The sequence below is a fragment of the Populus euphratica genome, unplaced genomic scaffold (genome assembly GCF_000495115.2).
Source record: "Populus euphratica unplaced genomic scaffold, PopEup_1.0 scaffold14.1, whole genome shotgun sequence".
Classification (NCBI taxonomy): Eukaryota; Viridiplantae; Streptophyta; class Magnoliopsida; order Malpighiales; family Salicaceae; genus Populus; species Populus euphratica.
In genome coordinates, this window is record NW_011499876.1 from 524,592 (window position 1) to 578,065 (window position 53,474).

The window sequence follows — 53,474 nt, forward strand, 5'->3', positions numbered from 1 at the left end:
TTTATAATTTGTATAATTAACCTCCCTGTGGTTCGACCCTGGTCTTGCCGGGTTATTTATTACTTCGACACTCCTGCACTTGGGAGAAGACATCAACCTTTTAGTCGTGTCAATGAGACAACCCATCTTGATGAAAAATATGAACAACTCACTACAGGTTATAAAGAACTCTGTCGAGTGGTAATTAAGATGAAATCACATATCGGTGGTACATGTTCTCCTTTTTATTGACCTCGTAGTCCTAGTGATGACCAGCCTCCTTCTCTTTCTCCTCCAACACCATCTCTATTTATTTTAAATTTATTGTATTTGAGCCTAAAAATGTTTAAATTTGTAATAAATATTTAGTTTTTATATTATTTTATTTTCTTATTATGTATTTGATTTTTATTTAATTTTTATTTTTATTAATTATTTTTCTACTTTTGTTCAATATATCTTTAAAAGTATATATATTTTAAAATATTACTAACGAGGTTACCGACGGATCATGTCCGTTGGTATATTCTAAAGAGTTGGAAACGAATTATTATAGATGTCATTACTATTATTAACTCTATGATGGAATTGCAGATAATATTTCATCAATGATATGTAATATATACTGACGGTTATACCAATGGACAATTAAAACCATTGATGGAATTGCATATAATATTTATATCGGTTATATAGCAAACTTTTCAAGGGAAATATCAATAGAATAAAGTGAATAATTTTAATTTTTTTTGCACTTTGTTCGTTTATAAATTTAGTGGTAAATTCATTGTCAATGGACTCTTTAATTTTTTTTGCACTTTGTTCGTTTATAAATTTAGTGGTAAATTCATTGTCAATGGACTCTTTAATTTTTTTTGCACTTTGTTCGTTTATAAATTTAGTGGTAAATTCATTGTCAATGAACTCCCTGACAGACCAAAAATTATGAACAAGAGTTTTTTCAACAGAATAGTTATGTCCATGAGCCCATCATTAAAATACATGCTGACAAACTTTAACTATGAATACCAATAAAACAATTTATCAATCGAATTATTAAATCTATAGTTAACTTGTTAGCTTAAGCTTTATCTAAAGCATCTAGGTTTGATCCTGTGAGAGTGAGACGGTGCATGCATGTGTAAGAAATATTAGAGCATGCTTGTCGGTATGCGACAATTTGCGAGCTGAGGATTCTGAATTTTTTGGTATCACATCTTTTGTTTCAAAACAGCAAGTAGGTTTGGACATCACAAATAGCAAGTTGGTGTGGACTCCCTGAAATAGGAATCTCAATTTAAAACACAAAAAAAGAAAAAAAGAAATTATGCATCATTTACTTTTTTTTCAAGTTCTTCAATTAGAAAAAGGGTCAGTGTCGATAAGGATCGTTTTGTATATTTGATTATATTGATGAAGCTATTAGGTGTTAAAATATATAATCGATAGTCAAAGACAAACCTAGGATCTTGTGTATTGATTAAAAAAACCATAGAACACACAGGACCAGTATATAAGTATCGTTTTGTCTCGGGGCAGTGTCAGATATGTTGTGATATTGAATTTAATTAGAAGACGAAATCGTAATTAAATAGTTCACTTTTGTGTACTGAGAAGCAGAAAATAGGTGGCAATTTCTAATATTTACTTTTGAATATATATATATATATATATATACATGAAAACTCATCTAATAACATAAATTTTTAAATTAAAATGATTTTTTAAAATAATATTAAAGTTTTAATAATTAAGCAGTGATAAATTAAAATCTTACTATTTTTATTTATTTGATAAAAATTAATTACAAAGTAAAGTGTGTATGTGTGTATAAAAATTTCAAATATCAAAAAAAATTTCTTAAAAATATATATTTAAAATAATATAAATTATATATTAAAATTTTATTTAAAAAATTAATCTTTCAAGTTAAGATAGTTTTATTACAATTTAGTATAATATACCCTGTGCTTTCAACATTAACAACCTGTTGAAAGGTCAACAGGTTGTTAATGTATTGATTCAAGCCATGTCTTTATTGGCTTCATGTAACTTTAGTTTCTGTAATTAGGATGAAATATTCTACCATAATGTTGTTATTTGAAAATTAAATAAAAAATGTCACATTGATAACGAGAATAAATATAAAAAACAAAAGAAATTTTGTTGGAAATAAATATAAAAAACAAAAAAGAAATTGAAATTAGGGGATAACTGGTAAGAAAAATTATAACATTCATAAAAATAAAAATAGAAATTAAAGGATTTTGAATCTGAGACATGCATCCTGAGCTACAGGGCTCATTGACATTGAAATCACTATCATTATAACAAAACTTGCTATCATTCTTCGGTGTGTGTGTGTGTATATGTTAACATCATCTTTTTTTCTTAATGTAACTCCCCTTACCGATCAATCACGTGCCAGCAGAAGAAAAACCAAACCATAAACTTTTTTAGATAAACCTTTTCTAATATTTATTTATTTATTTATTAAAGAAATATTGAGTTCAAAAGAGTGGTAGAATTAATGTGATAGATTGCTGTAGCGTATTGAACAAGTCTAACTCTATATATGAAAGAAAGCAAATCCTTCATGAATATCGCAACGTGTTTTGCAACATGTACATAATAAAATAAATAGATAAAAATACAGGAAAAATAACAAATTATCAGGCTTGTATCAAATATTATGGCAAGTTAGTTGATTTCAACAAACCGAACTTAATTGATTATAATGAGAAGACTGGTTATAAAAAGAAACAAAGCCTGTAAAATATTTTAGTAAAATTTGTGCACCATTATATGATCAAATCAGATCAAAGGTGATCCAAAAACAAGTTATAATATGCCATTTAATAAATAATAAATAAAAACCCTACGGAGCTAGCTGATTTTATTTTTTTATATTTTAATTGAAATACACTATAAAAAAAAATACTTCACATGATATTTAAATTATTGTTCAGTTTTTTTTTCTAGTTCTTAAATAATATTATTGTTCTTTTAAGAGAATGTTAACAATTTCTTTTTTAATTACTATGTACCTAATATGCAAAAAAAAACAAAATGCTCATGAATATTCAATTAAAAAATTAATTATTTTTTAATTTTTTAATATATTTTGACATGATTTTATAAAATTTATTATTTTTTACCTTCAATCATATACAAAATATTGAGATAATATTTTAATATTATTTTAAAAAGCATTGCTTATAATTAGAAAAGAAATTTTAAAAGAAGGAGTATATTTTTTCTACTTATTTTAAAAAACACTATAATATTATTTAATAGCCATGAAAAAATTGAACACCAACTTCCATTCCAGCTTGCTCAAACATGAGTGGAAACACATTGTCCTGTGCGCCGCCCTGGCAAGGTGGAGAATCAGAAGACTTGGTATCATCACTTCATCTGGATGATGTGTGTGTTCAGAAGACTTGGTATCATCACTTCGTCTGGATATATATATGACCAAATTGTTAATAAACTAATATTCAATGGTTGGTTTGCTTATTGGAAATGAACATTTCAGAACGTATAATTAACCAAATTGTCAGTGGATAGCTATACAAATCAATGTTTGACTGAAAGCAATTAAAAAAAACTTAAATATTCAACGTAAAAATAATTCAAAAATACTAAAAAATATATTAATTTGAAACAAAGAAAAAAATAAAAAAATTAAATTTTTTAAAGATATTTTAAAAATACAAAAACAAAATAAAATATTTATAAATACAAACAACAAAAATATACAATAAATAACAAATTATGAGTCTCTAGTATCAAAAATCATGATTAGTTACTTGATTATAATGAACTGAACTTAGTTAATTATAATGAGGCAACTCATAATTATAAAACTAAACAAAGCTTGTAAAATATTTTAGTAAAATTTGTGCACCATCATACGACCATATCATCTCAAAGGTAATACGAAAACAAGTTACAACATGATTTTTAATAAATAAATAAATAAATAAATAACCTATGCAAGCTAGTCGGTTTCATTTTCAATATTTATTTTTTATATTTTAATTAAAATACACTATAAAAATAAAATACTTAACACGATATTTAAATTATTATTTAATTATTTCATAATTCTTAAATAATACTATAGTTTTTTTATGACAATGTTTACAATTGTTTTTTCAATTACTATGTACCTAATATGCAAAATAAATAAAATAATAAATTGCTCATGAATATTCAATATTTTTTTACCTCCAATCATATAAAAAATATCAAGATATTATTTTAATATTTTTTAAAAAGTAGTGCTTATAATTAGAAAAAATATTTTTTTCAAAATAATAAAGATATGCATTAATAAGGAAATGAAATTTTAATAGAAGAATATTTTTTTCTACTTATTTTTTTTTTTAAAAAATTATCTTCAATGAATATTCATGAAAAAGTTTTTATATTCCTGTAAAAATTGTAATATTATTTAATAGCATGAAAAAATTAAAGAATAATTTAAATCTCATGTCACACATTTTTTTTCGTAATGTATTTTAGTTAAAAAAAAAAGCATTGAAAAGAGCTAGCGCTTAGGCCAAAGTATATTTTTATAATTGTTTAATTAAATAAAAAACGTATTCCAAATTGCAAGGTTTTTAAACAGGCCACGTCATGATCTTGTATCAATTCAAAATATCATTTTTTAATATTTTTTTAATATAAAAGATGTTAAATTGATGTTGCTTTTCATACGTAACTAATAATAAACAAAACTAATGCTTCTTTTTGACCAAGTCTCTGACATCTATAAGATCCAACTAATCACTGAAGGTTCAAAGTCCTTGAGACAAGCTAAGCATGTCGAGTTTGATAAGCAGTGGCTACAGCCCGTTTGTCTTGTCCAACGAACTCTTGACAGTATAAAAGTTCAAGTAGTCCTGCTATCGCACCACCCTTTCATCATTAGTGGGTCCGTATTATCAATGATCTCATGGGCATAATCTTCATGTGTCAAACATTATCAATCTAAAAACTTGAACTTTATAGTGTAAAGTGAGTCTCAATCAAGAAGAAATCAAAGGCCATGCTCATACCGGCCGTCTTTCGTGCAAAAACTGGCAGAAAGTTAACCAGACAAATGCGATAACGAACCTTGAAAGTTCGTAAATCGCTAGACCATCATCATCACACAGCTTCCCTAGTTATATATATACATGGCAAGCTCCAACTCGATATCTCAATCAAGATTTACAAAGCTTTTAGCATAACTTCTTATATTCTATACTTGCTTAGAAATGGAAGTGCTCATGGAGAAGAAATTGAGCCAAACTGACATAGAATATCGTTTGGCATTTCCGACATCTAGTCTGCGGGCTTTCCCAATGCCTGAAGGAGAAACTGCTGTGTACTTCGAAGCTACAGATACCCTTGAGAACGAGTGGAACTTTAGGCTTTCCATTCGTGGGGGAAATGATCGTTATACTAAACCTGTGATCACTGGGGACTGGCTTCAATTTGTGCGTGACAAAGGCCTTAAAGTGGGTGATAAAATCTTTCTGACGAGGGAAGAAGGAGTGAATGGAGAGAGATACAGAATAAAAGCAGAAAGAAAGATTTTCAAGGTTTGGGCTAATGTGCAGTAGTAATATTGGAGTGCAGTAAATTTGGTTTTGGCGTGCGAGTCTTGGACGTTATAGCTAGTGCTAGAGCACGTTGCATTAGTTTTCCAGTGTCTTGTTTGTTTTCTTGCCTGCTTTCTTAATTATGTAAGAAAATATGAATGATTCCTTGCTTCCCCGGCAAGCTGAAAGAAAGAGTCTCTGCCTGTAATCTTGTTGTGTATTTTGAGCTTTGATGTTTTTTTACTGTTCTGTGTTCTAAAACCAACTGTATTGTCATCATATATATCATCCATAGGTCTTGTCTGAATGGATATATAATGTGATCCAACATTCACAAGCAAACTTTGATTTTCTACGAGGTTTATATGCACATTGTTTTTTTTTTTTTTATGATAATTGAGCAATATTATTGATGATAGCTAGCCATTTAGTGGGTGGCTAAGGGGGTGTTCTATAAAAGAAGACACATAAAATGATTCTTCTATAAAAGATGCTCAGCGATCACGGTTGTAGTTGGACCATTTATGAATTCCATCTTCACTTCTTAGCAGATTATTATGCGTGTAACTAGAATTTTCTTCACAGCTCTATAAGCACATGTTGACACAAAGTTGTTTAAACTTATCAGCTTAAACTGAGACCAGGTTAGAATTTTACCAGCTAGATACGTACAGAACAGAAATAATAACCACGTTAGAATTTAATCAATATTACAGTTTGGATATTATAACATTCATTGATTGAACAACACCTTGAAAATCAAGACTTCTTGCTTGGCCAGATGAGCTGAGTCCTCTCTCTAATAATATGTAAAGTTCAAAGAAAAAAGAATGATATTACAAGCATTTGGAATGTTATTGAAATCACCCTGTAAGCACCATCGTCTCATGATATTGTGGCTCTTAAGCCAAACACATACACACTCAAACAACATCTTTTCTGTACCGTAATCCAGCCTTTCCAGTCTTGTTCAAGATCCAGCCTTTAAACTTCGACTCTCTCCCCCACAAATCAAGTTAAGAGGGGTTAGTGGCCATCTCCTAAGCTGATTTTCAGTTCAGATTCATTGGAAAATCTTCAATGATTTGATTTTCATTAAAATTGATGATTGTTTCCGACATTCACATAGATACCACAGGGGCCAGGGGAGAACAATTAAAAAAAGAGGGAAGAAGAATACAAAGATAGGACAGCGAGGAGTAAGATACAGAGGGGAAACAAAAAGTAGTTGTAAAGAAAGTTGAAAAACAAAGGGGATAGCATTCAAGCTCTGTTTCTAAAAATAAGGATCTTTCTTTGGGGTGCTTTCTGGAGTTCTGTTTCTCCAGGTGAAATCACGATTGGTCATTCAGGGGAAGACACTTTGTTTTTCGATGAGATTTCAGAAACAAACAGTAACAATCCAGAAGTTGAAACAACAGAAACTATGTCTGCAACAACAACCGTTCTTGTGGTCAATGATTTTGGGATTTGAGAAATCCCAGGTCAGTGGCAATATCTCCAGGAGGTTGTGGGGGTCATAGGGAGCCTCAACAATATTTCAAAGTCTGCAGCAACTCTAATTTTCTGAGGACAGTCTCGAAATAGAAATCGAAGTGGTTCTTAGTTTAGCAGCAGCAACAGCCTTGCCTAACACCAGAAACACCATTCTATCCTTTTGTTGGTTCCATTTCTTGAAGTTGAAATGAGCAAGTGCGACTGCAATATTTTCAGGAGGTCGTAGCAGCAGCATCACTGCCAGATATCAGTCATTTTTCTAGAAATATATATTCTATCAAATTGCAGACGCAATATATGAACATGCTTGAAACGAAAATCATCCATTGGTTAAAGATGTCTTAATATTTATCTCATATTATTTTGAGCCTTAATTAGAAACAAAAATTAAATGTGTTTCAAGGTATGACGATGGTGGGAAAATACCTTTGAGTGAAAACTTGTCAATATTTTCTCATCCTGAATGACCCGTGCCAAAAAATATTGTGATGAGAAAGATATTTGTATGAAATAGAATTCAGATAAGCATATAATTATGTGTTATTTAACTGTGATAAACTGAGACCTTTTATTTAGTAAATATACTACTTAACATGTCATTATTTTTGAACAATTTATCTCTTATAATATTATAAAATTATACATTGTTTAATTTTTTTTAAGCATCATCATCAATATTTACTGTCCCAAAACTCACAGCTGAGTGAATCTCAAATATTTATATTACTAAATGAATAACTTTCCACATGGTTTAGAACACATGTATATATTGTTTAATTATTCTTGTCTCTCGATATACTCAATTTTATTATACATTTCTTGTTAATTGTTCATGGTTGTACGTCATGTACCAAGTTTATCAATTGGAAATGAAAGCTAATGTTACAATCTCTTTACTAAGTCCAGGTCTTGAAAAAAGATAAAGTGCTACAACAAGTATTTCATCAATGGACATGTGTTTCATACTTAAGAATAAGAGCATGGTAGAAAGACATATAACAATGAGATTTGTGTTAAGGGATCAACTTCTAATGAGTTTGAAGTTAATTATTATAAGAAGTTAGAAGATATAATTGAATTTTAACATCATAACAAACATAATAAAATATTTTTATTTAATTGCTATTGTTATGAGATCACTACTAGAGGAAACAAAGTAAATCTTCATCACAGTTTGATCGAAATTAATTCAAAAGTTAGACTCCACAACATCAATGATGTCTTTGTTTTTGTCAAGTAATGTCAGCAAATTTATTACACATACACTTCTTTTTTGAGAAATGATCATTCGGGAGTTAATTGGTTATCCATAGTGAAAACCAAACATAGAGGTTATCTCGAGGTTGTTCAAGATGGGAATGATGAATTAATTATGGGAAATGATGTCTTTCAACTTTATAAGTTAGTTGATCTATATCGAGTTACTTTGTTAAATAACTTAGAAGAAAATTCAATTTTTTCATCACCGATAATATTTTTGTTGATGTTGATGTTGATGCTGATGTTGATGTTGATGCTGATGCTGATGCTAAGGAATTGAACACCTTTTTAAGCTCCAGCAAACATATACAAGTCGATGAAGATGATGTTGATAAGGAATTCATATACAATCTAGTATCAGATATTGTTTTACATGGATGGAAATACCGACAAAAAGTGTCCATTAGTATATTCCAATGGCAATGAGACTGTTTCCCTTCTCCCTCGCATTGTTCATCGTGTTAATTACACACGAATATAACAATAAAATATGTTTATCGGTATATTCCTGTGACGATGAGAATTGTTCACTTCTGAAATTGAAATTGTTTAATTATTTTATCTATTAGTATGTGTAGATGTCTAGGAGAAAGTCTATTGCACATCGTGAAGATAGGATTACTGTTGATTCTTCTAGTAACATGTTGATGTCCACGAGTTATTAGGTGTCGACCAAGAATAAGCACATGAGGCATAAGCAAAGACTCACGATATAGGGTCATCGAGTGCGATGATGTAATGTTGAGAGTAGGTCTCTTCATAGCAGGATCCATTTACCCATAAGTACAAGGCCTAGTGGAAAAAAAGCACCCATTTACCCATAAGTACAAGGCCTAGTGGGAAAAAAATCACTTTAATGTAATTTTGTTTTTCTTTCATAACATGTTGATAATTTTTTTTAAAATAATTTTATTTAATGAATGCAATTTCAGGTTTACAAACATGAAGACTGCAAGAATAATAACATTGGTCTTGAGATCGTCGATGGAACATCTATTATTTCAATGGAGTCAGGTTTCCAAACATCCTAATGAAAACCATGTCAAGGAACAATCTCAATCCAATAGCTTAAGATGTTAGAAGGAACAATCTCAATCCAATAGCTTAAGCTGTTAGTGACGTCCCAAGATATGACTTATATTATTCTTTAACACACTCCCTCAAATAAAAGCCCTTTGGGCTTGAAACTTGCACATGTTCACATTATCTTATACTTAATTTTTATCAAATAAATAGGGATGGTGAGATTCGAACTCATGACCGCTTGGTCATCAAGGCTCTGATATGATATCAAGGAACTATCTTTAACCAATAGCTTAAGCTGTTAGGTAAGGTCTTAGTATATGATTTATATTATTCTCTAACAAAACGCAAGTCGATGCATGATTTTCAAGGGTTAAGGTTAGTATTAACTTAAATATTTTTTTATTATGTTAATTCAGTTAATTTATTAAAATTACTAAAAGTTTTTTTTTTTGCAAAATTTTAATGCAAGAAAAAAATTTAAATAGAAAAGAGCTTATGATAATATTATAAGGAGAGTTTGGAAGAATCATACTGCAACTAGGTAAGACTAAAATCAGGATAATTCTTTTTATTCCAAATATTAAAATTTTATTATTCATTTACTAATAGATAATTTATTGTTAACATATGGGTTGTGTGATTTTTGATACAAGGAGCTCAAAAAAACCAAAAAAGTATGCAAGAGAAAGCAAGCTTTTACCCTGGAATGATGTGGCAGTTTGAAAGGATTTTAGATCGTCATTTATCTCGAGGCTGTATAAGTAGAGTACATTCAACACGTGACGTCTGCACATTTCACACAATGGTCATAGTTTGGTGTAGAGAACTGGAATCGGCGTGTTCACGGTTTCGTTACAAAGCATATCAGTGACTTCATTCTGTTAGTTTCAAATGCAAAGTGAATGATAATTTTTTTATTACATCCATTTTTTATTTCTTATTTTTTATAACTATATTTTACTAACAACATTTTCATCTTGCAGGCTATAGTTATTGGACGCGAATCAAGCCCAATAAAGCTTTTTATTAAAACATATATGAGGAGTGATGACAACCAAAAAGAGGTGCAACAATTCGTATCACTTTGTGGTATGTTGTTTTCAACTATTTTTTTATTAATTTATTATTTCATGGAATTTGATGATTTTTTTTTTATTTCCAGGATAGAGAAAACATCCACTTGAAAGATAGATACAGGGACAATCCTTCAACCCATCCAGATCTTGATTTGGATTTGTTATTGAAGGCAGGATTATTTGGTGGGCTCAATAGAAATTAGGTATACAAACTCTCTAGCACTATAGACGAGAACTTGTTGATGACCTATAGTGTTTCGACTGTTGGATGCTCATAATCACTTCTGAGCACTCAAACTCCGGAGTTCGTGACTATGTTAGACCAACAAGTATAGAATGAGACAACCCATCTTGATGAAAAATATGAACGACTCACTATAGATTATAAAGAACTCCATTAAATAGTAATTAAAATGAAATCACATATGGGTGGTTCATATTCTCCTCCTTATTGACCTCATAGTCCTGGTGATTACTAGCCTCCTTCTCTTTCTCCTCCAACACCGTCTCTATTTATTTTAAATTTATTGTATTTGAACCTAAAAATGTTTGAATTTGTAATAAATGTTTAATTTTTATATTATTTTATTTTCTTATTATGTATTTGATTTTTATTTTTATTAATTATTTTTCTACTTTTGTTCATAAAAATAAAAATAGAAATTAAAGGATTTTGAATTTGAGACATCCTGAGCTACAAGGCTCATTGACATTGAAATTACTATCATTCTCGATCACAAGCTGGACTTATTTATTATTCTTCTTCTTTCTGAGAAGAAAAACATACATGGTGGTCGATAGAGCGCATGCAAAACAAAGAAGAAGCGAAATATAAAGAACTTGGAAAATACAAAATAAACGAAAACAAAAAACAAAGTACTACGTAACATATATGGTTTCCATTTAGATAGCTTGGTCAATATCTGATCTTCCTTCACAGATCTTTCTTTCCTTCTCTTTTTTCAGGCTCCACTTGCTTTTCTCACTGTCATTTTGTACCCACCTTGGCCTTCCCCGTGCAAGGTAACGACGTCACCAGCGTTGAGCCTCAGATTGCGAGCGATTTCAATCCAGCCCTTAGTAAATGCAAGCCTTCCTGATCTGCAGGAGCAGTGAACATCACCTTCCATTCTAGCTTGCTCATTCATAATTGGAAGCACATTGTCCCGTGCACCTTGGAAAGGTGGCAGGGCTTCTCTTCTTGTATCGTTCGGTAACTCCAAATGTCTCTCAATGTCAATAGATGTGAGTTTCATCATGAAGATCTTCATACCTATAATATGTTTTGAGATAATTTGCGATTCAAGAAGATGGTTTGCAAGTATGTTTTATAGTGGGAAGAATCAGAAGGCTTGGTATGATCTCTTCGTCTGGATGATGTCATATATATAGAATTTTGATAAAACAAATTGTTAATAAACCAATCAATGGTTGGTTTGCTAACTGGAAATGAAGATTTCACAGCTTATAATTAACCGAATTGTCGGTGGATAGCTTTAGAAATCAAATGTTTGACTGAAAGCAATTTAAAAAAAAAAACTTGCTATCATTCTTCGGTGCATATATTTATGTTAGCATCATCTTTTTTTCTTAATTTAACTCCCCTTAACGATCAATCACGTGCCAGAAAAAGAAAAACCAAACCATAAACTTTTTTAGATAACCCTTTTCTAATATTTATTTATTTATTAAAGAAATATTGAGATCAAAAGAATGGTAGAATTAATGTGATAGATATCATAGATTGTTGTAGCGTATTGAACAAGTCTACATATTTTTATTAACTAGTTACAACATGCCTTTTAATAAATAAATAAATAAATAAAAAGCCTTTGCGAGCTTTTCAATATTTAATTACATGCCTTTTAATAAATAAATAAATAAAAAGCTTTGCGAAACTTTTCAATATTTAATTTTTTTATTTTTATTAAAATATATTATTATTACTTATTTTTGGACCCTACATGTTAAGACGGTGTATACCTTTTTTGAACTGAATATAGGAGTTTAACTCATGTTTGCTGAAAGATTGACAAAAACAATAAAAAAAAATTATTCGAAACCCTGTTTGAGCTTTTTTTCAGCTCTCTTTATCCTTCCCCTTTGCTGCCAAAATCATCAAGTTTTCTTAGATTGATTAGGAGTCTTCATAATACTATATTCGTTTCTTCTTTATCTGGTTTTTAAGATTGGATAAATCCCTTAGAATTTGTACTAAAAAAAACTAGTTATGCTACTGTAGCAATTTTTTGTTCCAACTTAGGCTCTGATTATGACTTGGACTGTAGCAATTTTTTGTTCCAACTTAGGTTCTGATTATGACTTAGTTTCGTACGATATCTAACCATTCTAGCTATATTCTATCACTCATGACATGTTGAAAAATTAACCTACACCTTTATTGGGTCCTAAGGATCACAGTTCTTATGACAGACTCTCAGTCAGATTGAATGCTCAACATTGTCGGATCAAGAATCTTTTTGACCAACTAGATTACTGCCAGATTCTGTTCTTTAAAATGATTTTATCTCACTTCGACTCCTTCATAAAAGTTGTAGTCCTAGACCTGTAGATAAATTTGAGCTTTTGAATCACTTGATTTCAATATCAGAAGCTCAAGATATTTCTATTTGAATATCTAACATAAAAGTAGAGAATTCTACCACGGGAAGGATCCTGGCCCGAGTTTTGCACTAAAAAACTCTATTTCCATCGCCAATTTTGTTGATTTGTTCTTAGGTCATACTCTAAGTCATATCAGAATTCTCGGCATTGTCAGTTTTTGAATTAGATTAGAAGACTTTTTTTGATCAACCAGATTACTGCTAAATTTTGTTCTCTAAAATGATTTTATCTCACTTCGACTCCTGTATCAAAGTTGTAGTCCTTGATGTATAGATCAATTTGGGCTTTTGAATCGCTAGATTTTGATATCAAAAGCTCAATATACTCCAGTTTGAATATCTAGTGTGAAAGCAAGGATTCCTATCGCGAGAAGGATTTTTTTGGACCAAGGACCAAATGAAAATGTGCTAAAATAAGGAAGATGATTGAAGATAAAAACTAGAAGAAATTTTGCTAAAGGAAGAAATTGAAGAAAACACGTTTTTACCTACACAACTAGCCCGTTTTTTTCTTTCCTTTTTATCTGCAATTTCTTGTTTTGTTTCCATGTTTCTCTCGCTTGAATGGAGAGTTGCAGGCCATGTTTTTATTGCCTCTTTTCAAAGGAGCAGCTGGCTCTATGAAAGGAAAGAAAGGAGTTGCACCGCCTCTAACTTGAAAAGAAATTACTGCTTATCACAAATCAGAATCAAATATTTTGGTTTCTTATTTCTGCTCACCCGAGATTACACCCTAGAGTTATAATATATCTTTCCTAAATAGAGCTACATGTTAGGCTATATAAGCCTCTTCTGCTGAGGACAAAAAAAAGAGGAAAAAGGAATAAAGAGGGACAGCAAAAGAAAGGTAAGAAAAACACAGGAAAGGCAGGGAGTAACACAAAACACAAATAACAGAGGGAGTTTCTTTCTTGCATTCTTACATTACTGGGGGGAAGAAAAAAAATAGAGAATGACACAAGGACAGCAAAAGAAAGACAAGAAAAAAGCGTTTTGCTTCATTTTTCTACAAATAAAATTTGTAGAAACAGGAAAAGAAAGTACAGGAATTAATAGAGAGAGTGACGGAGACGCAGAGTAAAGAAAGAGGCAATAAGCAGACGCAAACAAAGAATAGAAGAAGAAGGACAAACATAGACCAAGCAACCATCACGCTTTCAACTCCATTGCAATTTCTTCATCTCCAGGTTTGTTTTCTCTTCACCTGTTGCATGCTTAGTTTTTCTTTGTGTTTGCACTGTTAGTATGGTCTCTTTGCATTTGTGTTGTTTTGTGTCTGTACTGTTCAAGTGAATTAAATCACTTAAATAGTAGCTCTTCATTCACAAAAAAGGACTGCACTCCTTTTGTGTCCAGTCGGGTCACTTGCTTATGCAAGTGACCTGGCCAAACCTGCTTTTTTTTCTTTCTTTCTTTTAAAAAAAATAAAAGAAAGAGAAAGATATTTATGATTTTCTGGCATATTTATTTTAAGGTCTGAATTTTTTATGTTGTAAAAACAAATATCAATCTTGTGTTTACAATACGTAGTTTTTGACGCAATGTGACAAATATACATATATATAAAAAAAAAAACAATGTGACAAATATACATATATATCAAAAAAAAAAATTTCTTATGTATTGCATACAGCCAATACCCTAACATGTTTTAAATGCTTCTTTTTTTATGCAAAAAATATTAAGAGTTTTGAAAATGTGTTTTCGCATGGATTTCTTAAACACAACAAAAATTATTTTCTTGCATTTCTGGATTTTATAACATGTTTGTAAAACTCCAAAGGGTATTGGTCAATATTCCAAGGGTATTGGCCAATATTTCAAAAAAATACTAAAATCTTATTTTGGGAGAATTCATATATTATTCACCACCAATATTTTGATAAAGAAATCTCTAAGGAACGAATATCCAAAATATTATTGGGAATAATTTGTTATTATTCACTGTTAGTATTTGGATAAAGAAACTCTAAGTATTAAATATCCAAAATAATTTTCTAGAAATAATAAGTCATCACACATTCTTAAAAGAAGCCTCAATTATAATTGAGGACATCTCAACTTTTGAATCCATGGTTTATAAGCCGTGAAAGCATGAAATACTAAGACAAAAGAAGGCCTTCTCAACTTTTGAATCCATGGTTTATAAGTCGTGAAAGCATGAAATACTAAGGCAAAAGGAGGCCTTTAAAATGCTATGAATTTCCTTAGATTTCTAAATCTGTCCTTTCTCCTTGTGATTTACAAGCCTCAAACTCTTGAAATACTAAGGGAAAAATGAGTTTTTAAAGCATATGAAATCTCCTTGGATTTCTACCTTAATAAATTTAGTTTGAATAAAATCTAGAAAAACTGATGGAATTAAAAAACACCAACACTATAGCTATTATAAAGCAAACCAAACACCAAGCAGCTTATCTTAGTTAGGGCGTACTAAAGGTGCTAATACCTTTCATTTACGCAGTTAGTCCCTTACCTTAAAATCTCTGAAAGACCAGTTAGGTTTTCTAATGATCAAAATACTAGGTGACGACTCCTCTATCCACAAATCAAAAACAAAAAATCCTAAAATCAATCGAGAGTCGTTGCGCTCCGCCACGAGGGTGCGACATATACTATAAAAAAAAAAAACTTGACATGATATTTAAATTATTGTTCATTTTTTTCATAGTTCTTAAATAATATTTTTTATGAGAATGTTAACAATTTCTTTTAATTACTATGTACCTAATATGCAAAAAATAATAATAAATTGCTCCTGAGTATTCAATATTTTTTACCTTCAATCATATACAAATATTAAGATATTATTTTAATATTTAAAAACAAAAACAGTTCTTATAATTAGAAAAAAATTCTTTTAAAATAATAAAAGCATGCATTATTAAGGAAATGAAAATTTAATATAAGAAGTATATTTTTTTTTCTACTTGTTTTAAAAAACCAGAGTTTTTTCTTCATTGAATATTCATGAATATGTTTTTTATATTCCCATAAAAATATGCAATACAATTTAATAGCATTGAAAGAATTAAAAAATAATTTGTGAAGCTTTTTTTATGCATTTTAACAATAAATAAATAAAAAGCACAGAAAAGAGGAAGCGCTTAGGACAAAGTTCATTTTTATAATTATTTCATTAAATAAAAAACATATTTAAAATAACAAGGTTGTTAAACAGGTCAGGGTCATGATCATAGTTATGTGGAATAACCTAATTTAATTTGAATGAATTCAAAATATAATTGATTTAATATTTTTTTATATAAAAAATAATAAATTGATGTTGCTTTTCGTTATTTTATATAGGTACACGTTACTCATAATAAACAAAACTATATATTGCTTCTTTTTGACAGCCTCTCTGACGTCTATAAGATCTTACTAAACTGAGGGTTCAAAATTGTTCGAGTCTAACATCTCTGGCCTGCGGAGCTCATACGCTGCGGCTGAAGCAGGTCAAATGCTTGTAAGGCCGCCGCTGTTTCTCTTCTTCTCTCTTTCTGGTTGACCTGAAGTGGTTCGGTTGTTTGTTTGTATCATCTTTGTATTAATATATAAAGTTATAACCTCCCAGTGATTCCGTCGTCAACTTTCTTGAGACAGGCTAAGCATGTCGAGTTTGAGAAGCAAGCAGTGGCGGCTACAGCCCTTTTGTCTTGTCATGTGGTCCTGCTATCGCACCACCCTTCCAAGATTAGTGGGTGCGTATTATCACCGATCTCATGGGCATAATCTTCATATCTTAGCGCGCGTGTTCATGGGGTCATTGTTTCATCAGTGCATCCAAGCACTCGAGGCGATCGTCTGTATTGTGATAAACTAAGAAAAAAATCATTTTATCTGTATGTCAAATATTATCAATCTAAAAATTAAAATTAAAATTATTTTCTACTTGTTTTTTAAAAAAAAGTTTTATCTTCATTGAATATTCATGAGGATTTTTTTTATATTCCCATAAAAATCTATAATATTATTTAATAGCCATGAAAAAGTTAAAGAACAATTTAAATATCATGTCAAATATTTTTTTTAATACATATTAACTAAAATAAAATAAAAAGCTTAGAATTTTTATAATTGTTTAATTAAATAAAACATATTCCAGGTAGCAAGGTTGTTAAACAGGCCAGGTCATGATCTAAATCATGAGTTGTATAGGATAACTCAATTCAACCTCCACCTGAACCTAAAATATCATTGTTTTAATATAATTTTTTATATAAAAAATTATTAAATTAACATTTCTTTTTATTATTTTAAACAGGTATGTTTTAATATACTGTTAATGAACGAGTGAACTCAATCCCGAAGTTAGCATATGATGTACAAGCCTTGTCTGACTATATATATATATATTCAGCAACTTAAATTTTTAAGTTGAAATTTGTCATTTGACAGGATTTAAAACCCCTTGAAAAAGAAGAAACACTTACTGTTGAACCATAGCTAATCGCCCTAATTTAGGATTTAAATAATATTTGAAGTATGTATAATAGTTATGTATCCAGTAGTTTTTTTTTTTTTATGAAATAAGGTTCGAGTAAAGAAACAAAAGTTTTAAGAACAACTTCTGTTGGGGTAGAGGAGCTGGGCCAAAAAATTATGTATTTATTTAAATTTTAGCATTTTTTTATTTTTATTTAGAACTACTACATGCGCAAACCCCAAATGATAGCGAAGTGCCCTAGTCTTCATCCTCTGTCTCTTCATCATCATCCTCGTTTCCTCCATACCTCCATCCATCCTCTGCATTGTCACGATCCTCTTCCTCGGTTTCTTCACTATCTTCTTCTTCTTCATAAGTCTCATCCTTAAATGTCCAAGGTTTTTTCACTACATTCAATGCGGCAGGTGATGGACTTGAGCCTTTCCGTTGTCTGATTTTTACAGGAGGCATCTTCAAGTTTGGCTTAGACCTGCTGTGTTTCTGACTTTTCCCATTCACACGCTTTCCACTATAAGCATCTTGATCACTGGCTTCATCCATTTCATTGTCAGCATTAGGTGTTGCATTCTCAGCATTCTCATCTGCCATGTGGCCAGGATGCTCTCTTCTCAGATGGAGTTTGAGCTTGTATTCATGGATGTAATCCTTTTCACACCCTTCATAAGGGCAAATGTATGGTCGATCTGATGATGCAGAGCCATAAATCCCTGGAGGAGTCTTGGCATTCTTAGGTATCCTCTCTGGAGGTGTGGCATATTTCACCACTTCTGGAGTCGGATTCTGTAGAATTAAAGAAAATTCTGAGGATCAGAACTAAATTTTCAAGTGATTTAACGTAATACACTAAAAGTCCCCTGTCTGAGCAGTGACTTCATCCATAGTAAGGGATGGCTTGGCCCTTAAAGTGTGGATGGTTCCATGAAAAGAGAGAATATGTTCACGCCATATTACGAGTTGCAATCCAACATGTAAGAACCACATGACATTGATTTGTGTCAAATTGCATCTTTAAACTGAAAATGCAACAAAATTCTTTTCGGTGCAAAGTTTTTGATTCAGATTAGTCCTTCAATGGGGACGAGATTTCCACTACTTATCCATTACTAGCCCACCATTTGTTCCAAAATTCCTCCCAAATACTTGGTTCTCAGGTTACAAGTATAACCCATCAAATTTCCTCACAAGGTTGAATCAATCCCAAACTATAATCTAAATCAATCCAACTATAATCTAAATCAATCCAATTATAATCTAAATCAATCCAATCTGCATTGCATGTGGTATAGTTCTGAGAACTCCAAGCCATTAGGGCATTTGAAATTGTGTTACAACTTTTACTCCAAAATCCAAGGTTTTTTCATCTCTACCTTATCTTGCATACAAAAAGTACTTTATTTTAAAAAATCAATGTCAACAAATGCTAGAGATATGGTATAACATTGAACAGTCAGTGCATCAAGGTACCTTCATCAACAAACATCAGAAATAACTTAAAACATCAAGACAGTAGAAAAGCAAATGCTATCAATTTGTCCAAGAGCATCATGGTACATAGTATATGTTGATAGCCGCTTTAAATGACTTTCAATTAAGAAAGTAAATGAATTGATGCAGAAACAGCTCAACTATTTAACTGTGGAATGGCATGCCAAAAGCATTACAAGTGAATGATTGGAACTTACCTTTTCATGATGAGATGCAATGTGGTTCTTCAGCTTGTATTCATGAGCATATCTCTTTCCACATTCTGAGTATGGACAGATATGATAGTTTTCTTGTGAATGTGTTTTCATGTGTGATCTCAGGTTGAAATCCAAAGAGAATGCCTGAATCAACCAAAATCGAAATTAGACAGAAGTACAGCCCTGAATATTAAGTGATGCATCCACCACAACACAAGTAAAGAAGCCATCTGAAGCACACGATATACAATGATGTAAAACAAGTCATCAATCTGTCACAGATGATAACTCTCACAAGAGCCTAGAACAGTGAACACATCAGTTTTCTGCCTTGGATTCCTGCATAACTTGAACCAACAATTCTCTTTGAACCTCCTAATCATCTGCCAAGTGCAACAATCAACCAACCCTTCCCTGTCCCTTAAAAAAATAAAAATAAAATAAAAAACAGAGAGAAAAAAAGGTTCTTTGACCCATTCAACCTCCAAACCAATTGTCCAAGGCATGTTAAGTTATGAAAAATTGGGAACTTTTTCGAAAAAATTCTCATTGAAAACAGTAATCAGGATTTCTTGCACAAATGTAGCATTTCTCCAACTGATTGTTCCCCTGAATTTGGGAAACACAGTAGATATATTTTTCACAGTTTCCCTTTTTAAGTTGTTCCTTTCTCAATGAAAAATAACACGCAAAGATGAGTCTTTTATTTTTAGATTTTTTTTTTTATATATAACAAGTGGATGCATATCCAATTAAACTCAATATGGAGAACAAAACTGAAATTGGCATGAAAAAAAAAATTTACAACTTAAATGCCTCCAAATTGCTGAGGTTAAAATACAGGTTCAAACTTTAATTGTGGAATTTGGAAAAATCAACAAACTGATTGATAAATGAGAATGAAAAATAATAAGAAACCTGAATGTGAGATAGTAATGGAAGAATTAATTTATGCACACGAGAAACATGAATATCATTCATAGAGAACATAACAATCTAACCATCAAGGTGTCAACTAATTAAAAGAAAAATGTTAGTGGATAGATTTATCACCTTACCACAGCCTTCATGAGGACATATGAAATCTCTTTCCCCTGTATGAATTAAAAAGTGTCTTTTCAACTTGGAACTATCCAAAAATTTCTGCAGCATATACACAACAGTTAAACACCATAATACAAGCTCAGAAAAAGGAAATAGTAAAATGTTTATGAGAATTATAACATTTGAATGTTAAGAATAAAATGAAAAAAAAAAAGCTTGTTTGCTACAAAATTACACTTAAGGATGCATTAGGCTCGATCATTACAGAAATCTATGCTGCATATGTAGGTTAATTGCACAATTTCAACAACAAATAACCTTGAGCACTCTTGTTTTTCCCATTTTCTCTTTCTGATATGTGATTTTGACATCAACTATCAACCTCTTCTAATTATTTCTCCAGCACTCATGAAATTAATAACAAGAAGTTCAAATCCTTGAGGGGTATAGCTCAACTGATCAGACCCGAAGTTTGTTTCCTAGAGGTCACCAATTCGAGTCCCACAAACCTCAGGACCACTAAGGCTTACATGGTCGTTAACTTCAGAGCCCGTGGGATTAGTCGAGGTGCGCACAAGCTAGCTTAAACACTCATGTTAATTAAAAAAAAAAAAAAAGAAATTCAGTGTCAGGTTGTAAGTAGTTGACCTCCAACATGATTTGTCAAAATTCCAACTGAATGTGTTCTCTCAAGCTTTCCCTCTCAGCTTAACAGAAATTACCGTCATGGGGACATTCCAAAATCATAATGAGACCTCATCATAAGGAACACAAATGTTGAACCATGAAAGTAAACAACACTGGCTTTCATGGTAGCAGTAGTTGTAGCTTCTACAGGCATAAATAATCCAGAGTCACCAAAACCATGTTACTTATCATTCATTTTTTCACCACTTCACAGCTGCTCAAGAATACTTAAAACAGTTCTTCTATGATTTGAATTAGAAGTGTAGTGTGTCCTCTCTTCACTGCCTAAATATTTCAAATGCCTCATGATGTTGACATTTCATCACTATTTCTCTTCTCAAATTGCAAAGTATATATACAAACACTCAAAGGTTTCACCACACAAACATAATATCTTCAAGAAACAAAATAAAACCAAAAAAGTTTAAGTTAAGCACCTTTCCGCATCCATCATAGTGACAAACATATTGTCTCTCTCCATGTATATGAGAATGCTTCCTCAAAGCACCTGCATCAATAAAGGTCTTTCCACACCCTTCAAAACTGCAAAGGAAAAGAACCTCAGTAGTAGGCTCTGGTTCTGGCTCTGGTGCTGGGGGCTCTTTTGCCTTCTCTCTCAAGGCATTTAATTGGTTCTCTAACGTAACAGAACAAAGAACATAGTTAGGTAGGATTAGCATATCAAAATTCATTCAACTGAGAAACCTCTCAACAACTTCTATCTTCTTCCATAACTGCAAGAAGGCTCTACAAAACAAAACCTCAGGTAAGCAAATTAATTGCCAAGTCTTACGTCATCTGCATTGAAATGTGATATTGATTAAAGAAGACAAAGGCATATACTTCAAACATAAAACATGAAGCAAATTTAATGATTCTCCATAGATTTGCACAAAGAAAAACATTATATTCTGTTAAGAAAAACAAATGTGATCACTTAAAAAGGAAATGTACTAACATAATTTACCTGTTACCCATTTGAAAAGAGAACACCTTCCACCAGTTGCAACCACATCCTGAGGCACCCTGAGACAACAGAAGCAAAATCGATCAGATTGTTGGGATTGGACAATTCATCAACCCATGTTCCAAAAAAGAAACACCTAACCCAAGTTTTCAAAGAAACCAAACAGAAAGCTATAAGAAAAGAAAAGACGAATTCAGTAAACAAGAAAAATAATAAAAATCGAGTCTTTTGGCTCCTAATTGAAAAACCCAAAATGCATAACAATGAAAAGAAAGAAATATAATTGTACAGCGGACAGGAATTGAGAAAAAGAAGAGAATTAGAGGAATTACCATTCTTTGAACCATTTAACAGCAGGAGTCTTTGATCTGATAATGGGGCGTCTCTCAAATATATTGTGAGTGAACTGATGATGATGATGATGATGAGCCTCCATGTTTTTCTTCAATGGCAGCAATAGATAATTTGAATAAAACTTGGGTTAGGGTTAGGGATAAGGAGATAGAGAGAAGATATGGAGCATGCATGGACAATAGAGCTTCGACCGTGTCCCTGTTTCTCAAGGAAAGCCGAGACATGTTGGATGACTCCCTAATCGACTTTCTATGTGTTAACTACAACTCGGTACCCTGAATATGACAGGGATGTCCAATTAGTCTCTAAACAATAAGTTCTTTCTATTTTATTTTATTTTTTCGAAACCCTGCCCGTCCATGTCTCAACGCACCAAGCCAGCCAGGTTTATAGGAGTGTTTGGTATTGAATTTCAAATTATTTTTTAAAAAAGTTTAAAATATATATTTTAGTTTATTTAATTTATTTTGATGTTTTAATATTAGAAATAAATTTTAAAAAATATAAAAAATTATTTTAATATCTTCATAAAAGAATTATATTTTAAAAATTAACCACTACCCTACTTATAATTTACCACATTTTAAAAATTATCTTTAAAATGTGTTTAGGATTATGGTAATGGTGATGATTTAAAGTATTTTTTATTTAGAAATATATTAAAATAAAAAAAATTTAATTTTAAAAAAATATTTTTAATATTAGTAAATTAAAATGATTTGAAAATATAAAAAAAATTATTTAAAAAAAAATAAAATTTCAACAATCACGTTCCGAAACGGGCAAGAAACAAAACAAGTTCACAGCCTTTCAAGTTTGAGTTTTTTCACTAACAGATATGGATTCATTCAAAAACAACACTTCCACCAGTATCTGCAACCATGGATCTTGCCGAGACTCCACATACTGGACGTGTAAAATTCATCTTGGATCTCTCAAAATATACAGGTGAATCCAACTCCTTGTCAAGAATAACCGGGAGAATCAATGAATTCATGTGACAGCACACCTATTCAGTACTATTAAAGAACCTTAGCCGATACCCATGGAAGTTATCAGCTAAACCCATCTTATATAGTGCAAAAATCCCGAAAACTCTTAGCCGGGGTGGTCCCTTTGTGACTATGAATTCTGCGTGGTAAGTGGGAAAAAGGAGGAGAAAAAAAGGGTTAAACCAAGTAGTTTGATCATGCAAAGGGTTACTCCTCCTGCATTACCATGTATTTGGCAACAATAATCCTCAAGAAACTTCACAGCCACGGGTGCATCTTTACCATTCATCAAGAAAACCCCAACAGGTTGTCTTCATCATTCCATATTGACTCTGTAGATGTTAACATTGTTTTTCTTTTATGTAACATGTTTAGCTGTAACATGTATCTTTGTGAATTGTTTTTGTCTGTCTGCCTGCCATGGGCATGGGGCACTCGCTCACTTCGAAGGAAAAGAAGTAAGAATACATGGTGGCACAAGGAATGGAACTGCTAATCTCCTCCTTGTTGGCGCGCACGTTACCACTAATCCAGTGGGCCTCTTGCGTCTGTGTGTGTGATTGAGTGAACTGCTGATCAACAATCGACAACTGACTCTACTGCATCTAGGTTTAATTGATTACAGTCTGTAACTGCGATGGTTTATGTTTTTTTGAGTGTTTTGTGTATAAAAAAGTATTAAAATGATGTTGTTTTAAGGTTTTGTCAATAGTTTTATATGTTAGTGTTAAAAACAATAATAAAAAAAACAACATTTTAATATTTTATCAATTAGGAAACATTATACATAACGTTATCAAACATTCACTTCCTAAAGTTCTAATAAAACCTCATATTAAAATATGTGATCAAGAATTGAGATTAAAAGCTAGGCCACTCAAACAGGTTCCTTATGATAATTACATAATTGAGTGCACCCCACCAATGCAATAGAACACGTATAATATAAAAGGATATGGGACAAGAAAGTGGAAGCATACATATATATTTGTAACTTCACCATGGAATGACAGGGCATCAAACCAACCTTTGTTGCTGTAAGCTTCGCGCACCAACTTTTGGCAATCTTCTGCTTGGACTACTTGCGCTGCAGGTTGATTGTTCACTAAAAGACACACCAGTCGTGTAACCAAAAATAGAACTGTGTAAACCATTGGTGTGAGTGATAAAGACTTAGAACTAAAGAGTGGCTAAGTGGTAAAGATTGGAATTAAAGAGTTTGCTCTCTGTAGTCTCAGGTTCAAGTTCTTGGTTGCTTATATGATAGCCACTGGAGATTTACATGGTCGTTAACTTTAATACCCGTGGAATTAGTCGTGATACGCGCAAGCTGGCCCGGACCCCCACGATAAATTAAAAAAAAAAATTCGGTGGACCGCCCCTTGACTGGTCTAGTTGATTGAACCAACCTTGACCAAGATGATTCAATTTTGTGTGATATTAGCCAATATCTCCCATAAATATACCTTCCCTTTTGAAATTTTACTGTGTAGATTATCACATTTTTCCTCCTGCCATTGCTTAAGAAACTTTCTCGGCCTTCTCATTAGCATCACACTCCTCATGAGACTTGTCCAACTGGGGATTTTTACTCTTCCAACCAAGCAATTCTTATCCATCCCCATAACAATTTCACTAATTGATGGACGGTTTTCTTCCTTGCATGAGACACAACGCGATGCTACATATAACAAGTGCTTAATCGTGCCCTCCATGAATGTTGGCAAAGCGATTCTCGCGTCACATATTTCCATCAATCTTTGCTTCTCAATCAATGGCACTGCCCAATCAACTATTGAAGCCGGCCGCCTAGAAACATCGATCGCTTTTTGACAGCTAACGATCTCTAACAAAACAACTCCATAGCTGAAAACATCATTCTTGGTGCTTAGTTTGCTAGGTGTGGTGTAACAAGGATCCAAGTACCCAATAGTGCCAGCCGGTTGAGTCTCGTGATCAGGGCTTGATGATGAATCCACGCGCAGCACAGCAAGTCCAAAATCCGCCAACTTAGCCTTCCAATTTAAATCAAACAAAACATTAGCAGATTTAATGTCTCTGTGAATAACCAAAGGCTTGCCCTCGTGAAGGAATTGGATTGCCCTTGCGATTTGGATAGCAATTTCTACTCGTTTAGGCCATGATGGTGGAGTGGCATCAACATGCAACAAGTCATGGAGAGAACCGCAAGGCATGTACTCCATAACCAAAAGCCTGTTCTTCTCCTTGAAAGTTGAGTAGTGATCATCATCATGACTCGTTCCAAGAAAGTTGATGACATAAGGACTTTCACGTAGGGAGGATAAAACACATATTTCATTCTCAAGCTTCTTGGAGTTGTCAATAGAGACATGGTCACTGCCAACAGATGATTTCTTGATCGCAACAAGCTTGTTTTCTTCAAGTGTGCCCTTGTAGACTGATCCATGGCTTCCTTTTCCTAGGAGTCTTGAAGGAGAGAAGCTTCCAGTTGCCTTTACAAGTTCCTTATAGTCAAGCTCCACCATCGATCTTTCTTGTTCTTTTCTGTTCGTTAACAAGCACTTGCTAGGTGTGAAAGAAACTGAAGTGAAACAAAGAAAGAAAACAAGTACTACTGGCTCAAGCTGGTTGGTTGAAGGGGAAAGTGGGGGCTTCCTGGAGTTGGAAAATGGAAAGGAAAAGGTGTTGTAGAAGGCAGAGAATAAAGGGAGCTTTGGGTGGCATGAAAAGGATAAATATAATGGAAGAATTATTGAAGAAAGGAAAAGATAGTAAGAGATAGAGAGAAAGTTGGAGAAAAGCAAAAGCAGCGCTGTCCTAGTTAAAAGAAACGCTTCTGACGAGGGATGAGACCCCGTCGGTCGTTTTGTTCCCCACCACTCTTTCATTTTATTTATTATTTATTTAGAAGATGCTAGATGATTCACGTGTACTATCGGTCACATTAAATTTAAAAAAAAATAAAAAGAAAAATTTAAATATTAATTTTTCATTTTTTCTAATAAATAACTATATAAAAAATAAATTATAAAATTTAATTTTTAATCATTCGTATCAGACTAATATTAATAAAAAAATTTATAAAAAAATTAATTAAAAAATAACATAAAAGATAAGTTAAGTTAACCATTATGCATTATTACCAAGTTATGAAACTAAAATAATCTAATAAAAAAAATAAAAAAAATTATAAAAGCTAATTTTCAATTCAACACAATATTAATTAATAAAATAAAAAAATAATTAAAAATATAAAAAATATAAGTTAATTAGGTTAACTCACGGCCTAGATCATGAGACATGGACAATCTAATAAAAAACAAGTTCTATGTTGAAGGACTCGAGACTCTGAGACTAATATAAACTCTAAAAAAGAAAAAAAATAATAACATGATTTAATTAAGGTTAAAGTATCAAAGTTCATGATCTTAATCTTAAGATCAAGATATTCTCATAAAAAATAAATTATGATAAATTATAAAACTTAATTCACAAGCGATCCAATATTAAATAATAAAATTAAATCAAATAATTAAATAAAATATATATAAAATAACTCAAGTTAATTCGTTAAGCATTATTCTCATGTCATGAGATCATTACGATCCAATAAAAAGTAAACAAAATAAATCATGAAATTTAATTTTTAAGAGACTCCACATACTGGACGTGTAAAATTCATCTTGGATCTCTCAAAATATACAGGTGAATCCAACTCCTTGTCAAGAATAACCGGGAGAATCAATGAATTCATGTGACAGCACACCTATTCAGTACTATTAAAGAACCTTAGCCGATACCCATGGAAGTTATCAGCTAAACCCATCTTATATAGTGCAAAAATCCCGAAAACTCTTAGCCGGGGTGGTCCCTTTGTGACTATGAATTCTGCGTGGTAAGTGGGAAAAAGGAGGAGAAAAAAAGGGTTAAACCAAGTAGTTTGATCATGCAAAGGGTTACTCCTCCTGCATTACCATGTATTTTGAAACAATAATCCTCAAGAAACTTCACAGCCACGGTTGCATCTTGACCATCTGCGGATTCTTGTCTTTCAAATCCTCCAACTATTGCGGTTCTCTTAATTAATAATATAAATTACATCAAATAATATTAATTTAATAATTTTAAATTTTAAATTAAATTAGTTAATTAATATGATATTAAAGTTTTAATAACTATGGGATTATGAATTTAAATATTATTATTTTTATTGATTTAATAAAATTAAATATAAGGTGATGAAAACTTTACAGATTTCAAATTTAAAGAATTGTTTTTAAGAGAGTATAATATAAAATAATATAAATTATATTTTAAAATTTCAATTATCTAACTGTTTAAATTTTTTAATTGAATTTTTATCATCTGCCCTTTAAAAAAAATTAATTTATATCAATATTGAATGTTTGGAAATGCAATAACTACTTTATTTTTTTAGTGTTTTTTAATGTTTACCAAATATACTTTATTAACATCATGTAAATTCGCAGGTTCAAGAATATGAAAACCAATACATTTTTCTGCAATCGATTCAGTCTCTTTCAAAGGAACCACTGCCTTAATTAGATGGATTAGGATCATTTTCTTGGAAATCTTGATTAACCACTACATTAGTTATCATATCATTCATCAAGAAAACCCCAACAGGTTGTCTTCATCATTCCATATTGACTCCGTAGATGTTAACATTGTTTTTCTTTTATGTAACGTGTTTAGCTGTAACATGTATCTTTGTGAGTTGTTTTTGTCTGTCTGCCTGCCATGGGCATGGGGCACTCGCTCACTTCGAAGGAAAAGAAGTAAGAATACATGGTGGCACAAGGAATGGAACTGCTAATCTCCTCCTTGTTGGCGCGCACGTTACCACTAATCCAGTGGGCCTCTTGCGTCTGTGTGTGTGATTGAGTGAACTGCTGATCAACAATCGACAACTGACTCTACTGCATCTAGGTTTAATTGATTACAGTCTGTAACTGCGATGGTTTATGTTTTTTTGAGTGTTTTGTGCATAAAAAAGTATTAAAATGATGTTGTTTTAAGGTTTTGTCAATAGTTTTATATGTTAGTGTTAAAAACAATAATAAAAAAAACAACATTTTAATATTTTATCAATTAGGAAACATTATACATAACGTTATCAAACATTCACTTCCTAAAGTTCTAATAAAACCTCATATTAAAATATGTGATCAAGAATTGAGATTAAAAGCTAGGCCACTCAAACAGGTTCCTTATGATAATTACATAATTGAGTGCACCCCACCAATGCAATAGAACACGTATAATATAAAAGGATATGGGACAAGAAAGTGGAAGCATACATATATATTTGTAACTTCACCATGGAATGACAGGGCATCAAACCAACCTTTGTTGCTGTAAGCTTCGCGCACCAACTTTTGGCAATCTTCTGCTTGGACTACTTGCGCTGCAGGTTGATTGTTCACTAAAAGACACACCAGTCGTGTAACCAAAAATAGAACTGTAGAACTGTGTAAACTATTGGTGGCTAAGTGATAAAGACTTGGAATTAAAGGATTTGCTCCTTGTGCTTTCAGGTTCAAGTTCTTGGTTGCTCATATGATAGCCACTAGAGGCTTACATGATCATTAACTTCAAGACTCGTGGGATTAGTCATGATGCGTGCAAACTGGCTCGGATATCCACGTTAATCTAAAAAAAAAACTGGATGACCAGCCCCTTGACTGGTCTAGTTGATTGAACCAACTTGACCAAGATGATTCAATTTTGTGTGATATTAGCCAATATCTCCCATAAATATACCTTCCCTTTTGAAATTTTACTGTGTAGATTATCACATTTTTCCTCCTGCCATTGCTTAAGAAACTTTCTCGGCCTTCTCATTAGCATCACACTCCTCATGAGACTTGTCCAACTGGGGATTTTTACTCTTCCAACCAAGCAATTCTTATCCATCCCCATAACAATTTCACTAATTGATGGACGGCTTTCTTCCTTGCATGAGACACAACGCGATGCTACATATAACAAGTGCTTAATCGTGCCCTCCATGAATGTTGGCAAAGCGATTCTCGCGTCACATATTTCCATCAATCTTTGCTTCTCAATCAATGGCACTGCCCAATCAACTATTGAAGCCGGCCGCCTAGAAACATCGATCGCTTTTTGACAGCTAACGATCTCTAACAAAACAACTCCATAGCTGAAAACATCATTCTTGGTGCTTAGTTTGCTAGGTGTGGTGTAACAAGGATCCAAGTACCCAATAGTGCCAGCCGGTTGAGTCTCGTGATCAGGGCTTGATGATGAATCCACGCGCAGCACAGCAAGTCCAAAATCGGCCAACTTAGCCTTCCAATTTAAATCAAACAAAACATTAGCAGATTTAATGTCTCTGTGAATAACCAAAGGCTTGCCCTCGTGAAGGAATTGGATTGCCCTTGCGATTTGGATAGCAATTTCTACTCGTTTAGGCCATGATGGTGGAGTGGCATCAACATGCAACAAGTCATGGAGAGAACCGCAAGGCATGTACTCCATAACCAAAAGCCTGTTCTTCTCCTTGCAAGTTGAGTAGTGATCATCATCATGACTCGTTCCAAGAAAGTTGATGACATAAGGACTTTCACGTAGGGAGGATAAAACACATATTTCATTCTCAAGCTTCTTGGAGTTGTCAATAGAGACATGGTCACTGCCAACAGATGATTTCTTGATCGCAACAAGCTTATTTTCTTCAAGTGTGCCCTTGTAGATTGATCCATGGCTTCCTTTTCCTAGGAGTCTTGAAGGAGAGAAGCTTCCAGTTGCCTTTACAAGTTCCTTATAGTCAAGCTCCACCATCGATCTTTCTTGTTCTTTTCTGTTCGTTAACAAGCACTTGCTAGGTGTGAAAGAAACTGAAGTGAAACAAAGAAAGAAAACAAGTACTACTGGCTCAAGCTGGTTGGTTGAAGGGGAAAGTGGGGGCTTCCTGGAGTTGGAAAATGGAAAGGAAAAGGTGTTGTAGAAGGCAGAGAATAAAGGGAGCTTTGGGTGGCATGAAAAGGATAAATATAATGGAAGAATTATTGAAGAAAGGAAAAGATAGTAAGAGATAGAGAGAAAGTTGGAGAAAAGCAAAAGCAGCGCTGTCCTAGTTAAAAGAAACGCTTCTGACGAGGGATGAGACCCCGTCGGTCGTTTTGTTCCCCACCACTCTTTCATTTTATTTATTATTTATTTAGAAGATGCTAGATGATTCACCTGTACTATCGGTCATATTAAATTTAAAAAAAAAATAAAAAGAAAAATTTTAATATTAATTTTTCATTTTTTCTAATAAATAACTATATAAAAAATAAATTATAAAATTTAATTTTTAATCATTCGTATCGGACTAATATTAATAATAAAATTTATAAAAAATTTAATTAAAAAATAACATAAAAGATAAGTTAAGTTAACCTGAGTTAACCATTATGCATTATTACCAAGTTATGAAACTAAAATAATCTAATAAAAAAAATAAAAAAAATTATAAAAGCTAATTTTCAATTCAACACAATATTAATTAATAAAATAAAAAAATAATTAAAAATATAAAAAATATAAGTTAATTAGGTTAACTCACGGCCTAGATCATGAGACATGGACAATCTAATAAAAAACAAGTTCTATGTTGAAGGACTGGAGACTCACGTAATGAGACTAATATAAACTCTTAAAAAGAAAAAAATAATAACATAATTTAATTAAGGTTAAAGTATCAAAACTCATGACCTTAATCTTAAGACCAAGATATTCTCATAAAAAATAAATTATGATAAATTATAAAACTTAATTCACAATCGATCCAAAATTGAATAAAATAATTAAATAAAATAATTAAATAAAATAATTAAATAAAATATATATAAAATAACTCAAGTTAACTCAGGTTAATCCGTTAAGCATTATTCTCATGTTATGAGATCATTACGATCCAATAAAAAGTAAACAAAATAAATCATGAAATTTAATTTTTAATCAAATTAATATTAAATAATGAAACTGGAAGAAAATAAAATCTGAGTCAACTGAGTTAAGTCGTCGAACCAGGTTAATACGTCAAATCTGGTATTTATATCATAAGAGTGTGATCCTAATAAAAAAAATCTAATATTAAAAAATTAAATTAAAAAAAAATATTAATTAAAAAAAAATAAACAAAATAAAGCATTATTCTAATGAATGAATAGTACTTTGTAAGAAGAAGTATAATAAAACTCTCTATTTTTTTAATTTATAATTAATTTAAAGTCAATATCTTTCGAGAAATATATTATTATCAGTTTAACCACCCTTAATTTATATTAATTTTAATTAATATATAAATATCACTATTATTTTTAAGGGGAAGATTGTCTGGTTTTTAAGGCAAAACTATCATATTTCATTTTATTTTATGATGGGTATTTAAAGGTTAAAAACTATAGGAATTAATTCTAGTATTTGATAAAAATAATCCTCTAACTTTTAATTTTAGTTTTTTTATTTTTTATTTTTCACAATCAATAAAATTAAATTTTTTTTTTTGCAAGATCGAGAACCAACTAAATATTAAGAAATTATTTTAAGACTATAATAATCTAACAAAAAAATAATAAGAAATAAACATCAAGTGGAATCCCTAATAAAAGAAAGAAAAATAGTTAAGGCTGGAGTAAAAAAAAAACATGACCAAAAAAGAAATTGTTTTTTGATGAAGGTTCATTTGTAAATTTTGGTCCCTCATTTTTATTTTTTTTACAAGAACTCAAACCAAGTTCTTTTTCACAAAATTAAAAACCGATATAACATTAAACCAATTTGGCCACAAGATGCAACCGAGTTCATATCGAGCACTTGGGGCTGGTATAGCACAATGGCTCATGCCCTCCCCCCTTAGTCTCATCACCATCAACTCTCCCTGATTCAATCTGTAGGCAGCCTCATTCGGCAATGAAGCTCCAGGAACAAGGTCTCCATGTTGCTGAATTTGTCTCATAAATGGCAGACTCAAAGGAATCTCGCCAAAAACATCTTCAAATTCTTTCAGCAATGGTTGAACTTGAACAAGCTCGTTATTATCATTTGAAACAATTTCATTCTCTTCTACAATCAACAATGCAAATAATTCTTATTTTCTAAAGTTAATCCTTTCAAATTAAGAACTGGTTAGGAACAACTACAAGAATTTTTAAATTTACCGACGGAATATTATATTCCGTCGGTAGTTAGACATAATGTCTATCGAGATGATTTTTAACAACAAATTCACAAATAGTCATTGTTCATTGAAAAAAATCTCATCAACAATTCCTGTGTTATCTATAATTTTATAGGTAAAATAATCATCAATAGATTTACAAATGAAATAAACACATCAAATGATAATATATATATATATATATATAATTTTATTGGTGATTTTTTTAATATTATCAATAAAATTAAATCATGAATGATTAAACATGGCAATGATTATAGTAATTCTTTCTCAATTTTCTGAAATATACTAACAAACTTAATCTATTAATAAAACCATTAATAGTATTTAAAAAATATTCAGTTAAAAAAAAAAACATTATATCGCGTGTCACCGTAAAATACTTAATGCCTTTAAGTTTTCTTTTTTTAGCTCCTTCATGCAATTGATCCAACATATATGAACATCAATAGAATGAAAACTCAAACCAAGTAAATTTTAGGTGTCTTCATGATGGTGGAGATTACGAACTATCGAATACGGATTTGTTGTAACTAGACCATATAAAAAGCCTAACAAATATATAAATATATTTATGAAGCATATAAATAAGTTTAGATCCAAGAAGAGAAGAGAGTTCATGTCAAACAACTTATTTGATAGAAATAATCTAAACTTTTGATTTGATCTTTGCATTATGTGCAATAGAAGTGAGTTTTTCGACTCAAAGGCCTTAAAAAGAAAAAAGCCTGAAATGCTAGTTTTATTTTTTATTTTTTTAGTTTTTATTTTTATTTTTCTACACGTGTTGGGATTTTGATTTCCATTTCTTATAATGGTCACTATATAAAAGTGGTTATTCGAGGTTAAGCATTTTTGTTTTAGAAAGTGTTTTTCTTTTATAATTTATTCTTTTTTAACAAATCCAAATATCAAAAATAATTTTTAAAAAATAAAAAAAATTATTTCAATATATTTCTAATAAAAACACTTTAAACTACTACCATTGCTACAATAACAAACACACCCTTAAACCCTTTTTTTTTCTTGAAATTGTCTTTATTTATTATATTGATTCCTCATTTGACTTAGACTTGGCGGCGTTACCTCACCAAAGATGAGTTTCAATTAGATTTTATATGTTTACAAGGGGCAAGTGATGGTAGAAGAGAAGACTGGAATGCCAGAGACGGCCAACCATCATCATCTCCATACGCTCTGCTCAGTCAAGCCATCCCTTTCTGCGCGAGCACATGAGCACCAGGTAGGGCTAGCACCACCACGTCCCTAGCAAAATGGTCGGAAAATTCTCCCACCGAGACAAGTGAAAATCCCAATTTATGCAGAACTTCAAGCATGCTCACCAACTGCAAGCCTTTTCCGTATTGGTGCACAAACCAGCAGCAACACGACTCCTAACATTTGGAAGACATGACTTGCAGAGCTTCTAAACTCTTCTATACAGGCGCGTAGACACGCACTATCTGTCTAGATTGATAGAGTGCGAGAGAGAGCGCTTCTAAAATCTTAAATGCAGTTAATCCTATGCTTAAAACTTTAAAATTAAGAATGCCTTCTAAGGTATTGCATAAATGATTCTCGAAAAAGAAAAGATTACAGCATAAATGCAAAGAAATCAAACATCCAGTGGAAAATGTTGCACGGGCTGAAAGATTGACAAAGAAATAAAATTGATGACAGAAAAACAAACAATAAAGAGAGAACTTTTTAAGAGTAGAATGCCCAAAATGATCAGAAAATGAACCTGTATTACTTGTCATATCCACAAATCAATTAACCAAAATAGAATGAAACCCAAGCAAAAGTAACTCTAGAGGTAATTCTAGAAAGCCATTGCATGGTACATTTCAAAAGTAAATTGCTCCTACGGCTATCCATTTAGCGTTGCTGGTACAACACACATCTCGAACAAGCAATGGACAATATCCATAAACTTAATAACATAATTCTTCAAAACTTTCTTCTCATGTGTTTTTAGCAAATGGGCAAGTTTCTTTTCTCTTTAACCAGTTCATTCGACTCCAAAACCTTCATAAGATGGTACCTTGACAGAATCATGTTATCAATCTTTACAATGCAGTGGTTGTTTTCTATGTTCCCATATAAGTGTAGTGCGTTGAAACAATAGGTCGAACTCCAGCAAAAGCCAAAATCAAATGATAGGGGTATGAGAATCACCATGAGATGACAGTAAGAACCAAATGTACATATAGCGCTCATTCAACAAACTGAGAAATACAGATTGGAATATGAACACGGAAAGAAACAGTCACTGAAGCAATTTACACGACTCTGATGATGTGCATTACACAAGGGAACCCTCTTCCATGAAGTTTACTCTAGCTGGTACCGTCTTATATCTCCAATAAATCGACAATCATTGGTAGTTATTCAAGTATTTATTCTCACGTATTGCCGAGCAAACTCAAAATGTTAGTCCCATTAATCAGTTTCTTGGACTCCAAAAGGAAAGAACTGAACAATAAAATCAGAAACATAAATTGATCCGAGCACACACACAAACTACTTCTGAAGCAAGTTAAGAGTACTATTAAGCTGTGCATTGCAGAAGCAATACTTACTTTTTTGTCATAAAGAGTGAGTTCTTTTTGACTTGTCAGTACCGCCATATATCTGCAATAAATCTGGAGCTTTGTCCGCATATTTGGTAACATAATTTAGCAGGAACTTCTTCTCGCTGATTGTTAGCGGAGTAGCAATATTCCAATCTCCTTCAATTAGCTTTCTCGACTCCAAAACCTTCATAACATTGTACCTTGGACGAACCCTTTTATCAATTGAGAAACCAATAAAATAGGGATAGGTAATTAAAGATTGCCGTCCCAATTCCATGGTATTAAAGAAAAAATCCATTGCGCCCCTGATTTTCTCCTCTGAACAAGTCAATAGCGGGGGGAATCGCTTAAAGGCACACAAAACCTCACCTTCACTCCAACCCATACTTTTCATCACCTCAATTCTCTTCCTCCAGGTTGATTCAGAAACTATAACCAGCACAGCAAGAACACGTACAAACATACTATCCCCTGGTTGGACGCCCAATTTTTTAGTAGCAGCCACTGCATAAACCATCTTATCATGCTTCTGCCCCATAACCCTTGGTTGCCATTGCATCAGTTTTGCTATTCTATCGATGGACACTCCCTCTTTTATCAGGAAATCGGTATTTAACTGCATATCACCATTTAAAGGAATCGACAACAACCATGGGGCACGCATAATAGCTTCTACCACTTCCTCGTTACTGGCATAAAAAGGCTTCAAAAACTCAAAAAATGGCTTAATATGAGAACCCAGATGCCTTCTCAAAACGTCCGGGTTCGATACAATAAGCTGGGGCAGAAGCTGACCCGCAAAGCCATTTTTTATGAAGAAGTCAAACTTAGGCTTGAGAGTATCTTCTGTTCTGGAATGGAGGACAGCAGGCCACTTCTCGATCGTTTTGGCGATGTGGGTATCCTTAAAGTCGTTAGATTTCAAGAATTGGATGACAGATTGGGGCTTATGGAGGTTATTTTCATCGATTTGGAACTTTTTGGAAACTGAGAGGGCAGATTGTAGAGGAAGCCCACAAGAGTTGACAAGGAATTGAACAGTAAATGACGATGAAGATGTTTGCAAGCAACGTTTTTGAATCAGAGAAAGCAGAAGGTTTCTCCTCATGGCTATAATATTGGTGGCCGTTTCGAAATTGCTCAGAGGGAAAGGGTTTTCGTTAGGGTTTTCGGCAATCAGCGCAGCAACGGCCACATGTTCACTGAGGTGAGGCTATCACTGTCCCGGATCCGATAGGGTTATTACAATCAACAGCCCAGTTTAAACTACTAGTTTTAAAACAAAATTGAATAAATAATATATTTTAACAAATACATAATTAAAAAGAATTTTCAAAAATATTTTAAAAAATAAAAAATATATTATTTTAATATATTTTCAACCAAGAAATACTTTAAAAATTAATTATTACCGTACTTTCATGCATCTTGATCGAATCATTCTTTAATTATATTTTAGAGCATAAATCATAATAAATTTTATGATTTATTACCATATAATTTCGTGAAATTATATAAAAAAAAAATTTATATATTTTAATGTTAAAAGAGTGTTTAAGAACAAATTAAATCTTATTTTTTATCCTTTAGAATAGGCATAATTATAATTAAAAATTATTTTTAAATTATTTTAATATGATAATATTAAAAATATTTTTTTATTAAAAAATAAAAAACCATGAAGGTTGAGAATTAAACCTTAATTATACACAAAATCTCCTTCCTCACCCATCCCAAGCTCTTCATTATCACAAATTTCTTTTTTTTATTTTCCAAATTGTTTTAATATAAGCAAAGTTCTTGGTTGCAATTGCATCAGCTTTGCAACCCCATCAACATACAATCCCTCTTTGATTACGAAATTAATATTTGATTGTGGAACACACTTGAAATCAAATGAAAATAACCATGAAGCTTGCTTATTCAAAGTGTTCATAGCATTATGGAGTTTTTCAATATTTTTAATTGGATTGAAAAGTTTTGGTTTGACTTATTTTAACATTTTATTCAAAGTTAATGTTATAATATTTTAAAAAACATGAAAAAATATTATGCAGGTACTGCATGGATGTAAATTTATTATATTAATAATTATATTATAGATATAAAATGTTTACACTATGAATAACACTATAATATTATGAAAGTGTTGTTTTTATTATTTTTTAATTAAAAAAATATTGTTGAAGAGCGTTGTCTTTTATGTTTTCTCAGTCAAAAAGTGTTAGATCTAGCTTAGCTATCAGGTGATACTCAATATCTTTAGGTCTAGTTGTCTAGGAATATAAAAAATAATACAAAAATATTAAAAAAATATTAATTTAAAGTATAGAAAAAAATAAAATAAAATTTGAATTTTTTTAAAAGTATTTTTAAAATAAAAAATAAAAATATTTTAATAAAAAAAATCAACTTAATCTCAAATAAAAAATAATTATTATTACCTAACTTTTATATAATATGAAGATGCTTTAGAGTTTAAGTAAAGCAATCTATCTTTTCATGATTAAAAAACTTTTTTTTTCTTTGATTTTTTTATAAAAATAATTCAGTTTTAATTTTAATGTTTTTATATTTGGTTGGGTAGCCAAACTTAAGAATGCTAGATCTAATTATGTAATAGACCTAAAATATTTAAGATATTCTCTATACTATTTATATTTAATTTATATTTAAAAAAAATGTTACGAAAGCAGGTCAGTATATGTTGGTACATATAAAAAATAACTTAAAAATTAACTCATAAATTATTATGTTTGATGTACTATTATGGAGAAAATTTGGTGTTCATCACTGATATAATTATGGTGATTTGTTGTATTATTAATGGAAAGATTACTTCTTTTACTTTTTTAGAAAAAAAATTGAATTATAAAATGAAAGTCATCACTCTTTGACTCGTGTTTCTTTGTATTCATTCAACAAAAAATCTAAAAGGAAAAATCAATTTTTCCCTATTTTGTAGAACTTCACTTCGACTTGGCTTGTTAATTCTTGCCGGGGAGAAAATTGGTAGCCGCGTTGCCTCTATCTTGAATTGCCATCTGGCACCTATTTTATGTGGAGAAGAGGATCTTGTGATATGCACGTCATGCTCAGTCCTTAATTAAACTTTTCAAAAGCATTTGAGAAATACAAAAGAAAATGAGAATGATTTGCCACCATGATTGCTAAAAAAAATAAAAATATCTAAGCAATAAAATAAAAAATGAAAACGTTCTACCATTTAAATCTAGAAGAAAAAAAGCATATTCAAGAAATAAAAAAAAACCAAAAGTACTCAACCATTAAAATTCCAAAAATACCTATAAAATAAAGTAATTAAAAAATAACTTTTATTTTATTAAAAAAACAAATAGCTTTATTCCTTCTTGAATATAAATTTATTATATTAATAATTATATTATAGATATAAAATGTTTACATTATGAATAACACTGTAATATTATGAAAATGTTGTTTTTATTATTTTTAGTTAAAAAAGGATTATTGAAGAGCGGTGTCTTTTATGTTTTCTCTATCAAAAACTGCTAGATCTAGATTAGCAATAAAGTGATACTCAATATTTTTGGGTATAATTGTCTAGGAATATAAAAAATAATACAAAAATATTTTAAAAAAATATCAATTTAAAGTATAGAAAAAAATAAAATAAAATTTGAATTTTTTTAAAAGTATTTTTAAAATAAAAAATAAAAATATTTTAATAAAAAAAATCAACTTAGTCTTAAATGAAAAATAATTATCGTTACCTAACTTTTATATAATATAAAGATACTTTAGAGTTTAAGTGAAATAATCTATCTTTCTGCTATTAAAAAAATTTCTTTTTTTCCCTTTATTTTTTCTTGTAAAAACAATTTAGTTCTAATTCTAATGTTTTTATGTGTGGTTGAGTAACCAAACCCAAAAATATTAAATCTAGTGATCCCATCAAACTTTAAATATTTAAGATATTTTTTATATTTTTTTTATATTTAAAAAAAATTGTTATGAAAGCAGGTCAATATATGTTGGCACATATAAAAACTATCTTAAAAATTAACTCATAAATTATTATGTTTGATGTACTGTTACAGAGAAAGTTGGTGTTCATCACTGATGTAATTATAATGATTTGTTGTATTATTAGTGGAAAGATTACTTCTTTTACTTTTTTTTTTTTAAAAATTGAATTATAAAATGAAACTCATCATTCTTTGACTCGTGTTTCTTTGTATTCATTCAACAAAAAATCTAAAAGGAAAAATCAATTTTTCCCTATTTTGTAGAACTTCACTTCGACTTGGCTTGTTAATTCTTGCCGGGGAGAAAATTGGTAGCCGCGTTGCCTCTATCTTGAATTGCCATCTGGCACCTATTTTATGTGGAGAAGAGGATCTTGTGATATGCACGTCATGCTCAGTCCTTAATTAAACTTTTCAAAAGCATTTGAGAAATACAAAAGAAAATGAGAATGATTTGCCACCATGATTGCTAAAAAAAATAAAAATATCTAAGCAATAAAATAAAAAATGAAAACGTTCTACCATTTAAATCTAGAAGAAAAAAAGCATATTCAAGAAATAAAAAAAAACCAAAAGTACTCAACCATTAAAATTCCAAAAATACCTATAAAATAAAGTAATTAAAAAATAACTTTTATTTTATTAAAAAAACAAATAGCTTTATTCCTTTTTAAACATCGTGAAATATAACTGAGAGATGTAGTTTAACTAGTTAAATTCTAAATTTACTCGTTAAAAATTACTGATTTGAATTTTATAAACTTTTTAGATTTATAAAAAAGCACAAATTAAAAGGATATTTAAAAAATAATATAGCTTGATATAACCACTTTTAAGAATATTATTTTTATATACATCTATAATTCAAAATAATGATGGTATTTTAGAATATATATTTGTATACAATTGCATGTATTATGTAATCATATTTCAAGACATATTATTTTTCTAAATAGACAAGATTTAAAATATAATGACAAAAAAAAAAACAAAAGAGATAAGATAATATTATTAAAATAATTAAGATTAAACATAAAAAAATTTAGAATTTTAGATAATCTGATGAATTTTTAGTCTTAACTTGAATACAAATAAAATATATATAGATTAAACTGAAATTATTATTATATTTTTAATAAATAAAATTATATAAATATTATTTAAAAATATGAAAAAAAATAAAACAAAAAAAAATTACTAAAAACACATCAAGATTTTATTTTTAGTATTTTTTATACTAATAGAACAATTTTGATAAAATAAATCTAGATACGCCCTTTAAGGACACTAAATAAAGTCATAATTAATTATAATTATATATAATGGCTTTTGTTATATCTAGTTCTATTTAAATCTCATTTCTTAATTATTAAATTTTTATAAAATTCTACTTTAATTTTTTATACATGTTAATCAAATAAAAAGATACATAATTTTGAAAGAACTGTTATTCTAGATTGTTTAAAAAATATATTATTTCTCATGTATTTTTCTAATTTGTCTTACCTTTCTAAGAATATGTTCAAATTGCGTTCGAATTCTAGAATACACCCGTAAAAACGCAGCGGGTCCTACATGTACCCCAAAATTTAGCTGAGCGCATTTGAAAGCCGAAGAAATGCTGACGAGGATGCCTGAAAGTCTCTGTTCATGGGTCAAAGCAATCCGCCAAAATCTTATCCTTCATGAGGGACTGAAATTAAGATTTTTTATATCTATAATTAAGAGTGAGGGACAGACGAAGCTTCAAGGTAATTATAATTTAGTCCCTGTAGTTTAACAGAATTAATCAATACATCTAATCCCTATTTTTTAAAATTCATTTATTGCTTAATCTTCTTTTTTATTTTAAGAAAAAGGAAGGGAAAAAAAAGTAGATAAGATGGACGGATTGATGTGAAAATAAAAATAGTCAACACTAGTCAAATGACTACTCATACTACAAGGATTAATTTATTTGTTTTTATAAACCACAGGGATTAAGTCGTGGCTAACTCTTTTTTTTTTTTTAAGTCCTAATTTGTTGCTATTTGTATTTCTGGCAAAGAGGAAATAAATTCAGGGTCAAAGGGCAAAAGGGGAAATTGAGGGATACAGAAAGAAATGAGGATTTCAGTACTGAAAATTCAAGAGGGGGGGCACTGTACAAATTCTAGCAAATTCACGCTGTACACAGCGACAGACCACTCGTTTCAAAGAAGTAGACCACGTGGAGGCTGAAAAAATTCTGACAGTCCTGTGACACGTCATTTTGGAATATGATGTAACATTTTATTTTTTTTAGATTTTTTATTAAACTTTTAATTTTATTATTTAGAGTGAGAGTTTTTTTAAAAAAAAAATAAACAAAGAAAGAAAGAAGACGACACTCTGATGAAATTGGGAAACAAAAGTAAGATAATCATGATTGAAGAAAATTAAAAGAAAAGGATTATTATTAAAATTCACCATTCATGCAAATAATGAAGCTTTCTCAAATATTTTAAATGTATTGAGTAATTTATTTAATTTTTTAAGAAATTTAATTCCAAATTCTTTCTTTGTAAAATAAATAAATTTCACTAAATTGAAATAATTTATAAAATACTTGAGTTTCAGTTATTTTTATTTATTCATTTATTTTGGCTTTCTTTAAGTTTCGGCAACCTGGAGAGTTTTTTGATATGCCAATCACTCTGTGCTACCGCTAAGATATCTTTAATTGGATTAAACATTTGTTGCCACCTATAAGATATCTTTAATTGGATTAAACATTTGGCAAGATGATGGGACAAAGATATGGTTTTATTATTATGAGATTATTCGATTTAATTATGTTAGATGATTATCTGTTTAGTGTTAAGTACTAGCTTTTTAATAAAGTGGGTCCAGTTGGAATTAGCTGGCTGATTAGTGCTCTCAAAATTAATTAACTAATTAATTAAACAACATATATAAAAAGTTCAAAGCTCCCATCCCATCAGGGAAACACAAACATAGACGGCTAAAATGATTTGGGCACATGGTAAAGGTTTAAAGTGGCCGGCCCTAAACATGAGTGGACAAAAATGTACTTTGCCATATATATATTTTTTTAGGACCACTTGGGGATTTTTGAAAATTGGTTTCCCCTTCTCTCGTCTTAAAGGGACATTATCATAGTAAAAGGAGACAAAAGACACTATTCAGTATGTAGGCAAGGGTGTCATCCATTGGTTTTGAAGTTAGATCTAATTTGTAAAGACAAATGGATTGAATTTGCCGTTTATCACACAATCTTATCCAATTAAGTAAGTTGGATGCTTGTTTTTGCTTTACAATTTGTTTTTTTAAATTTTTTTTATCTAAAAAAATATTAAATTGATTTTTTTTAATGGTTTTGATATAAAAATAAATAAAAAAATATTTTTTAATTAATTTTTTAGGGTATAGCTTCAAGATATAAAATGTGTAATCATGTATGTTTATTGTATAAAAAGATATTAAATTAATTTTTTCAGAGTTTTTGAATGGTTTGACGTGTTGGTGAGAAGAATAAATTAATATATATATAAAAAATTTAATTAATTTTTTAGGGTACAGATTCAAAATATAAAATGAGTAATCATGCATGTTTATTGTATAATTTTAGAGTTGCGAGAGAGAAGTTTTTCATAAATATATTAGTTTTGTTTATTAGTTTGTAGATATACTTTAATTCAAAATGTGATCTGAAAAGTATTTAATTTTAATACATGAAATTAAATATTATAACTGCTAAAAGAATTTCAAAAGTATAGATTAGTGCATGCATGGAAAAACAACTTATAATCTAGAATCACAAATTCTTTTATTTGATTCCTTTTTTCCTATGTGAAATTTTAGGGCTTATGATGATAAGCATAACAAAAGTATATTAACAATTTAAGATTTGTAGATTAGTGCATGATGTCATCATGTCTCCCAATGGAGTTTAAAGGGTATTTACGTATTCAAAACAGATAGATATGAGTAAAAGACTTGCTTGTAAATATTTGAAAGGAGTATTTCAAAGTATAACAGTGATTATTTTTAAAAATATTTTTTTTTATTTTTTATAAAATTATTTTTAATATTATAGCATTAAAACAATCTAAAAATATATATATAAATAATTTTAATAAAAAAATCAAATTGTTAGAAGACTAGTTCCCAAGCACACATTAAAAAAATCAATTTGTTAGAAGACTAGTTCCCAAGCACACATAAAATATCCTACAAGATGCCCTTTTCATTTCTCTCTCTGCATATATTTTTGTCAAATTCATAAAAAAATAAAAAAATCTTTCACCTTGTCATCATTTGAATTTTTGATGTTTTTGTTGTGTTATGAAAATGCATTTTTTTCTCTCCACCTCCATAGATTACATTGCAAAGAACACTTCTCCCTTACTTCCATAAACATTTTCTATCCCCAAATCAAACAATTCCCAAAAATTTTTTTATTCATTTATAACCATGTATCCAAGTTAATTCTAATTCTTTTCATACATTCTAGCGTGAGTAGATAAAAATATAAATTTATTTGCCTACTAGAAATCATAATTATTAATTTCAATTCATAAACTAACTTGAAGCAAGATCAAAGTTATTAGGCCAACAAAAAATTATTTAAAAAAACCTTTTAAAACTAGATTTTCTTATTTAAATATACCAGGTAAAATAAAAATAAATAAAAAGAAGAAGAAAAATAGATGGAGGGGTCTCGAGGCAGTTCCAAGATCAATGACTAGCGAGTAACCCATCCAAAAACACATATTGCCAAGCAACATCATGATGGTGACGGCACCATGGTATATAGCTTTATTAAAATCGGTATCATTTTTCAATAATTGCTACCATGTCGACTTTACCAAGTTGAAGAAAATAATTACGGGTATTTTAGTATTTTCAGACGCAATTAAGTTGAGTAATCAAAAGTAGAGGTTCCCCAATTGACTTATTAATTCAACCCTAAAGAAAAGATAATGCTATTATAAGTCCAAAACTATAAAGAAGGAAAAAACAAATTTAAGAATTCATTGGTGGGATGAGCTGTCCCACTGCATTAGATGCTCTGCGCTCTGGATTCAAATCATAGCTGGTCATGGTATGGATTGGGATTAATTTGCAAGTTATTAAATCAATTTCAGTTAATTATCTTTATTTTATTCAATTAGAGTTGTTTTTTTTTAAAATAAAATAAATCTTGAGGGTGGTCTGAATAGGTTACACAATTAACCTATTAAAATCTACGAGGTTTTGCATGATTAATGTTTTCTTTTTCTATTTTAACTTGAAATCTGATTGGGATTAGGTTTCGAGTTATAAATTCGTCGGTTCAACCTGTCATGTCCGGCTAGATTTAATGATTGCGATTCAAATACAAAAACATGACCCTACCAATGGACTGATGCTGCATTTTCTTCGTCCAAAGGTCCCCCAGCCCACCTGCTTCATTTTGGACAGCCTCTTCTCAAGTCTTTAACCTAAGCTCTCTCAGGCGAAGACAAGAATCAAGCAGAACCCCCACAGACTCTTAGTCTTACGTGGGAGGTCCAGGGATCCCTGTAAGATTTTTGAACTCTCTTTACTTTTTCTCTTCACTTCAAAGATAGATGTGAGAGAGTGAGTGAGAGAGAGAGAGAGAGAGAGAGAGATGGGCATATTTAATTCAACAAGAAATTGATATATTTTTGTATTTTTGTTATATATATATATATATATATATAACAATTAAAAAAAAAGATAAAAATAAAAGGAGAAACCAGGCCATCAAATTCCTCCACTGCCCCACAAATGGAACTCTCAAATTCGCAAAGCAACAAAGAAAATAATACAACTCAAGAGCCCCACCAATCTCACCACCACCACCGTCACCGCCTCCAACAACAACTATCTTTTGATCATGGCAGATCATCATCATCAGGAGGAGGAGGAGGAGGAGGAGGAGGAGGAGCAGGACCATCTCATGGTCCTTTCATGGGCTCCATCTCCATCCAAGCTGGCCTCCACCATCACCATAATCTCGGTGCATCGTCAACTCCAACCACAGCTAATACTGCGTCTGTACCTTCACCATCATCTTCACCTCTATCTTCTTCCTCTTCCTCCACCTCCGCATCCACCTCATCCACAACCCCACCACGCCTGGTCGACGCCTCTCTTGCCATCGCCACCAGTTATGACCCTTCTCTCGTAGACTCCACGAAGAAGAAGCAACAAAATCTATCCATTGCTCCAGCTGCCACAAACAGTACTAGTGCAGTCACAACAGCAGCAGTAACACCCGCAAAGCGGTCCACAAAGGACCGACACACAAAAGTAGATGGTCGAGGGAGGAGAATTAGAATGCCAGCAACGTGTGCAGCAAGGGTTTTTCAATTGACAAGAGAACTGGGTCACAAATCTGATGGAGAAACAATTGAGTGGTTGTTACAGCAAGCAGAACCAACAATTATTGCGGCCACTGGGACTGGTACTATTCCAGCAAATTTCTCAACGCTCAATGTTTCTTTAAGGAGCAGTGGCTCCACTCTCTCAGCTCCTCCTTCTAAATCTGCTCCTCATTCTTTCCATAGCGCTCTTGGTTTGTCTCATCATCCTCATTATGAAGAAGGGTTTGCGCACTCAGCCTTTTTAGGGTTCCAGCAGCAGCAGCATCTAATGACAGCAGATCAAATAGCGCAAGCACTGCCAATTGGTGCTGATGTCGGTGGCAGTGGCGGCGAGAGTCGTGGTGGGGGAGAAGAGAATTATATGAGGAAACGCTTTAGAGAAGATTTATTCAAGGAGGATAATCCACAAGAACAAGGAGAAAGCGGTGGTGGTCGCGGTGGTGGTGGTGCTGGAGGAGAAGAGCCTCCTATTAAAGCATTTAAAAGTGATTTACAGCTGCCAAAACCACAGCAACAAGAGACAGGATCTTCAGGGTTGCTTAGGCCATCAAATATCTTGCCTACCACTGCCATGTGGGCAATGGCACCAGCTCCGCCGAGCAGTGGTGCTGGCAACACGTTTTGGATGCTACCAATGACTGCTGGTGCCGGTGGCGGTCCTCCTTTGGCCACTGCCACATCTGTGGCTTGTCCTAGTTCAGAACCCCAGATTTGGCCTTTCGCTACAGCAACACCAGCAAGTGGAAACCCATTGCAAGCTCCACTACATTTCGTGCCAAGATTTAATCTCCCCACTACTAGTCTTGAATTTCAACGTGGAAGAGGGAGTCCTCTGCAGTTGGGGTCTATGAGTCCTTTACAGTTGGGGTCTATGTTGATGCAGCAGCAGCAGCAGCACCAACAACCTTCTCAGTATCTGGGGTTAGGCATGCCAGAGTCTAATTTGGGGATGTTGGCTGCCCTCAATGCATATTCAAGAGGTGATTTGAACATGAATTCCCAACAAAATAATCCAATGGATCACCACCACCACCACCACCAGCAGACTCAGGGTACTCCTGATAGTGGAGATGAAGATCCGAATACTTCTCAGTGACAGAATATCACATAACAAGTTGGTTGCTCTTGCTCTTAATTCATCCCTAAATTTTAATTTTTCATTTTGATGATCCACTGGATCAGCAAGAAAGCTAGAGATTTTTGGTTTCTTCTTTGCAGATTTGGGAGTAGAACTATTATTGCTAAGTACTAATAAGTGGTACCATGGATGTTGATGCTCAAGTCAAGAGTAGAGGAGAGAGTCCTGGCTAGTTTCTAGTTTCCATTTTAGTGTGGTTTGTTAATTTTAATTTATGAAAAAAAAAATTCTAGATTGATGTCGAGAATTAAGTTAATTAATTTGCATATGTAATTTGTTAGTTTGGTCCAAAGGGGACAAGAAAAAGAATATATAAATATATATAAAGAGAGAGAGAGAGAGAGAGTTTGTATAGGAGGATATTAATTTGTTTGTATTTAGTAGTATAAAATTTATTTATTTTTGCTTTGTTTTGAACGAGTAAAAGTAATGAGAAGCGAAAAGAATTTACAATTGAAATTTGTTTAATTGCTCTCTAAATTTTCACCTTCCCCTTCTTTTTATGTGAAACCCATCTTGGTGGTCGGCTGATCTACTCAATCCAAAACGCGGAATCTCATCAAGTTTCTTTTAAAAGTAGTTAAGATATTGACTTGATAAAAACTAATTTATCTATTTTTATTTTTAATTATTGGTTTGATCTGATTAAATCTAAATCAAACATAAAATTTTTTAAATAATTTTATTTTAATAAAAATATATAATCAAGTTAATTTCAAAATGTTTTTAAATAATTTTATTTTAATAAAAATAAATAACTGAATGACTTATAATTTATTTAGAGTGTGTTTTAGAATGAGTTCAAGTGAGTTTGTTTTATTTTTAGAGTTACAACTCATTTAAGCACAAATGACATTTCACTAGGAACTGCAACACAGCTAGGCTAAGCTTTTGGAAATTTGAATTTTATTTTTTATTTTTAATTAATTTTTTAGTATTTTTATACCGTTTTAATATGCTAATTTTAAAAATAATTTTTTTAAAAAAATAAAAATTTATTTTAATATATTTTTAAATAAAAAACACTTTTAAAATTAACCATTATTATAATATCAACACTATCTATAAGCTACAAATATACATGTTTTGGTGTTTTTTTATTATGAATTCCATTACAAAAACCCAAACTCACCTCACTACAAGTTATTTGGAATTGCAAACGATGGTTTAGTTAAGTTTGAATATGTTTTATTTAAAATTATTTTTTTATATTTTTAAATTAGTTTGATATGTTAATGTTAAAAATAATTTTTTAAAAATAAAATAAAAATTATTTTAATATATTTTCAAGCAAAAAACACTTTAAAAATAACCACAATATTAAAAAATCCTCTTAGCAATTCAGTTTTAATTTTAGTCTGGCTTGGAAAACAATGTATTATGGTTTGTCTTAGCATAACTCCTTTCTTTTAACCTCAAATGGAAGGGGAAAAAAAAGGGTGATAGTAATTAGAAGTTAGAAGATAATGGAGTACAAAACTTGAAGGAATGCATTTCTCAAATAAATTGGACTCGATACAGATGCGAAAGAGCAAAAGAAACCTAATTATTATTATTATTATTAATATAGAAAACACAAAATGACACGGCGTTTTCCTTTAGAAAACATTGTTCACGTGGACTTATTGTTAAAGATTTTTTTTTTCATTTTGATTCTTAATTTTTTTTAGGTGATTGTATTATTTTTGGACTAAATTAAAAGATAATTAAATTAAATTTATTGAATAAAAATAAAATTAAAAGATAGAAAATCAAAATAAAAAAAACAACGTTCATAAATACTTTTTAGATTTAGTTTTGATATAAAAATTTTTAGTTTTATTTTTTAGTTTTTTATTTTTTAGTTTATGGTTTAAGAGTGGAGAGAGAAGATCATCAAATTCCAACAATAAAGAAAAAAAATTGTTTTGGCATCAATTTCAATCATAAAAATAATTAATTTTTATGTTAAATAATTCTATTTAATGAGAAGAGCTCAACATAAAGTTTTGAAATAGTCTTTTTAGTTTTTAGTTTTTTAAATTATGAATAAATTTATCATGGTAATTAAATTGTTTTGAATAAACAATGAGTTAAAAAATTATTTTTTAATAAAGAGAACCCTTCATCCCTAATGCTATTGTGGTAGCTGGATCTAGGCAAAATCTAATTACGCTCGGTTATCTTAACGGATAACACTTCATTAAACTTACTTCTTTTTTAAAAACAATTGGGGTGGATCATAAAAATATAAAGGCTAATAGCACGAGCCTTTACTAAATGGGTCAAGTGTGTTTGCTTGGCACCGCCTGACCTTTTTTTATATTTTCTTCTAAATTTATTTATTTTATGACTTTTTATATATATTTTCCAAAATATTTTTAAAATTAAAATTAAATGGATGTTTACTCTCTCTTTTATTTTGTTTATTTAGCCTCTCAAAATGACATGGCGTTTTCCTTTAGAAAACATTGTTCACGTGGAGTTATTGTTAAAGACTTTTTTTTTTCATTTTTATTCTTAATTTTTTTAGGTGATTACATTATTTTTAAAAATAAAATTAAAAGATAGAAAATCAAAGTAAAAAAACAACAAATAAGTAATAATTTCAAAATTCACATATTATATATCTATTATGTCCGTTAATATCTTTTCAATTCAATTTTCATATAAAACTTATTTTTTATGTTTTAGTTTATGGGTTAAGAATGGAGAGAGAAGATCACTGAATTCCAATAATATAAAAAAAAATACTTTGGCATCAATTTCAATTACAAAAAAATTAATTTTTATGATAAATAATTCTATTTAATGAGGAAAGCTTAAGTTAGGGGTTTTTTACCTTTAAAGTGCATAGAAAAATATATCTAAGCTTGAAAAGGTTATTAATTTTAGATTTTGGAATAGTTTTTTTTAATTTTTTAAGCTATGAATGGATTTATCAAGACAACTAAAATATTTTGAATAAATAATGGGTTAAAAAAATTGTTTTTTGATAAAAAGAACCCTTCATCCCTAATGCTATTGTGGTGGCCAGATCTGGGCAAAATCTAATTACGCTTGATTTTCTCAATGGACAACACACCATCAAACTTATTTCTTTTTCAAAAACAATTGGAGTGGATCATAAAAATATAAGGGCTAAGCGCATGAGCCCTTACTAAATGGATCAAGTGTGTTTGATTAGTACCGCTTGATCTTTTCTTATATTTTTTTAAATTTATTTATTTCATGACTTTTTGTATATAATTTTTAAAATATTTTTAACTTTAAATTGATATTCAATCTCTCTTTTATTTTGTTTATTTAGCCTCTTTTACATAGTGATTATTTTTTACTTATTTTGCCTACTTTTAGTTTTTGAAAAAATAATTTCATTTTTTTTCATATTTCAAATATATGTAATATTTTTTTATTCAATTATAAATTTTATATGTGTTTATTTCTACTATCATTTAATTAAATAGAAAATCTATCTTAATAAATATAATTATTAAACATAATCCGGTTCAAAGTTACTTTGTTTTGACTTGTAGAGCCAACTCAAGATGGCTTGCTTAATCATTTGCATGTTTTCTTACTGAATTCTCCATGGATTTCCATCTCCCCAAGCACAACTATATAATACTCCTGTAATGAGAACATAGAATAGCAAAAATATTGAAATCTTGTGGAAATTAAATTGTTTCTTGCTCTGAACGTGATTAGCTAACACTGAGATAATCATATTAAAGCAATTAAAATAACTAGTTCGTGAAAAACACTAAGATGGAGATTTTGTCAAAACACTAAATTTTCATTTATTAATTGTTAGTGTATAATGACGAAGTCTAAAGCAAACTTTGAGCTTTTTCATAGTTAATTATTGGGTTCTGAAGGTTGAAAACAATGTGCTTAATAGATGATCCACAAGATTGTTTTTGTACTTCTTTATCAAAATCATTGTTTTTAAATAAAGATTTATTATGATTTTAAAAGCAATTTTCAATAAAAGATAAAAACTATTGAACAATAATTTTTATGCATATGTATAAAAAAAATATAAGAATAATAAATATGATAAAAATGTATAAAATACTTGCCATGAAAAAATAACAAAATAGATACATTGAATATTAATGAGTAACCTTTTTAAAAGAAATTTATATTAGATTAATATATAATTATTTATAAATTAATTGTTACCATGAGATTATACATAATTGGATAATTATTTTTTTTTTTTAAATTAAAAATAATTAAACTAAAAAAAATTAATAGTCATTTTGAAAAAAAAAAACTAGGCACAATTAAGCCTAGAAAGATGGCCTTTACACATGATTTTCTTCTTCCTACTATCATCCATCCTATTTTTTTAATAAAACAAAATAAATGATGCATTGTTCGTTTAGATAAACAACATGTTATTTTTTTTATTTAAATTTTAATTGTCTTTAGCAATCAAATAATTAAAATTAAAATTTTTTATCTTTAAAAATCTAAATTTTAACTTTTTTTTTCCACCTAAAACACCTCAAAATACCCTACCAGCCTCTATAAAATCATTCTCAACCTCAAAAACACTATTTAATTAGTTTAAAAGATTGTAAATGAAACTTAATCAAAACAAAATTCATATATATATATATATATCTCAGTTTAAAAGATTGTAAATGAAACTTAATAAAAACAAAATTCATATATATATAAGGGTAAAACCACCTCCATTCTTATCTTTAAAATGAACTCATTGACAATAAAATTGAACTTTTATATATTGATCGAACACTCTCTTTTCTCTCCCTTTGCCAGCAACTTTCTCTTTCATCCCTTAATGTTTAGGGTCTCGATCTTCAAAAAAAAAATTAAAACCAAGCCACAAATATCTTGAAGAACAAGGATCCAATATGCAAATATTTAAAATTTTAAGGGCCAATTAAATTTTTATGCGCCTTTGGACTATTTAAATGGGAAAAAACTCTATTTTTCAAATGTTAATATTTTATCCTTATTTTTTTTAATTTTCGTTTTAAAAATAATCTAAAATCCAATTTTATAAAATTAATCTTTAATTTAACCGCAAAATACTTCGTGACAAGTTGAATGGGTGAGAGCATGCAAAATAAAATGGATCTCAATACACAAAACCATGCCAAAAAAAACTTGCACGGATAAAATTGAAGAAAAGTTTAGCGACCAAAGTACAAAAAGATGAAAATTCAAGTACCTAAATGAAAAGGGTAGCTATAAATAATGATACAAACAAAAATATGTGAGGATAGATAGAATATCAAAAGTGAAAACACCAAATAGTTTAGTTTTATTTATAATTGTAATTATAATATTAATAGAGAAAAATGCTCGACAAACCAAAGAATTCCAGGCTTAATATTGAACTCATGTCTAAAGTCTTCCTTCTTAAATGGACAAAACTCAACTTTCATCCACTAATTAAGCAAAACTAGGAAAGAACATTACTGTATAATATAGTCACTAACTATATATTAATTTAATTTTTTTGGGTGTGTACCCCAAGATTGCTCCAGCATTCCCTAGTTTCCGCAAGAAATAGACTACTTTGGGATTAATTTATATATTTTTCTCCTAAATGAAATGATGATTGGCATGCACGAACTACGCGGAAAGAAACAACATCGAAAAAATATAAAATGAAGAACATGGTAATATAAAATTATATTGAATAGGGATTACATAAAAATATTTATTTAAGTTTTTAATGCTAGTTATTTTCTTTTCAAGTAATCTATGTATATAAATATAAACTAAATAACTCTACTTATATATATATTAGTAAAAACATCATGGATAAACTTGAAAAAACAAAAAAAGAATTCTTTATCCAATAAAAAAAATCTCAAATCAACTAAAAAAAATATGCAAATCTTGAATGATAAATTTTGAATCTTATTTAAAAGCCTTTATGATATTTGATTTGGTATAAGATTCTAAGACTAAAACAAAAAAAGTTTTTGAATATTTTTAAAATTTTAATTCAATTTAATTATAGATAAAAAATCATGCTAAAAAGATTAACCACAAAGACATGAATGTTATACCCTACTGGATCTAATAAATTAATTTGAGAAATTTAGAATTTAAAACTTAATTTAAGCTAATTTCTTAGATAATTAAATAAGATATTAACTGGTTAAAATTTTATTGATTTGGTTGGATTTTAAATGACTTGATTAACTTGGTTAAATCTAATTCAAACTAGTTCTTATTAATACCAAGTGGATTTTTTAAAAACTCAATTTATCTGTTTTATTCTTCTAAATGTCTTTTTTTTATATATAAAAACAAAGTAATTTTGATTAATTTTAAAAATATATATATAAAGGGTTGATTATTCATTATTGAAACCGTCAATAATTATGATGGTGTTTGTTTATGCCGCTGCAGTTGTGTTTTAATTAAAACGCAATTTGCGGCCGTTTAATAAAGAAAAAAAATCAATTTATTGTATGTGAATCCCACATAATTTTTAGTGAAATGTAGCTAATAAAAAACAAAAAAAAATATTACTTTTCATTCATTATTTATATTAATTACACTGTTCACCGCACCGCACTGTTCACAAGTGAATTGCACTGTTCACGCAAACAGTGCAATTCACTTGCATTTTTCATACAGGTGATTTTTTTTAGTGTTTATTTAATTTTATTAATATTTTTTTAAGTGTTAATGTTTTTAATATTTTTTAATTTGATTAATATTTTAAAAAAACTAGTTTAAAGTGAATTAAATTTATTTGCACGTTGATGTGAATAATATTTTTTTCTTAAAAAACTAATATAGAGTAAATTAAATTCACTTGTACTGTAATATCAATTTTATACCTGATAATATTTTATTTAATTTTATTACACGCTTAAAAAATTATAAAAACTGTAACTCTTATCGAATAAATTTTGTACGTAATGGAATTATAAATAGTTTAATAAAATAAAAAAATATTTTATATAAAGTATTATT

At 30.3% G+C, this 53,474-nt stretch overlaps 5 protein-coding genes across 7 annotated transcripts; 1 reads left to right on the plus strand and 4 right to left on the minus strand.

Annotated features, from left to right (window-relative positions):
• Nucleotides 1–17,647: 17,647 nt before the first annotated feature.
• Nucleotides 17,648–22,453, minus strand: YY1 (zinc finger (C2H2 type) family protein). Its single transcript, XM_011030006.1, has 6 exons — nucleotides 22,219–22,453; nucleotides 21,887–21,945; nucleotides 21,357–21,556; nucleotides 20,242–20,331; nucleotides 19,189–19,332; nucleotides 17,648–18,286 (listed from the first exon to the last, which is right to left on the minus strand). Exons 1-6 carry the CDS (start codon nucleotides 22,320–22,322, stop codon nucleotides 17,744–17,746), a joined length of 1,140 nt encoding a protein of 379 aa, XP_011028308.1. The 5' UTR covers nucleotides 22,323–22,453; the 3' UTR covers nucleotides 17,648–17,743.
• Nucleotides 22,454–24,044: 1,591 nt separating this feature from the next.
• On the minus strand, nucleotides 24,045–26,074 carry LOC105128377 (serine/threonine-protein kinase-like protein At5g23170). The gene is made up of 2 exons (XM_011030007.1): nucleotides 24,603–26,074; nucleotides 24,045–24,377 (listed from the first exon to the last, which is right to left on the minus strand). The coding sequence occupies exon 1, from the start codon at nucleotides 25,737–25,739 to the stop codon at nucleotides 24,657–24,659; it is 1,083 nt and encodes a 360-aa protein (XP_011028309.1). The 5' UTR covers nucleotides 25,740–26,074; the 3' UTR covers nucleotides 24,045–24,377; nucleotides 24,603–24,656.
• A 2,652-nt stretch (nucleotides 26,075–28,726) lies between these two features.
• Nucleotides 28,727–30,379, minus strand: LOC105128378 (serine/threonine-protein kinase-like protein At5g23170). Its single transcript, XM_011030008.1, has one exon. The coding sequence runs from the start codon at nucleotides 30,037–30,039 to the stop codon at nucleotides 28,957–28,959; it is 1,083 nt and encodes a 360-aa protein (XP_011028310.1). The 5' UTR covers nucleotides 30,040–30,379; the 3' UTR covers nucleotides 28,727–28,956.
• Nucleotides 30,380–33,456: 3,077 nt separating this feature from the next.
• On the minus strand, nucleotides 33,457–36,225 carry LOC105128379 (uncharacterized). 3 transcript variants are annotated; one of them, XM_011030010.1, is made up of 3 exons: nucleotides 35,008–36,225; nucleotides 33,882–33,888; nucleotides 33,457–33,851 (listed from the first exon to the last, which is right to left on the minus strand). In XM_011030010.1, exon 1 carries the CDS (start codon nucleotides 36,107–36,109, stop codon nucleotides 35,015–35,017), a length of 1,095 nt encoding a protein of 364 aa, XP_011028312.1. In that variant the 5' UTR covers nucleotides 36,110–36,225; the 3' UTR covers nucleotides 33,457–33,851; nucleotides 33,882–33,888; nucleotides 35,008–35,014. The 3 variants fall into 3 exon arrangements, with proteins under 3 accessions (XP_011028312.1, XP_011028311.1, XP_011028313.1); XM_011030009.1 differs by having other exon boundaries at nucleotides 33,882–33,892; XM_011030011.1 differs by lacking the exons at nucleotides 33,457–33,851; nucleotides 33,882–33,888 and adding an exon at nucleotides 34,154–34,590.
• Nucleotides 36,226–44,683: 8,458 nt separating this feature from the next.
• LOC105128380 (transcription factor TCP8-like) lies at nucleotides 44,684–46,981 on the plus strand. The gene is made up of 2 exons (XM_011030012.1): nucleotides 44,684–46,496; nucleotides 46,601–46,981. The coding sequence occupies exon 1, from the start codon at nucleotides 44,784–44,786 to the stop codon at nucleotides 46,476–46,478; it is 1,695 nt and encodes a 564-aa protein (XP_011028314.1). The 5' UTR covers nucleotides 44,684–44,783; the 3' UTR covers nucleotides 46,479–46,496; nucleotides 46,601–46,981.
• Nucleotides 46,982–53,474: the final 6,493 nt, after the last annotated feature.

Bases quoted from the DNA above. Each gene is read 5' to 3' on its own strand.
- YY1 (XM_011030006.1), bottom strand. From the start codon at position 22,322: ATGGAGGCTCATCATCATCATCATCATCAGTTCACTCACAATATATTT. The intron at 21,946-22,218 runs GTAATTCCTCTA...CTGTTGTCTCAG, and splicing joins GTTAAATGGTTCAAAGAATG to GGTGCCTCAGGATGTGGTTG. The intron at 19,333-20,241 runs GTGATAAATCTA...TGGTTGATTCAG, and splicing joins CTCATGAAGGCTGTGGTAAG to GCATTCTCTTTGGATTTCAA.
- LOC105128377 (XM_011030007.1), bottom strand. From the start codon at position 25,739: ATGGTGGAGCTTGACTATAAGGAACTTGTAAAGGCAACTGGAAGCTTC.
- LOC105128378 (XM_011030008.1), bottom strand. From the start codon at position 30,039: ATGGTGGAGCTTGACTATAAGGAACTTGTAAAGGCAACTGGAAGCTTC.
- LOC105128379 (XM_011030010.1), bottom strand. From the start codon at position 36,109: ATGAGGAGAAACCTTCTGCTTTCTCTGATTCAAAAACGTTGCTTGCAA.
- LOC105128380 (XM_011030012.1), top strand. From the start codon at position 44,784: ATGGAACTCTCAAATTCGCAAAGCAACAAAGAAAATAATACAACTCAA.